Raw genomic sequence first — 72,089 nt, 5'->3', positions numbered from 1 at the left:
CAATTTATGTTGCATTTGTCTGATTGTGAATAAAAAACACATATATTTAAACACTCGTTTGCGATTTAAATCAAAATGTGATTTAAATCAATATAAATGTTTATATTGTAACGCATAGGTGACTATTCATTGTTATTAAAATGACTTAAATTCGATCATGTTGTGATATTTAGAAATATAAAAGTCAATTAATTGTCCATAATATTGTTATTCTATTTTTTCAAAGAAATGTCGCAGTACACGAATATAACCATATTGTTATTAATTTCTTTAGATACGCGATTTCATATTGTATTAGCAGAAAAGCTTAAAACTACCACTTTTTTACACGCTATTTCACATGTTAGTTGAAGACTTCGATGCTTAAAATGTTTAGTGAGAAATGGAATACCGGTGTGTACTTTTTCTTTAAAGTACCGATTCCTGGAATCTGACTGGCTGACACCCTTCTGAAGTGGTTCCATAATATCTGGTATACGGAAAAGAAAGCGTTGATAAAAAAGCCTGGATTCTCATGTATCTGATACAAGTAACTTTTAATACAGTCTTTGCTGTGCTCTTGAGGATCCTTGTGATATTTTGAGCTCTGGTCGAATGATAAGTGTCGCAGTTTAAATAATTTCCGTAGTTAGAAATTATGAAACGCTCTGTTAAAAGCAAGGGAGTTTTTATGTCCGTTGCAGTAAAAGAAAATGCCTGACAAAGTAGGGCTTGGACAGATTCCAAGTGCTTGTACAAATGTGCTAAAGAAATTATACTTTGAGTTTACAGCTTGTCCAAAGTCATTCATTATTAATACTATTAGTAATATCTTCGGTAAAGGCTTTGATGCATAAATATTTCTGATAAAGGTAGGTTGTGTACTTTTGTCCAACTGAGCAACCTTGCTTTCATAAAATATACCAGCTTTTTAATGACTGATGATTAACATGCTGTAATACACAGTTTAAATTTAAAAGCTCAAATGCTGTACATGAGAGGTTAAGCTTTATTGGCTCCTCCTGGCGGTTTTACAAGGTGATGCCGGATACTTTCCGGCATGACGTCAAATGACGCGATTAACCCTGTGATACTGCGTGATACTGCGACACGCCCACCGGGGTATACCGCGAAATACCCCACCCATTTTGAATGGCTGCATCTGTATGATAAACTGACTCTGAAATCAAGATAGAGTGTGGCTGGAAAGTTGCTGGTTCAAATCCTGCGGCTGGCAGAGGAATCCTACTCTGTAGGGCCCCTGAGCAAGGCCCTTAACCCCAGCTGCTCCGGGGGTGTTGTATAAATGGCTGACCCTGAGCTCTGACCCCAAGCTTCTGTCTCCCTGTCTGTGTGCCTGTATGTCTCAAGGAGAGAAAGCTGGGGTATGTGAAAAACACAAGTTCCTAATGCAAGAAATTGTATATGGCTAATAAAGTGATCTTATCATAAAAAGTGAATAATGTTTATTTTAATGACTAATGAGTATTTTGATTACTAGATTGTTTGGCATAGCATTTTAAAATGAGTTTCAGTCAGCTAATGCAGTTGGGGCTTTTACATGTTTAAACATTTACAAAAAAAACTGAGATTATTAGTCTCTTCCTGTTATTAAATGGTTTTACCTTGATTTAATGACACATGCTGTACATTAACCTACTGCACTATGACAGATTTTAACCTTGAGAAATGTTCCACCCTGAAATGTTTAGATGTGGTGATATACTGCTCAAATTGTGAATGGGGGATTTCTCCTGTGAAATTCAATCTGAATGCTTAAGGCTTCATGGAAATGAAAGCACAATGTATCAGATTGTTTGGTAACACTTTATTTGAATGTTGCTGCAATGTTATAAACATATGGATAATGCATAATTCAAAGGGACATGCAAATGACATTTGTTGTAGTATTGCATCATACCAAGTGTTATATATGATTGTCATTTGCAAGTTGAATATTGTGTAGAACCTATGAAGCGATAATGAAGCTGTTATGCAGTAACATTCAAATAAAGCACCACCAATTATTCTTTACTTAAATCTGCTTAAAAGACTACAATTTTACTTTCATGTTATGGCATCCTTTTTTGTTATTTACATTATTCTGTTAGAAGTGCTCCAAATCTTATATTGCATGCAAATAAGAATGTAATAAATAATTTTGTTCTAAACTTGTTTTTTTTCCTTTCTCTTCCTATACGTTCTGTGGCTCTGAAATGTTCTAATTTAAAAATATTTGGGCTTCATCATCTCCCTGTATAAGTGTCTTCACCTGAAAGGTTTTAAAAGTCTGATTCTGAAAAGAGAAATAAATAAACACTGGGGTATTTTCTCTCCACTGCACTTGATGTTCTTTCTTGATGTAGTGTTTTTTGTATTACAAAAGCACTATTCCTTTTATAACCTTTTGATTTCTATTTGATTTTACATTCTGTAAAAAAAAAACTATTTTATGTTGTTCATTTTAATATGTCACTTGTTGTTTTAAGCAATCCTGTGTTACTAATGTGCACAATACCGATACAGTAGAAAGTATTCATACATGTGTCACAAACTAGTCAAAATGTGACCAATTAAGAAAATGAAAAGTCCCAAAACAGAAATAAATATTTAGTACTTTGTGTGCTGACAGTTTGTTTTCCATTATTTTAAGAATGCTGGATTACAAATAGAGTAAAACAGACTTGATTCTTTGTGAAGCCTTATCATTTGCAACAAAGCTTATATGACATTTCTTAAATATAGTGTTTTGATCTGTCCATAGAGATACTTTAATGTGATGCAAGAACTGTACAAATAACAGAGGGAAAATCAATGCGCATTTATACTTTTCTTTCTTTAAGACAGTGATTGTGGCTCTTTAAAAATAATATTTGAGCAGAAGCAATAATATTCTTAGCATTTTATTATGCAATTCAGTGTTTACATATTTAACACTGAAGATTTACCTTCTTACTGTCACGGAAGCCGGATGTTAGCCGTGGAGGGAGACAGGCAGAACAGGAAGATCCTATGCGAAACGGCAGGAATGGAACACTCCAGGGTTCACTCCAGGCTCAAGGTATCGGATGGAGTCAGGGACGAAACATAGGCCCTCAGGTCGCGGACATGGGGCGACCTGGTGAGGCGAACCTCTCGACAACCGATCCCAATGCCCAGCAAGGAGGACAGGACAGACCGGAAATAAATAGCAAAACTCCACCAGACGCACCGGAGGCACATGAACAGGCATAGAGAAGCAAGGAACATGACAGAATGGTGGAGCGCGCTCTAGGGGTAGGAAGAAGGTTGTGACTCTTCCCCCTTTTTATCAAATGAAAAAACGCATACTTTATCTGTGCATAGTGTTTATTGCTTCTATAAGGAACAGCTAAGACTATTGTAATTGAGAAGGTAATTTAGAATTATTGTGTCATTCCTATTGAGGCAATATTCATTTAATGTATAGTCACCCTGCCAAGAAAAAAGCAATAGTCTTCAGGTGTGAAGATGGACATTTTCCTCTGAGGAATGCAAACGTACTGAAAAAAAAAAACAGAATTGTGAGTGTTACTGATTGGCAAGCATAGATTAAGTAAAAATTGCATACCAGATCATTTCAAGAACTCAATGTTTCCTTGTATTGATTACTCAATAAACAAAGTAAAATTACTTCTTGGAATCACTGCAGATAATGTACCTATAAAATAACTTTTTTACCTATACAGTAATACAGTATTACTGGAAATATGGCTTCACTTTTTTTGCATTATATGCAAAGGTCTTGATTAGAGAATTCATAAATCTAGTCTTTGCAAAGTAAGTATTCAGTGCTATGTGTAAAATGTCCAATTAGCAGATGTGTATAAAATTTATTCTTGTCCCAAGACTTGGACGGGTAATGGAAAGTCTTTGTGATATATATATATATATTATGGTATTATTATATACATATTTTGGTATTTTAACAACTGTCAGCTGTCCTTGATAATTCAGGAGATGGGTGAAATGTTCAGGCCTGTAAATGAGAGAGGGACATTTGACTCATCTTGCTCATTTAGTAGTTAAGCAGCTGAGTTAGTTAGTAGTTAAGCAGCTAACTGAATCTAAAATTCAATCCAGTTGAGGTCCAGAGTTTGGGCCTCAACTATTGTTATGTTGCACAAAACGTCTGTTAGGGTTTACGACACTGTTGTGCTTTTGTTTGGGGGTTACTGTTTTACAGCACTTAGGTGCCTTGGTGGGTGTTTCCAGTAATGTGTCAATAAAGAGCAAATGTCTGCAAAACCTGTCTTCCTCAGTCCCCGATTTTCCGCAGTGTAACATTAGTGACATGGATGGAACTTTAACTCCCACCTCCTCCCCTGTTCCTTGCTAGGACTTGTTGTCTGGAGTCTTTTGAGAGGCTGCACATGCAAAAGTCAGAGAAAGTTTGCTGACAACACTTGATGAGCTATCACCGAACAAGGCTTTTCAAATAACTTTTCAAACAGAGGTCACCACTGCCTTGTCCTCTACACTTGCGTGCTCCCCTGCTCCTTCTCCCGCACTTGCCACTGGCCATGTGGAGCACCTGGAGCAGCCAGGCAGCCCAGACTCGCTCATACACAACACAGACATGCTGTACACGTGGCAGCGGCATGCATCTTCCTCCAGGTGCAGTAGGAATTGTGGTTCACCCTCTCACACCACCAGGGCTCAGAACTGCCCTGTTCGAGGGCATCAGTATCAATGCTGCGGCAGATTTAATCACTTTACCAAGGTCTGCTTTCGATGCTGCCCCGCCTGCAATGATCAACTTCAGCTTCGCCGTCCTCTGCTCCCACCACAGTTCACACAGTGAACGCAGTGCCCAGAGCTTTTAAAATGTGCACTATTGAGCTGGACTGTGCTTGTATTCCCCTACTGCTGCACACTGGGGCCACAGTCTCTGTCCTGAATCTCTCAACAGTGGAGCAGTTATTCTCTCACCGGCCTCTCTCAGCACTGCCCACCATCCTGTGCAGTTATGGCAGTTCTAAAATTGATATTGTTGGCTCACTCAGCTTACCAGTGTGCTATGGCTCCATGTCTCTCTCTGCCTTCAATTTCCATGTGTCTCGCCACAGCGCCAGCCTCCTGGCAAGTGAAAAGGAACTGGACCTTTTCACTTGCCTCAGGTTTTCTCTGCTTGACAACAGCAGCCCAGACATTCTCACTGTCAGCTCTCCATGTCAGTTCCAGTGGCCTTCAATGCAGCATTCAGTGGTCTCGGCTGCATCCCCACTTTTAACCACAAGTCCCTGATTGACACCACCATGCGCTCAGTCATCCAGCCACTGCGCGCATCCCCCTGGCCCTCCGTGATTGCAATCACTCTGTCACTGCAGAACTCCAGGTAATGTTCATACCCAAAGAAGGTGTTACGCATTCCACTCACGTTTCTGTCCCGTCTTGCATTCCCACACACACACCCTTTAACAAACGCTCCTGCCTCAAATAATATTCCTATCACCATCCATTTACTCCCCTACTATTTTAGCTCTCCTCTTTCCTCACTTCCCTGCTCACTATTGCGGATACTCATAGAGCTCCCAAGTGCGCGTTATTCTCTTCTTGCTTAAACCTCAGTATTTGATCTCCTAGACTGCTCCTTGTTTTCGACTTGGCCTTATGCTTTGGATTGTTGCCCTCTCGTTGTCTCTCCCATGTTCTGACCTACTCGCTCACTTCCTGGATTCGTTCTTCACCTAGTTATTTGGATTGTTATTTCCTTGTTGTCTCTCCCGTGTTCTGACCTACCCGTTTGCTTCCTGGATTCGTTCTTTGCCCAGTGATTTGGATTGTTGCTTCCTCGTTGTATCACCCGTGTACAGACCTACTTGATTGCTTCCTGGTATTCGTTTTTGCTTGGTGATTTTGCTTGGTTTTTTTCTCTCTCTCCTGAGTCCTGCACAGGATCCATTCACCCTATCAGCCCGATACTGACAGAAGGATCCACAGCCAAAACATTGTTTTTCTTTTCTTCTCTTTTCAGCATAAAATTAACCTTGTTCCTTTGAAGATATTTATCTCCCTCAACCTGTTTGTATGTGACAGTCCCCTGAACACTTGGAACACAAATCTACTATCAGTTCTGTACTAAACGAAGTGTTGTGTAATGTATCTGTTTTATAAACTGCCACTTAAAATGTAAGGAGTAACCCAGTACTACAAACTCAGTGACTCTGTCAATCTCACCAGTGGTTTATGTTTAGGGTTAGGTTTTGGGTAAAGATTAAAGTTCTCCATATAATTATGAGTGAGAGTCTAGATTAAAGGTTGGGGTTCTTGGTGCACGTGTATGACATCACAGGAGCCCTGTATTTTCCAAGGGTGTCAAAAAATCAAGAAAAAGATTTTGTGTCATGTAAGCATTTCATCTTAGGGAAAGCAGGCTTTTGAGACTTTGGTCCTTATTATTATGCAGTGATATTTTTTGTTGGTTTTTGTTCTCTTCCTATCCAGTTGCATTTAAGACTAATAGTTTCACATAAAAAAAAACTTGGAACTTGTTTTGTGAGGAAAGAAGGATGTGTTCTTTCATGTGTACAGAAAGAATATCAACTGGATCAGAAAATAGTACTCTTAAAGTGTGTAAGTATACTGTAGACCTTCAATCCACATACCGCAAAACAAGCTTTTATATAAATTATATTGAGGCAGATAAAAAAAGTCTACCTTAAAGGTTACCAGGGTCAAGTCTAACTATAAAAGTAAATGATGTTTTAATTTGGAGAAAGACAAATACATTAAGGTGACTGAGTGTAAATAGTAGAAAGGACTTCAAAGGCCACTGCCCTAAGTAGTACATTGTGAGATGACAATTAACAGGTGTTTTGTAAAACAGGATGTTACAGTTAGTGATTGTGTATTGTGTCCTACTTTACATTTGAGATGTATATCTAATTAATTTGAGGATCATAGTCAAATCCCCATAATTACAGGGCACACTGAGAAAACAAAGTTTAAAACATCATTTAAAATGTAAATAAAACATATTTAAACTGAGCATTAGCCCTATCTTGAGGTGATACTGTTGTAGTTGCAATGCTTATTAATAATACAGGAATTAAGTTTGCTGCTCCCTTGACAGTCTCTCTCTCTCTAATCTCAGAGGTGCTGGACACAGAGAGGCCATTGGTTCAGATTTAAGGTGTTTTTCTGTCTGATAATTTCCTGAAGAGGAACAACTCCTAGGGCTGCGATTTCCCAGCCACCCAATGAATGATCATCTCTGGCACCTTAGTGTCTGGGAGATTCCAAGGGAGAGTCTCATCCCAAGGTTTACAACCCTAAGGTCAGAGAGCATTGTTACTCAGCCTCCACCTTGATCAGCCAATCAGGAACAGGTAGGGCAGGGTAACTCCATGTGGGTCTCGAATGCCCGCAAAACTTTCAACCAATGACCGACCGTAGTGTGTGACTTGCTCAGACCCGCAGTCACTTTTCATGTGCACAAACTCTGCTAGTTCAGCCAGGACTAACTAGACAGGTCCTCAGAGAGGCACTGCCAGCGCACCGTAGCAGGAATCTCTCCCTCCTTCTCCCACACCTCCAGCCTCAACAGGACTGTCTGGCATCGGGCCAGAGGATGCTGATTGGACTCAGCAACAGCCTGTCTGCAGGAGATCTGAATTCACATCGACTGGATGAGTATTCAACATTCTGGATTGCAGCTGGAAAATTAAATTGTTGCCTCAATCCCAGTTGATGTCAATTTAATTCCTATAAGTGATGTACTTGCTTTTGAGCATCTGGTGTAGAAGTTGTAATCAAATCCCATTAACGAACAGTATAAATGAATGGTATACTGAATGTATATGTCTCTTGGTATTTGTAACTTTTTGTGATTGAATATATACCTTTTGTATTCTTCTAACCCTCACAAGATCTGTTATGTTCATATGCACATTTTATGTATTAATAAATCTATTCTCATGTATTAGTATCTGTGTGTGTGCGTTGCTGATTTGTTCCACAAGGTTGATTTTCTAATAGCCATTAAAGAATAATTTTGTGATTAACTGCTACAGATGCAGCCATTCAAAACAAGCAGGCGATACCGCATTATTTTGCGGTGCGCTTGACGCAGTATACCGCAAGTTACGGTATTAGTACATAATTAATATTAATGTATATTCTCGCATAGAACCGCATGATACCGCAAGTAAAATAATAGTATCCTGAATTTCCGCAAGGTGGAGCTAATAAAGCTCAACCTTTCATGTTTGAGCTGTCGCCATCAAAGTCTTTACCGAAGATATTACTAATAGTATTTATAATTAATGACCTTGGACAAGCTGTAAACTCAAAGTATTGCCCTGGTCCACATTCTTTTTTTTCATTGACTGTCTTTGTAAAAGTAACACCACAGCAAAATCATGCAAAGTACAGTAATTTTTGAGAATCTCTAATTCACCATGCCTTTCACATGCTCATAAAAGATATTGATTTAGGAACATAAACATATTACTGTATGCAAAACTGTTCTGTATACAGTATGTATATGTATATTTAATGTCTTTACTGTGTCCGTTTAAGTATTGGATATTTATATGGAATTTTACCACTGAAGGGAAATCTTAGTAGCTGAGCATAAAAAGAATAGGAGCATAATGCATGTGAAGACCATAAAAAGTATTAATTTTGGAACATAAACATACAGTATTACAGTATATAGCTGGTCTCAGTACTTTAAAGAAAAAATACACACCAGTATTCCATTTCTCCCTAAACATTTTAAGCATCGAAGTCTTTAACTAACATGTGAAATAACATGTGCATTAAAAGTGGTAGTTTTAAGCTTTTCTGCGTATACACTTGATACCAGAGTCAACAAGCATACTTTTAGAATTTGATTAATAGGGAATATAATATGGAATCACGTATCTAAAGAAATCAATAACGATATAATTATATTTATGTACTACAACACAATAGTACACGCTGTACAATGTCTGTCGATACTGTTTGTGTAGGGCTGTTTCACCATTCCTCATGTGACCTTGTGGGTGGTACTGTGGTCTAGGTGCCTGACTTCTGAACCACAGGTTGGGTGTTCAAATCAAGCCAGCGCCACGACTTTTCTTTTAACAAACATTTCTTTAAAAAAATAAAATAGCAATGTTATGGACAATTAATTTACTTTTTATATTTCTAAATATCACAACATGTTCGAATTTAAGTCATTTTTTTAATAACAATGAATAGTTGTAAATTGTAAATATGACATTTACATTGGCGTTATTAATTTTTCACTTGAGTGTATGGAGGATTGTCAGTTGTCACTGAGAGCAGAACCCCCCTCTTAGGCTGCGCAAACGATCTTTTACATTTTTATAGAGAAATGGAGGCTGTACAGTATGCGTTACAATATAAACATTTACTGTCAAACTTTAAATCAGCAATTGATTTAAAGACGATCATTCAGCACAATGAAACCAATTACTTGATTCTTATGGATGCCCGGTCCCGCCAGGGATTAAAAAAAAAACCTGCAATCGCGTATCTAAAGAAATAACAGTATAACTATGTTCATGCACAAACAGTAGCATGTTACATTATTAGTTTGGGTGTCTCCTCTTGCCAGAAAGCTCTAAATTGCATTTTGAGTGCGGTTTTTGACTTTTTTTAAATTACAACCCATAAATAAAGCTGATACTGTTTAGACTTTTAATTAGATTGCTCATAAATCTAATCACTTATTCTACATAAACACAGCGTAATTGCTCTCTGAAAATGCTTTTTTTTCTTGTTCGTTTTGGAAACCTTGATCGAAACTGATTTGAGATGTCAGAACTGATTTATTTTCTGTGTATTTCTGTGTGCGCATTTCCTACATTGCTTCATTTGTCGAGATTTTAACTTTATATTTAGGCTCAGGATTTCAACTATAAATTGTACACTAATTACTAGCAGTACATACTGAAGTTTTACTCCCTCTTACCACAAAACTATATATGTATTGTAGCTGGAATGAACTTTTTTTCGTACATGTCTCTATCTACTGCGACTCGAACACGGAATGGTTCAAGATGGCGACAAGTCAGGCACCCAAAGGTGGGGGGTGCGTCTTTCTGCCTCCATAACTAAAATGCCAGATAGGAGTGCCGCAGCGCGGTTTTCATCACTCTCTGCGGGAGTGCTGGCTGTGACAAATTAAACCAGTTTCACAGGTATTTTGAAAGTAGAAGGGGACGAGTCTTCCAGTGATTGCAGATCAGGGGTGAGTTTCCCGAAAGCATCGTAACGCTAAGAACATCGTAAACTCGATCTTAAGATCGATCGTTAATTTACGAGTGTTTCCCAAAACCCATCGTAACTAAAGTAGCACATTAAATCCTTCGTAATCTACGTTCTCCCCGACCCACTTGTTAATCACTAAGTTCTTCTTAAACTGGCTACCTCTTGCGCCAACCTTAGCGACAGAGATTGCCAGACAGAGCACATTAAATTCAAGTCATGGGAATTCTCCGGAAATGTAGAATACAAAGATTTTATATTAAGGATTTTGATATTTTGTTGTACTATGTAAGAGGAAATTTGAAAAAAGAACATTTATTTATACAGTAATTAATTTATTAGTCATCTTGGGTTAATTTCATATTCATAAGTCAAATGTTTTAATAATACTCCCTCTTTTAGTAGTTTTGGGGTGGGGTTTAAATTGTATTTAAATTCCATAAAGAACGTGAAACATGTAACATGTATTACAATGTAGCGCCACGCAGGGATACCGGACTGTATATAGTGGGACGGAGGCTGAGATACAGTCTCTTCCCTTCGTGTGTGTGTATGTTAGTGTAGGTGCAGCGCTGTAACCCCTGTCCCTGTGTGTGTACCTTTCCCGAATCGAGTTAATAAATGTGTTGTTCAACCCCGTTCCCTGAGTCCCACGCCTGCTCCATTCTGTACCGAAACCCGCGGTCGATGCAATATTTAAAGTTCGAATAATGTTATGTTCTGACATGATTGTTGATGGTAAAGCTTAGACCTACTTGTTTTTAAATTTGATTATAGGTCCTGTATTTGTTGAGTGACACATGCCAAGCTTAGTAGTTATTTTTTCCATTGAGTTCCAATACACCCAATAACTTTAGAAAACAACAGTGTTTTTTTCTCATGAAACACTGTGATTCTTAATGATGGCAGCGAGCCAAAAAATATTGATTTAAATCAAAGACGTCGTGCAGGACGCATACACTGTCCACACAGTTAAACTTGTCAGTCAGTAATCTATTTTCTTTTCTCTTAGAAACAATAAGGGTCCCATTTTGTACCTGTCTATACACTTTTGCTTAAATGGTTGTTAAATTATGAAGTCATGTTTGCTTCATATTCCTTTTCACAACTTTATTTCATCCCACTGAAGGACCAAAACCGACACCATATAATGAAAGCATTGTCAATCGATTGTTTTTCAATCAACTTGTGATGCTTTTTGCTAAGCAACTTCAGGGGAGGGGTTAACAAAGAAGTACTTTATACTCGCTCGTTAAATGACCGATTAAGAGGGGTTTTGGGAAATGCACGAAAAAGTAGATCATACATTACGTACGTACATCGTAAAGTTGCTCGTTAGTATCTAAGATTAATCATTTTCGGGAAACTCACCCCAGATCAGATTCCCTTCCCCCCACAGAAAGACAGACAAATGTTTTCACAGCTTATTAGTCGCTATTCACCACGTGGCGAGCAGCTCCAATTTAAGGCATATGCAATAAATACTGTATATTTAGCTGAAAAGCTGCAATGTGTAAGCAGGAACACATCATTATATCTTATAAGGAACAAGTAATAGGTTTATTCCATGCTGAAAAAAAGAAGAGAGAAAAAACACAACGTTTCAGCAGTGGAGCCTTCTTCAGGTGTGAGAGAGACATGGCAGTAGGCAAAGGTAATGTAGTATGAGAACAAAGGCTGGGAGGGAGTAGGGCTTAGAGGCGGGAGCAGGGGACAGAAAGAGAGGCCAATCAAGAGTTGTGAAGTCAGGAGAGGTGTAGAAAGGTGTGAAATGAAACTTCCAATGAATGGAGAAAATTTAGTAGAATAGTAGTCTGTTGTTAAGAGAAGGGGGAAGGTGTGATCCTAGCTGCAGGATAAGTTTGGTTTCGGTAGTCTTTCTGATGTATGAGTTCGGAAAACCATCTTTGAGAACACAGACGGAGAGATTAGAGTGGTCGTGGCCGTCAGAGGTGAAATGAGAAACAATGGGCTTGGAGAGATCTTTAATCTTCACAGCCCTGACGTGTTCTCTGAAGCGGTCTCCAAGTCTCCTTCCTGTTTCTCCGATGTAGAGAGAAACTGGGCATTTACTGCAAGAGATACAGTAAATAAGGTTGCTTGAGGTACAAGATGCCATCTGGGTGATCCGGAATTGTCCTGAGGGGCCTTGAATGAGTGTGTTGTTGGATGTGTACTTGAAGGTGATACAGCGAGCTCTGTTGCAAAGGGAAGTACCTGGTGTGGATGGTTGCTGAGGGCGGTCAAGGGAGCTGTGAACAAGAAGGTTGCGCAGATTAGGTGATCGGCAATATGAGATGATGGGGCGGTCAGAAAAGAGGGCCCCAACGAAGGGATCATCCTGTAGGATGGAAAATTTGTTGTTAATAGTCCTGGGGATAGGAAGTGTGTTAGGGCGGTAGGGAAGCACCAAAGGAATGCGGTTGTTACGGCGGGAGTTCCTGATTGGGTTGATGGTCCGAGGGGTGTTTTTGGCTCGGGCAAGGGCCCTGTCAATAACACTGCTGGGGTATCCTCTGTTGATGAAAAAGGAGTACATTTTGAGGGCTTGGCTCTCTACTTCAGTTTATTACAAACCCACAGATTCACACAGCTATCTCTTGTATATCTCATTTAACCTCAAACATACTAAAAACTCTCTCCCTTTTTCACAGTTCCTTCGGCTACGACGACTATGCAGCGATGACATCGACTTTGAGAACCGCTTCAGAGAACACGTCAGGGCTGTGAAGATTAAAGATCTCTCCAAGCCCATTGTTTCTCATTTCACCTCTGACGGCCACGACCACTCTAATCTTTCCGTCTGTGTACTCAAAGATGGTTTTCCGAACTCATACATCAGAAAGACTACCGAAACCAAACTTATCCTGCAGCTAGGATCACACCTTCCCCCTTCTCTTAACGACAGACTACTATTCTACTAAATTTTCTCCATTCATTGGAAGTTTCATTTCACACCTTTCTACACCTCTCCTGACTTCACACCTCTTGATTGGCCTCTCTTTCTGTCCCCTGCTCCCGCCTCTAAGCCCTCCTCCCTCCCAGCCTTTGTTCTCCCACTACATTACCTTTGCCTACTGTCTTGTCTCTCTCACACCTGAAGAAGACTCCACGGCCGAAACATTGTGTTTTTTCTCTCTTCTTTTTTTCAGCATGGAATAAACCTATTACTTGTTCCTTTGCAGCCTACGCAGCTACCCACCTTAACTATTATATCTTATATATGAAAAATACATAATATAGCTCCCAAACAAAAGCAAACGTGTTTTTAATAAAATGTTTTTATTCATTCATAATCTAACTTGCATAACTCACATTCCCGAGTGCCCCCCACTCTGTCTAACAATTTTAGGAAGACTAAGGAAGGACTAAAGAAGTTGTCATCTGTTGTTGAAGCTCTGTGAGCTCGGTGACTTTGAGACCACTTGTTATCCCAAGTTATTTGAATTACCACAATTCAAATAGAAAAAAATAGAAAAAAGAGCTGACTGACAAGATTTAAGATCTGGCTGTCAATGTTAGATAAAAAAAAACCACATTGCCCGACGTTAGTTACATTGCTTGAAAAATCATTTTATTTCGAGAGACTGGATGAGTAATTCAAGTGTTTTTTTAACTTCCTGAAAAACAAGTAATAATTTAACAATATGCGCAAATGCTTTATGATATGTCGCTGTTGTGAATGTCTGTAGAGTGTTGTCTGTTTAGGGTTCTGTAGCATTCCACATGGCTGGGCAGCTTGTTCCCCCCTCCCACCCCTCTCTGTGTACAGTAGAGCCTCCTGTCCTGACTGGTGGAGCTCGTACAGCTGTGTCTGGAGAGAATCCAGGGTATCAGCTTCAACCACACACCTGTGCAGCTTGTTCCCCCCTCCCGCCCCTCTCTGTGTACAGTAGAGCCTCCTGTCCAGCCAGTGGAATGCTACAGAACCCTAAACCCTAAACAGACAATACACACTAGCCGAATATTTGACCAAGATATCCAGACACAGCTGTATGAGCTCCACCAGTAAAACTCAAAGTATTACGCTGGTCCACACTATTTGCAACCGTCATTTTAAATGAAAAGACTTTATTTTTTCATCGACAAAAAGTAACACCAACCACAGCATTTCGTTGATCTAACTAACAAGGATGGGACATTAGCTAGCCAATATGATAAAGGAATAACTTACTTTTTTGTTTATTTCTTTAGCACATTTATTTGAACATTTCCATCGATTGTACAAGCACTGTAAAACTGTTCAATCCCTAGTTCGTTGGGCATTTTCTTTTACTATAACAGTTATAAAAACTCCCTTGTTTTTAACAGAGCGTTTCATAATTTCTAACAACGAAAATGATTTAAACTGCAACACTTTTATCATTCAACGAGAGCTCAAAATATCACAAGGATCCTCAAGAGATCAACAAAGACAACAGAAAAAGATATGTGTATAAGATACTGTACATGGGAATCCAAGCTTTTTTATCTACGCTAAGAAGAAGTCTTTAAAATTTCTTCATCACACAGTGAAGTCAAAATTCCGTGATGTGTCTATATTAGAAAATATAGGACTATGTCAGGCAATCAGACTTCAGGTCAGGAATTATCCGTTTTTTAATGGGGAATATAGTGTAAAATCCTGGGTTCGGTAAAATGTTTCAGGCATTCATGTGAAGGACAACAGAGCTTTCACTGGCCGATTATCATTATTATCATTATTATTAATAATGATATTAATTTAAGGGTCTAAATATCTAAAAATATGTATCTATATAGCAGGTAGTTTCACTGTATTCCACTTTCTTTGTAAACACGGAAAAACAGATTCACAACGCGACGCTGTGTCACTATTTAAAAAAAACGTTTTGCACACCCTATATTGTAATAAGCTGCTGAGCTAAGAATAGGAATATTCCTGCTGTCAGAGGGGGGGGAATGTGCCTGCGGTCATTTAATTAGTATTACAATTCGCACTGATTCCCTTGCGAAGATATGAACACAAAAATATTTGTGCGTGGTCAAAAAATGGCATTAAGCACTTAAAATTAATATGGTCAATAATAGTAAACTGTAACATGCTGTAACAAGATCGGCTAAACTGGGAAGAAAATGCTTTCAGAGAAAATGTTTCAGGTGTAAAGAACATAGATCCCCAATGCAATTTCAACCAAACCTGTTCCCACACACCCTGCCCCCACTGCCATTAGAATATATACAAAGCACTGAAATCTTTCAAGCTGATAATCAGGTGTTTCCGTCAACACCTTCCAGCAGCACTCCCGTGCCCAGACGAAAGAGAGACACAAGACAAGCCTGCCAGCCCGAGAGAGAGAGCGAGAGAAACACCAAGGGGTGCAGAACCAGGGAACTATTTACATGGAAAACGGGCGATCTCCTCAGACTGTCCGCCCGTTTCACTGTTACCTGGATGCCTCTTTATTTAGAACTCACTCTCCCCCCTGCCTGTCTTTAATCCTTCTGTGCCCGGATTGCAGCGGGTAAGATGTTTTTCCAAGAAAAAAAGAGAAATTAAAAAAAAGAGAAATTTCACCAGAGCCTCCTCTCTTCTTGTTTCTAATTCTTAGTTTAGAAGGATTCAAGCAGGATTTTAGATGAAAGGCAGTGACCTCAATCAATCCCAAATCATAATTGAACCCATTCAGAGCCTACATTACATTTTAGCGTTTCATTCTGAGCAGAAGACTCTCACACCTGAAGTAGGCTTGCGTTTTCTCTTTTCTCTTTTAAGCATGTATACAATGCTGTAATACAATTTAAAATAATTAAAAGTTTAAACAGTATCAACTAAACTCCATTAATATAAGTATCGAGTGGTATTAAATAAATACAGCTTTTTAGTATAGATTACACTTTTCTAAAATGTATTTAAAAAATAAAAACGGTTACAATCTAATCTTTCCACGTTTGATCCCAAAATTTCAAGAAAAATAAATCTAAATGGGGAGAAAGCTATGCTGAAAGTTTATTAAGATACTTAGAAGACAAAGATAACAATTTATGTTGCATTTGTCTGATTGTGAATCAAAAAATACATTTAATTAAACATGCGTTTGCAATTTAAATCAAAATGCGATTTAAATCAATATAAATGTTTATATTGTAACGCATACTGTACAGCCTCCATTTCTCTATAAAAATTTAAAAGATCATTTGCGCAGCCTAAGAGGGGGGGTCTACTCTTAGTGACAGCTGACAATCCTCCATACACTCAAGTGAAAAATTAATAATACCAATGTAAACGTCGTATTTACAATTTGTTGATAATAGAAATGTTAAGTTCTCTAAAGCTTTGTGATAGTTTTCCCAGGCAGCAAAAGATCAGCTACACTGCGAAGATGCGACACCGAAGATATGATTAATAACCTTTTAAATCTGAAGGAAGATCTAAAGGGATCCCCCCCACACACACACGATAGAAGCAGGAAGCAGAAGCAGGGACCGTTGTCAGAAGGAAAGAAGGTGACTATTCATTGTTATTAAAAAAGACTTAAATTCGAACATGTGATATTTAGAAATATAAAAAGTCATGGTACCAGCTGGATTTGAACACCCGACTTATAGCTTAGAAGTCAGGCATGTAGACCACAGTACCACCTGCAAGGTCACATGAGAAGTCGTGAAACAGCCCTACAAATACATTATCAACAGACATTGTACAGCATGTACTATTGTGTTCCAGTACATGAATTTTAATTATATCGTTATTAATTTCTTTAGATGTGCGGTTCCATATTTTATTAGCAGAAAAGCTTAAAACTACCACTTTTTATAAATGTTATTTCACATGTTAGTTAAAGACTTCGATGTTTAAAATGTTTAGGGAGAAATGGAATACTGGTGTGTATTTTTTCTTTAAAGTACCGAGACCAGCCATATACTGTAATACTGCATGTTTATGTTCCAAAATTAAAGTAATTTATGGCCTTCACACGCGTTATGCTCCTATTCCTTTTTTTTATGCTCAGCTACTAAGATTTCCCTTCAGTGGTAAAATTCCATATAAATATTCAATACTAAAATGGGCACAGGAAAGACATTTAAATCTTTCTACGACCAACCAACGCACCACTAGTGCCCCTGTCGGTCAACCAATCACGTACCGCGGTATGACGCACGATGACACGCGATGATGTAGCCAATTTCCTGCGGTATGTGTCTGTGCTGCGCACTTTGAATGGCTGCATCTGTACAATTAATAATTGTCCCAATACATGCACAAATCCCTACACTGTTAATATATTGTCTGGAACACATTGGCTATATACCTTTAACTGGAGAGCTACAGCCAAACCTGAAAGAAATAGTGAAACTAATACTGATTTATATTTCTATGGTTCCATACAGAAATGTTTTATGGCAAATGTTCCATAATTTTATCAGCCTTCCTTCTTGTTATCATTGAAAAATATACTGGCCAATTATACAGTATAATATTTTTGTGATATTCCAAATGACATTGGCTAAAATGTTTTCTTCAGCTAATGTCTTATGCAAATATTATGTTAATGAAAAGATGCTTATCACAAAAGACAACCAATAACAGAAATACAGTCTGATGAAGTTTTGCCATATCTTTCAGAAGTGGGGAATGAACTTTAGTTTAATAATAAACATATCAATGTTTTCTTGAGTCTTTTCTCTACTTTTCCTGATTTATTCTTATAAAACTTCCAAAGCTGAAACCTCTGCATTCTTGAAGTGGCCTTGATCACATTGAGGGATTAATACAGGCCTCCACTGTTATCACATATCAAACTGTGAGACAGATGGCAGTGTGCTCAATACTGTTTCCTGCCATACCCTGCCTACCCCTGCTCAGGAAATATTCCTTAAATAGTGGTCAGATTGAATATTTAAAATACTTATGATTTACAAGCTCTTTGTCTTATTGATTTAGAAAGCTGTTCTTAAGGTTAGAAAGTAGAAATCAACTAAGTGAAAGACCTGAGGCCAGTGTCCTATCTATAAATGTTAATATCGTGAAGTAGTTCTAGTAGGTAGATGCGTCAGCATGAGTAGGTTGCAAAGGAACAAGTAAAGGTTTATTGCTTGCTGAAAAGACAAAGAGAGAAGAAAATAAAACACAATGTTTTGGCTTCTTCGGGTCAATGTTAATATCCTACTATGAGTAGGAGTAGGCTCTAAAATAAGCATTACTGCAGGGGTTTTAGTCAGACCTACAACAAATGGTGCTTTCCCTAAATGGAACTAATTCAGAGTTACCTGACTGGCATGATTTTCAAACTAGCTTCAATTAAAGTAAATCAATCTATGTTCTATGATCAATCTTGCTTCTGGTTGGGATCTTAAAATTGCTCAGCTCATTGCAGCTGAAATGTTAAGAAGGATATGAGCCAGAGAGGTATTTCAAGGATGAGAGCCTTTTCTTCACCATTGGGATTGATCAAAATGGGCACTGTACAGTGTTAGACATTTACCCTGAATTACTAATTTTGTATGAATGAAATTAATTACATTTTCCACTCAATTTGAAAGAAAACAACTGACAAATCAGCAGCTTTTCCTACTCTGGAAATTATTTGACTTGTAATTTTTAATCTCTGGTGTGTAAGTTCTTTCAACTAGTATATTATGAAAGCATTTAAGACTAGGGCAAATTATTCCTGTTTTTGTATAAAAAACTTAAACATCATAACTGTTTTATGGCACTATACAACTCCTCATCAATTTATACAAAAGTGAAGTTAGTTTTACTTTTTGTGTTTGCAATCACACTCAAAGAAAATACTGTTTTCCATATATTAATTTCTTTGCATCTTGAAGAGTTTGTTCCAGAGACTGAATAGGCTGCAAAGAGTTTCTAAATAAACCCTGTGACCTAGAGCCTGTGGGATAGATCTTATCGTCTTGTAGATGTCATTCATGTGAGTGTTAAAGGCAGATGCCCTGAGGCATGACTGAAATAAATCAGAGATAATAAAATGAAGGTTGCTGAATGAATATGACCTTTGCCTCTCTAATTACCAAGAAGATTCTAAAAACAACTAGAATTGCAGCTAGAATATGCATTTTACGTCTCCTCATTTACTATAATTGGAACCCACTCTACATAAATATGGCTGAATCATTTCCATATTGCACATGTATTGAGTCTCAATGAGAAAGCTCTGAAAGAGTTAATAAAACAATAATTTGCTTGATTTTTGCTATACAAATCATGAAGAAAAAAACATTTTGAAAACATGAAAATTATTTCCAAGCTAAATGTTAATTAAATTCAGGCCCTTGAATTTTGGTGTCTTGGAATGCTCTAGCTTAATAAGAGATGTGCTTTCATGTGCTGTCATAACTGTTTCTTTACTGATTATAAATGTACTGTATCCTACGTGTAGCTATAAATTGGTGTTCAGTTGAAAAAAAGTAATGAAATTGAAATGTATGACATAAATTATTTATCCTGTCATTCTTGTACTATGTTAGTACTATGTACTATGTCATACTATGTTACTATATCGTATTATTTAACTCTTCAGAGTAACACTTAACCTTTGCATTGACACTTTATTTACAAAAAAAACTAAATTAATAAATAGATTTATTGGGCTTTGTGGATATTTTTTAAATCCTTTACATTGTACTTAAAATGTGCTTCAAAGATTGCCTAAAATGGTGTATAAAGCAAGTCAGCCGAACCAACACTAGTTTCATCTCTCAAGCAATGAGCACTGAGGTAAAGATCAACCAATATCAAGCCCACTGGCCTATGTCATCCTGATGTCCAACTCCCAAAGAAACCTGTTTATTTCCAACTCAGTCTTTCCATACACTCTGAAGAAGTGTCCTATACATAAAAAAGTGGTTCATTGACACCAGCTTGTTTGAGACTTTTGTCCAAGATTGGCTCAGATGGAGGGATACTTCTAAATCCAGTGATGATAGGTTGATAGAAGAGTGGCAATGGCAGAGACAGCATATAGTGTTCTGGGTCAACACCCCAGGACAAAGCAGTATGGTCTGTCCTGCATTAGCTTTGTCAGTCACATCAGGAACAATGGGAAGATGGTCATGGAAAAAGATCATACTTTGACTCCAGTGTAATGTCAAGATTAATTAAGATTAAATTTAAGAAGCAATCTTTTTTTTTTCCCTTTAAGCATTTCTTTCTAATGATACTGTCACAAGAGCCACTGTCACTTCCTGTGAAGTCTGTTGGTAAGACCCTATGAGTGACGGTATAATCTGAAAGAGTCTGGAGAAGGACATCAGGGGAAGACACAGCAGGGTTAGGTCAGGTTGAAAGACAGGGGGAGGTGAAAGAAGGGGGAGTCTGGTACACTGGGGGAAAATCACAGGCAACCAAATCCAGGGAAGTCCAAAAGGGGTAGTCAAGGCGCAGTCCATAATCCAAGAGCTGGGAGACCCATCCAAGACTCAGACGATTAAAACCAGGTAACAGGTAACTAGGACCAGGAACAAGGAGATAAAAACATGATGGGACTAGATGCTCCAAGCCCAGGGCTCAGAGGTCAGGACATCTGGGGATAAGGCCTATGTTCTCAGGCTTCTCCAGAGCCTGGTGATAGGCGAGCCTTCAGATGTCCTTCTTCCAATGCTGAGCTGGGAACTGCAGAGACACCGGGCATAAATAACAAAAAGGGAACGAGACACAGCTGAAAGTACTAAAGCTAAAAACAGTACAAAAAAGGTAGGAGCACCCTCTAGAAGAGGGAGTATGACCATGACAGATACTATTCAACACATAGATTTTACATGTCATATGCTATATTTGTGATATATATAAGAGTTTATATCAATGCAATATTTATATCGATGCTCATGTTTAAGTATTTCAGTTTAATACATTGGCTACCAGCTAATCTACTGAATAAGAAGTAATGTGTTATCATTCCTGCTTTCTATAAAACAAGAATGTTTTGATACAGGATAAAGTTAAATTATTATGTATCATGCCCATTTTATCCATTCAAGAGACAGGCACTACTTTATATATTGTCTGTGAATGCACAAAGGTTTAGCATCTAGGCATTTGTCTGTCATTATTATCCAGAATATTACTTATTGTTTAAGTGAATGACAGCTCCTTTAGTAAATGATCTTTAAATGGAGCAGTGATTTGGCTAGTTGGTTTACTTGCTATTTCAAAAATACAAGCTCAAAGATGACAGTCTCATGATGATTGCCAATTTTTTCTTTCCCCATTATCAGTGAATGATAGAAAAAAATAGGTTAATATAATGACTTAATATAAATGAAGGAATAAATCATCTGGAATTTCTTATTGACTTTTCAGCAGGTTTCAGTCATGTTTCTAACAGTTTAAAACATGTGGAAGACATATTATCAAAATGCTCAGATCAAAAGCAGGTAAATCTGTGATTCACCACTGATTCTTACTATTATTGGTCAGGTTCTCTGCATTTTATAAGCTTACAATGGTAATGGTGAAGAAGAACTGGGATCCAGAATTCAGTGCAGCAAGAGAGATACAGTATTTAAAATTATTACTCTTCTCTTCTTACAGCAGATCCGTTTTCCTATCCTTTCACACTGACTTGGTTGTGAATACATCTTTAATAAGCAGGAGTACTGAATATATCAATAGTTTATAGTGGTTGTCAAAAGTATTCACTCCTAATGGAATCCTAATGTATTTAATTGGGATTTTTTTGCCACTGATTGGAACAAAACACTATAAAGTCAAAATGAAAAAAATATTCTACATATCCTCTAAAATTTATCATAAATATATAACAGAAAGTAATTGATTGCATAAGTTTTACCCTCATTCTATGACAGACCTAAATAGGCTGTTAATTATCTTTAGACGTCACGTAGTTGAATGAGGTATACCTGTGTGGAATTGAGGTGTTTCACGTGAGTTCAGGTTAAATACACCTATCTATGGAATGTCCCTGATATTTATAATGTACTTAGCAATTAAAGCCAATTAACCTACCCATGTGTCTTTGGACTGTAAGGGAAACTGGAGCAGCCAGCAAGAACCAACACAAACACAGGAGAACACACAAACTCCACAAAGATACCACCACAGATCTTGAATTTAACCCGGGCCCCCAAGAGCTGTGATACAGCAGTGCTACCTTCTGCACCACAATGCTGCCCCTCCACACAACAGGTTTACAAAATTGAAATGTTGTAATGTGAGAGATAGTCATGTAACATTACCATATATTTTCCTGACAGTCTATAGAAATTGCAAGCTAATCTATCCTCCACAGACATAATCTCAGTGTTTTAAAAAATTTTATACTTGACATTTCATCAGTCTGCATAATGGAAGGATTCAGTTTCACATGACTTGACATCTTACATAGAATAATTTGAATCTCATTTGCATCTACCATTCTTTACATTTTATAATTTAATGGATATGTTCCAGTTTACTTCTGAAAAAATTAAACCAGTTTAAAAGCTGGATGACTTTCAAGTGTATTTACCAGTTGTGGCATACCTGGGTGCAGGTAACTTTAGCTGTGGTCTTGAGGTACAGATCCATCCATTCAAAAAACACGAAGTACGCTGCATCAAAACGTGGTAGGCGTGGCGCATCATAACGCATCATACTGAATGTTATGACAATAGTATCCAGAAGCACCTTGTAAAACCGCCAAGATGAGCTAATAAAGCTTAACATCTCATGTACATAATTTGAGCTGTCGTCACAAAACACTCAGTCACTGCTGAGGGATATATTTTAATTATGCATAAATATTTTATGCATCAAAGTTTTTATGGAAAATATTAATGACATTTATAATGAATGGCCTTGGACAGGCTGTGAGCTCAAAGTATTACCGTGGTCCACTTTCTTTGTAACCATCTGCATCAGTTTAACTCATTCACCCCGATAACATTTTGAAAAGAAATTTTGCCTGCCCTTTTAAGCTACAGCATAAGGTGTTAAGCGGTGTGTTGGTATAATGGCTTAGGTGTGTGCCTTGTATGCTGGAGGTTGGGGGTTTGAACCCAGCTGTTGCCATGAGTGTTTTTTTTTTACAATAAACATTTCTTTGAAAAACTAAAATAGTAAATATTATCAACACTATATTGAATATGTTTGTATTTCTAAATATCACAACACGTTTAAAGGTAAGTGAGTTAAGTGATTAACCTTTTCTATGAATACTTGCACATTATTGCAGTAAATAAAAAACATACTTTTTTGAATCAGCTAAATAGGGAATATAATATGGAATTGCTTATCTAAAGAAATTAATAATGATATTAATTTAAGGATCTAAATATATGTATTTATATAGCTGGTAGTAATACTGAAATACACACTTTCTTTGTGAAAATGCTTTATTTTTAATTTGACTCATTCATGCTTGATTACTTTAGAAACATTTTCAAGCTGTTCGTTCTGCGTAGGTAATCTATGTACAGATGCAGCCATTTAAAATGCACAGTACAAACCCGTACCGTGGGCATCTACGTGTGCGCCACCACGCCCTACTGCAGTACGTGATTGGCTGGCAAAAATGCATTGGTTGGTAGTGAAAAGATTGAATTATTTAATCTCTTTACTGTGCACATTTTAATCTGCTTAGTATTGAATGTTTATATGGAATTTTACAACCAAAGGGAAATTTTAGTAGCTGAGCATAAAAAGAATAGGAGCATAACGCACCTGAAGGTCATAAATGATATTAATTTTGGAACATAAACATATTATGTAAACTGTATACTGCTGGTCTTGGTATTTTAAAGAAAAAATAAACCAGTATTTCATTTCTCCCTAAACATTTTAAGCATCAAAGTCTTACATGTGGTTATTTCAGAAACGTTTTTACGTGCTCCTTGCTCCTTCTGACCATGTTACTGTACATTTATACAGTGCACAGTACTTTGTGAGAAAATTATAGTTTTAAGCTTTTCTGCGAATACGCTCGATAACGGAGTAAACAGAAGCATACTTTTAGAATTAGATTAATAGGGACTATAATATGGAATCACAAATCTAAAGAAATTAATAACGGTATTACTATATTCATGTACTGTTGCACAGACAGTAGTATAAGACTTTCCATTGATATGTGTTGGTCACATGACTGCCTTGGTGGTGTGAGCGCTTAAGTGACTGACTTATAACCCTGAGGTTGAGTGTTCAAACCCAGCTGTCACTATCAGTTTTCTTTTAACAAATAAACATTTCTTTGAAAGACTACAATAGGAAATATTATTGGCATTATATTGACATTTTTTATATTTCTAAATATCACAACATGTTCGTACTGTATGTACACAGCGATACCGCAGGTTGTACTGTAGGGTGCAAATCCACATAGCCCGAAAGCCCTACATTAATGCGCATTCACTTGGCGCTGCATACACAGCGTAGCCTGGCGCAGCATAACAGCGTAGCCTCCAATTACCCAGACCACAAAACAAAGGAATAAAGCTTTGTTTGATTTCTGAAACCCTTTCTTTATGTCCTGTTTTCATTCAGGTAAGGGTCAACTATATACACAATACTGCTGACAGCAGGAAAATTCCTATTCTTTACTCATCAGCATCTTAAAACCAGCACCCATGGTGTTCAAAACGATTTTTTTTACACAGAAGACTGACACAGCTTCGCGTTGTGAATCCATTTTTCTAAGAAAACATGTGAGTGGGGGAGGTGGACTTGCCCTTATTCTACTTTGAAAATACCTGTGAAACTGGTTTGTGTACAAACAATGTAGGCAGAGAGAGATAGAGATGCAATAACAACCATCCAACGCCAGGCGAATGCACATTAATGTAGGGCTTTTGGGCTCACGTGGATTTGCGCTCTACAGTACAACCTGCCGTACCGCTGTGTACGTACAGTATGAACATGTTGTGATATTTAGAAATATAAAAAATGTAAATATAATGCCAATAATATTTGCTATTTTAGTTTTTCAAAGAAATGTTTATTTGTTAAAAGAAAACTGATAGCGACAGCTGGGCTTGAACACTCAAACTCAGGGTTATAAGTCAGTCACTTAAGCAATCATGCTATAGAGGCAGTCATGTAAAATCCTCCACTTCCAGCACCAGATACCATCTCCGGCCCAGTACCCACCATCACAATCGCAGAAGTAACCACTGCCATCAACAAGATGAAAAGTGGCAAAGCAACTGGCCCAGACGACATCCCAGCCGAAGTATGGAAGCTCCTTGGAACACAAGGAGCAGCATGGCTCACGGGCCTCTTCAATAAGATCACTGAGGAAAAGACACCCCCGGAAACGTGGCAAACCAGCATCACAGTGCCAATTTGCAAAGGCAAAGGCGACATTAATGACTGCTCCAATTACAGGCCGATCCGGCTGCTGTGCCATACAATGAAGAATTTCGAGCGTGTGCTGGACGCACGACTAAGAACCATCGTCGATATCTCGCCAAACCAATGCGGCTTTGTGAAAAACTGCGGAACCACAGACGCCATACACACAGACAGCCTACTGATGGAAAGGCACCACGAGAAGAGGAAAACGATCCACATGGCATTTCTCGACCTGGAAAAGGCATTCGACAGGGTACCGCACGACTCATCTGGCTGGTGCTGCGACAGCACCACGTCCCCGAAGCCTATGTCAGCTGGACAAAGCTCCTGTACCAAAAGGCCACTAGCTCAGTACGTTGCACAGCTGGAACCTCAGACACCTTCCCGATCAATGTTGGCGTCCACCAAGGCTCAGCCTTGTCTCCTCCATACTTTGCATGGATACAGTTTCCAAAGATATCCAAACAAGGCATCCATGGACGATATTGTATGCTGAGGATGTTATGATAGCAAGTGAAATGCGACACGGCCTCGAACAACAAGTACAGGAGTGGAAGACGCGCCTTGAACGATTCGGGATGAAATTGAACATCAAGAAGACGGAGTACCTGGAATGCAGTGATCAAACCAATGCCACAATCGCAGCTGGTGGGGTCCAACTGAACAAAGTGACACAGTTCAAGTACCTAGGCTCATGTGCCAACTCCGACTGCACTACCCTCCAAGATGCCAAGACGCGAGTCAGCGCCGCTTGGATGAAATGGTGGCAGGTCACTGGAGTACTATGCGACAAGAAGATCCCTTTATGCCTAAAATCCAAAGTCTACCGCTCAGTGCTCAGACCAGTGGCCCTATACGGAACTGAATGCTGGCCAACGACAAAGAAACATGAACAGGCACTCCATACGATGGAAATGAAGATGCTGCGATGGACCCTCGGCTTGACAAGACTAAACCATGTCATGAATGAAGGGGTGCAAAAAAAACTCAGAGTCGCCCCAGTCACTGAGAAAATGAATGAATCGCGCCTGCGATGGTATGGACACGTGCTCCGCAGCAATGACACATCAATGGCAAAGACCGCCCTCGAATTGAATGTGGAAGGCCGCCGGCCCCGTGGACGACCATTTACGCGCTGGCTGGATCGACTGAAAGACGACATGCGCCTCGCAAAAGTCACCTGCCGAGGTGCCGCAGACCGTACGAAGTGGAAAAATCGGTGCAAACAAGCAGACCCCACATAAGTGGGAAAATGCGAAGAAGAAGAAGATTTTTTCTTTAAAATACCAAGGTCTGCCATATACAGTACAGTTTACATACAGTAATATGTTTATGTTCCTAAATTAATATCTTTTATGAGCATGTGAAAGGCATGGTGAATCGGAGATTCTCAACAATTACTTTGTATGATTGAAAACAAATGCATGATCGGATCAACGAAATGCTGTGGTGTTACTTTTTGTCAATGAAAAAATAAAGTATTTTCGTTTACAAAGACGGTTACAAAGAATGTGGACCAGGGTAATACTTTGAGTTTACAGCTTGTCCAAGGTCATTCATTATTAATACTATTAGTAATATCTTCAGTAAAGACTTTGATGGTGACAGCTCAAATGCTGTACATGAGAGGTTGAGCTTTATTAGCTCCACCTGGCGGTAATTCCAGACACTATTATCTTACTTGTGGTATTATGCGGTATTATACGGTAACCTGTGTTATGATGTGTTATACTGTGACATGCCCACCACGTTTCACCGTGGCATAACCCGCTCGTTTTAAATGGCTGCATCTGTAATTCAATACCTGTTAGGGGCACGAGTTTTTCTTCTAACAGACTTTTTAAAAATAAAATAGTAAATATTATGTACACTATTTTCATTTTCAATGTTAAGTGATATTAATCATAAAATAAAGACGTGACACAGAGCCTACAACCTACAGATTTAAAGATCGTGATTTGTTAAACATTCAATTTGCTTTTATTTGAACAATATCTAGTACCTGGTTGCATTTTAAGAAACCTAAGTTTGAATAAAGTGGTGCAAGTTGCTTCATAACACGAGAAGGCATTATGCTATATTTTTTATGCATCAGTTGAAACATTGTGTCTTTTCTTTTCAGCTTAGAATGAACTTTTACCTACTAGTATATTCTGCTGCAGCTACCTTATGTAACGCAGCTCCGTACTTCTCACAAAGGCTAGGACTGTCAACACCCCGCTGTTTAATGTTATATTGAATAGAATAGAACAGAACAGTTCTGGGGAATGGGAAGGAATTTTCAGTAGCATGCACTGTTGTCATTGTTGCTGTTTAAGGTAAGGCAACCAGCAATCAAATGTAGGAAATACATTTATTTGTCCTGCATCAAAGACTCATTCAGGGCACCCTGTATTACAAACTTTAAGCATTTAATTTTGTCTATTGCTACAATATCGATAGTAATGTAGTTAAAAGCAACATGTCAAAATTTTTCCAAAATAGCCATAAAAATAGAGAAATAATAACAATGACCCTGTGATGTTTTATGCTAATCATGCTTACCCAACTGAAAGAAGGAAATTAAATTCGACACAAAAATACTTTATTTTTTCATTGACAAAAAGTAACACCACACTTTCTTGTGATCCATTGATCCAATACGTATTAGTATCCAATCATACAAAGTAAGTTTTGAGAATCTCCAATTCACCATGCCTATAATGGTTTCCTGGAGATTTCAAGGCAAGGCCCTTTTGCCTCTGGACTGGACCCATCAAAATTTATGGATGTGGTCCACCCCAAGTAAATTTAGAAAGTCACATGATTATGAAACAGAAGAGTGGCATAACGGTCGGCTCTGGCTTTCCCATCTATGTCGATGCACTTCACGTACAATCTCTCCTCCTTCTCTTGACTGATGGGCAAAAGTTGGATATCTGGGAGAACTGTACTTATGGGGAGAGGTACTTATCAGGAGATGAAGGTCTGTTCGGAGACAGCTGACCTAGCATTTGACTGCCAGAACATAGTCTCTAACTTCTGCATCTTTAGGAGTGTCTCCAACCTCCCAACCCTTCCCAGCAATAAGTCGTATTGCCTCCGCTGCTGCCAAAAAGTCTTAACATAGGTGCTGCTTTTATAGGCTGGCACCCTGGCCAGTAGGTGAGAGCAGAGACCCACAGCCTGTGGCAAAATAACAGAATACATGTAAGAAAGAACGTCACACAGTAGTATTCAGCAGTTGCGGAACAGACGTCAAAATAAACTTTTTTTTCATCAGTCTTACCAATTTTTTTTTTACTGTCCTATTAGTCCTCGAAGATCATTTCGCGTGTGCAGTGTTTTCCTGAATAACGGGCTGCAAAGAAATATTTATAATAGAACCTATTATTCATTACAACAATAATACCAAGTGTCTTGGTTACATCCGTTTCTGTGTATAGATGAAAAAGCTATTGAAGGGCACCCCCACCCATCTCGGTGGAAGTTGCCATGTTCAAAAAATCCTAAAAAGAGAATTAAAGTTTCACACACCAAAGCATGACTGTGAAAGGTCAGGAGGCCTGCCTAGTGTGCACAACACTTGATTACAGTCAAAAAATCATTAAAAAAATAAGGAAACATTTCACAACCCAAAGCAAGGTTGTATAAGGTGTGTGTAATTACGCATCGTTGAAAAACCAGAGGTTTAAAAATAGATAATTAGCTCACTGATAGTTTGATGTAGAGGCTGTGGAAATTTTCACAACTCGTGGTCTTTAAAATGCATTTGGTTTGAAGGCGTTCTGTGTTTCCATTGCGAAGATATGGACAAAAGAATATTCGTGCATGGTCAAAAAAATGTCATAAAAACGACAAAGTGTAGGCTGAAAAAACATTCACAATGTACTTTATACACAAAGCAAGTGTTCTTGCAACTCTAAGAGGTTTCGTGAAAACGCTACAGGCGTGCCAAAATCGTTTTCGAACTTCAAGCTAACTTTACCCCGGTCTCTACACCGTTCTATTTTATACTGTGAGAGGAGAATACACAATGTATTAATTATTGTTGCTGCTGGGCTTCAAGCATGAGTCGCCTACTTACTTCTTTGACTAGTTTGCATAGAAAGTCATTGCCCTGCTTTTTTTTCTATCACTTAATAAAAAGATCAATGTCGAACACGTTATTTATTACTGTATATTTATTTAGGGCTTTACATTTATGTTTATAATGGAGAGTCTACTTACACCCAGCAGGCCAGAAGGTGAGAAGACATTTTCATTTATTTTTTATTAAAATCGCAAATGCGTGTTTAATTAAATGTTTTTATTGATTCACCATCTGACTATGAAAGACAGAACAAAAGCATCTGTGAAATCACATTCCAGAATGTCCCCCACTGCGCTCAACGATGTTAGGAAGAACATGAAACAGCCTGTTAATAAAATTGTTGCAATTTTGTTCTGTCAGCTCTTCCTCTCAGAACTCTCTCAGAAATCGTTTTGATGAGTTTACAATTGGCACTCCAAGGTTTTGACTGATTTAATTCCCCTCATTTAGCTGAAACTGATAAAGAAATCATGCAGTAGTTATATGTATTGGAAGGCACTCTGTTTTATTAACAGACACTCCGACTCAAACCTGTGTTGTAGAGTGATATAAACATGGGAAAAGTCATCCACATTAAACAATGAGTTTATCGCACAAATCCTGCTAAACTAGAAATTAGACACAAGAAGAGGATTATTGGACAATGTTGTGTGGCTCTGGAAGAATTTCTCTGTAAACTGAAGAGTTACAGAGGAGACACGTTGTGTATCGCCTCTTTTTACACTTGTAAGAACATTCCAATGTTAATGTGACACGGAAAAGATATTATTAATAACCTTTTGAATCTGAAGCTGTTAACTCTACTTCACACCTGCATGTCAAGATCACTGTTCCAAAACAAAAAAAAACATCAAACCTTAGATTGGATGACGTCATGAGTGTTTCGCAAGGATGTGAAATGTGACAATTTGTTACAGTCACCATCAGGAGAAAAACGTCAACGTAAACGTCATATTTACAATTTGTTGAAAATAAAAATGTAAAGTTATTTAAACCTTTCTCAGTCAAGAACAAGAATTTACATAGAGAGCTGTGTAAGCATGCATAGGCATCAAAAGATTAGCTAAAGAAGGAAGAAAATGCTTTCAAAGGAAACAGTTTCAGTTGTGAAGAATACAGATCCCCATTTCAATTGCAGTCTAAACCTTTCCCCACACACCCTGCCCCCGCTGCGATTGGAATATACACAAAGCACTGAAAGCTTTACAGTAGATGATCAGGTGTTTTGCAGACGTGGGGATAGTACATAATCCTGGCTTTATGAACTCACACCTGGGATTCGATTAATTCAAAATAAGTTTAAAAAAAAAAAAACTGCACCAGATCTAGATCTAGTACTGCATCAGTACCAGATCTTCGTTATATTAAAGTTATATCACTGGGCAGTGGTGGACAGTTAGTGAACAGTGCGCAATTTTGTCAGCAACTTGCTAATCTGCTTAACACCTGTAGAAAATATTATTTTATTTTTGTATGGAACGCGTGTTGCGTTTACAAAATTAAAGTCTTTCAAATGTTAAATTAAGTATTAAAAAGAACTTACTGCTTACACAAAGACTCAAACTACAGTATGGAAAAACGAGTGTTAAGAAAAAACAGGACATTTGATTGCTGGTTACCTTATATTTATTTTTAAAAATTAAATAAAAAATAAGATACAATGATGTGTTCCTGCCTAATTCAAATATTGCATGACTGTAAAAATGTAAAAATGGTTCAGATAGCAAAAAGTCACCTTGCTCTTACAGGCGGCTCTGTTAAACAGAGTTTGTGTTAACTTTGTCAGTGTAAACAATTTTCCTTCCCCCTTTCCCCTATCTCATATTCCTAACACAATACCCTTTCTCTGGATTCACTCACCTTCCATTCTTTCTTCAAAGTTTTTATTTATCCCATACATACTTGGCCCAAGCTTACTATTATGAGTAACAGTATCAGATATTTGTGCATCATTCTTACGCAAATTAACATTTCACCTTTTTTATTATACATATGTATGCTTTATCTATCATCCACACGACTGTAAGGGCAATTCCATTAATGACTGTTTTGAAGCAAATTTTATTAAATAGATTGCAATTAAATTATTTTAATTAATGTCCTCTTGAAGAGAGGCAGTATCCCAAAACAACCAAAGACAAAGATATAATTTAAGCAAAAAATCCACAAAACCTTCACAGAAAAACTAGTTTAACTTCTATTGAGTTGGAACTAAAGCAGAAATGGAAAAAAAATGATCTTTTGTGAATCTAAACCACAATGGAACACATTGTTATTTCTCTTTATAAAATTTTCTTAGACTTTGATCTCACTTATTCCTCTACCCTGGCTTCATGCTGTGGCTTCTTCTTCCTTCACAGAGAATTTCTGTATTGTAGTCATGTAGAAGTAAGAAAGCTGTCAGTATGACGACAGGTAAAGTGAAAGGTTAAATTTAGCCACATTAATTCTTTGAATTTACCTTTGTTCTTTCCTAACCAGTCTGTTTGGCCTCTTGATCTTCATTTTGTAAAATATTATGTAAGAAAAAAACATCTTTAGTGCTTCGTTCTGTAGGTGTATTATCTGTACCACAAACCCTTTTACCATTCTCTTCCTTTCAAGGACAGAGAAAATGTTTATTTCTCAAGTCATTAGGGAGTTATCTGCAATTACTGGAGTGTCAATTAACAGATACAAAGAGTTACAAGCAAATAAGGGCTGAACTACACTGAAGCATTATCACAGAATAAGCAATCCAGACAGAACCGAACACCTCAGAAAATAACTTTAGTGATCAATCATATTTATTTTTTATACATACAGATATATTTATTTATATGTTAAAGGTAAGGATGTCAAATTACAAAGACTTTTTGACAAAACTGCAAGCAGAGCAGCTCAAGGTGTACTGTATATTATACTGCATATGCAGTTTTACTAAAAAAATGGGAAAATTAGATACATTAATTAAGACCACATAATTATTCATCATTATTGATCCATGACTCTCAACCAGGAAATCACATGAATTAAATAAAGGTTCCAAAAGAGCTTTGTTTAGTTGCTAGGAGATTATTGAGCTTAAAACCTTATCTGTCCATTTCCTAAAGAAGCTAAAGAACATATCTTAAACAACATGATTAGTAATTTGTTCTACACTCCCATTACTCTGTGTAAATAAGACACCTGTTATTTTCAGTCCTCCTCCTGTTGTTAATTCTTTTAATTCCTAAATTAAGTTTTTGTTTTATAGTAACCTTTTTGTTTTTCTTTTTTGCAATTTGAATGTATAAATATTCTCAGTATTTCCTTTATGTAAATCCTAGGAGAATGTTTTTTTCTTATCCTGTTTGTGGATAATTCCTGTACTGATTTTTATTTATCCTGTCTGTGGATACATCCTGTACCAGGTATTAAATGTACTGTAGATCCACTTTTACTTTAGTCACCAGTTGTTGCTTTAGTCATAGTCTTAGTCTAGTTGACTAAAATGTCTCTCTTTAGTGAACCACTCTTAGTTTAGGAACAAGTAAAGGTTTATTCCATACTGAAAAGAGAAGAAAGGAAACATAATGTTTCAGCTGTGGAGGCTTCCTCAGATGTGAGAGTTTAGTCTAGTTGACTAAAGTTTCCCTGTAATGAGTCTTACTTTTAGTTGACTAAAACAGAATTTGCGTTAGTCACATTTCTGTCAAGCAGGTTCATTTATTTGTATGATAAAATGTATAAAGTTAATAATAAAATGTATTTCTAAGAAAATATTTTACACATCTGATTCGGTCCAAAAGTCTTTGTTGCACCATCTAAAGTGTATTGATCCCCAGAAAGGTCAAATATTAAATACAAAAAAATAATTGTGCAATAAAGGTTCCTTATAATATTTACTAGAATGAAAATATTTTTTCTGTTCTAGTTTGGCAGTTTGTTAAAGAAGTTATAGGCGTTCACATGAAAGTTGTAAAAATTGCTGCAGACGCCGGTGACTACATTTGGTTTCACCAAAGCTGTGCAAGAGAACAAAGAATTTACATGCCTCTAATTATACTAACCGCTCAAGTATATTCTGGAGAAATCACTTAAAATTGTGAATAATTATTTTACTTATTGACTAAATCTCTTGATCAATTCCTGATTTTCACCATTTTCATAACCCCCCATTTGTAACAATATGTAAGACAAACTACTTCACAAATACATAAAAATGCATATTTTTTATTGTATAACCACTAACAGCAACACAGCACAAGCATATTTTTTTCAATGTGAAAACACTAAGACTGAATCTGTGAATAACCCCAACAACCACATCACTGGTACAATACACATGTATGTAAGGTGATAAACAGTATAACTGCAATTATATTTGACATTGTATTAACAGTTACAACATATATAAATTTTAAAACAAATCTGAACCCTTTAAAAATAAGTTATTAAACCTACTGTATTTCACACCTGCATGTGAGATCATAGGGTGCCCAGCAGGTGCTTTGCTTTGATTATACATTTAATTAGTCCCTGAGGCATACCATCAAAGGTTTTGAAATTCTAAAAAAATAATAAATGAAAAAAACACTTTTTTGAGTTTGCACAAAAGAAAGGAGTATGTTTTAAGAAGTAATCTACTGCTTGCAAAGTAACTGATTTTGACTAATTTAAACAGCTAATGTTGCTTTAAGAATTTAAAATCAGTTTGGCTGACCGTATTGTAACTTATATTATTGAGTAGAAAGTTACCTTGCTCTTAAAAGCAGCTGTTAGCAGATGAATTTGTGTTAATACATAAGAATGTGTTTATTACATCTGTTTGAACTAACTGACCGACCTGACTGACTCGGTGGGGTCCCAGCCTTGTCTAATTTTTTTTTCATTTTTGTTTTAGTGGTCTTTTTTTAATACCACTTTGTTATTCTAGATTCTAATTATACAATATATACAATTTTGTTTTAAGACCTGTTACAAACCAGTAGAACTGCTTTTTACTCCTGCCATTTAAAGTATTCATGTTTGCTGTCTTATTCTTATCATTCATGTTATTAATTCATAACATGTAACTAATAAAAATTTCAATATAGTGTACATATTATTATGTTATTTTTAGAGAAGGAGAATCTGTAGAGAGAGTAGAAAGTAGAATACAGTCCAACTACCTGCTATATAAATATATTATATTTAGATCCATAAAACATCTTTAATGATGCTCAGAAACTATTTTTTTAAACTACCAAAATTTCTTTAGTTATATGATTCTATTAACGTTCCCCATTAGGTGGATTTTAAAAAGTACTACTACTTTTTTACAACAATAACGACAGCAAATATTTATGGAAAATGTTAAAACATTATAGCTTTTTATAAAGTATAAAAATATAATAAGAACAAAACTTACAAAATAACCACAGTAAATGATTGACTTAAAGACCTTGATGGAGAAAATGTTTATGAATAAGGTGGAATATTGTTGTGTACTTAACCTTAGGAACCTTAGTTTTTCCTAGGAGGTCTCCTATCCATGTACTGACCAGGTTCATACCTGCTTAACTTCAGTGAGTTATCAGTTGTGAGTTTCAGGGTGATATGCCTGCTGGCATAATATGTAAGGCATATCAACCTCTCATACTATACACATTACAACATTGTTGTTGGAATACCCAGTAAAGCTCTTATGATGTCATATAAAAGCTTTTTCTTCTTTATGTGATCAGATAAAGAAGCTACTCTTTTTTGTTTTTTTGGGGGGTTATATTCTATATAACAAAGGTACTGACCAGTCCTCTGTATTCTTCCTCCTGCCCACCCTTGATACATCCCACAATTGCAGAGTCATAGAGAACCTCTGCAGGTGGCACGACTTTGAGTTGTATTTAAAGTCCGAAGTATAGAGGTTGAACAGGAATGGAGAAAGAACTGTCCCCTGAGGAGCACCTGTGTTACTCACTACCTGTTCAGACACACAGTTCTGAAGTCTCACAGACTGTAGTCTGCCTGTCAGATAGTCAATGATCCATGAGATCATGGAGGCACCCAATTGCATCTCCTCCAGCTTCCTCCCTAGCAATAAGGGCTGGATAGTATTGAAGGCACTGGAGAAGTAAAAAAACTTAATTCTTACAGTGTTGCCAAACCTGTCCAGGTGTGAGTAGGCCCTTTGCAGCATGTAGATGATTGCATCTTCCACACCAACATTGGGCTGGTAGGTGAACTGTAGGGTCTCTGGTGGGACAAGACCAGCCTCTCCAGCATCTTCATGACATGAGAAGTCAGTGCAACTGGTCTGTAGTCATTGAGGACAGAGGGGCACCCTTTCTTTGGTACCAGGACCAGACATGTTGTCTTCCAGACTCTCTCCAAGCACAGGCTCAGGTTGAACAGTCACTGTTGCCTTACCCTGGTAAAGCCTTCTCAATCCCCTCTTCACCTGGTCAGCTGTGATGGTAAGCCTGGCCTGGGGGATGGTGCACATAGCACTGTCAGTGCTGCAGATGTTAATGGGGAGGTGTTGGAGCACGGCAGCTGCAGGGGATGGGGAGGTAAGTAGTTGTTGGAGGTTGTAGCTGTAGGCAGCCATGATTGTGGGGGGGATGGAAGAGATGTTGGGCAGCAGCAGCTGCACGGGCTTAGGGAGCGTGTGGCTGTGGGTGGATGGGTGGTGAGTCACAGAAGGCCCTGAATCAAGCCTGTTAAAAAACTGGTTCAGCTTGTTGGCCATCACCAGGTTCCCCTCTGTTACATCCCAAGCCTGTTTGAAGCCAGTGATCTCTCTCATGCTCAAGTTCAAGTTCAAGTTTATTGTCATTATACTCATATACAGGTATAACGAAATGCTATTTAGCTAGCTCTCAGACAATACGTAGTACAAAAAAACAACAACAATACAATTGTATAATAAAAGAAAGACAGAGACAACAGGCAGTGTGCAAAAAACAACAACATGCAATGTGCAAAACAACAACAGGCAATGTGCAAAACAACAAAAGGGTTGTTGAGGGTGAGGTTGTTGTCTTCACAGCACGTTGTAAGGAGATTGACCTCCTCCCTGTAGGCCCTCTCATCATTGTCTGTGATCAGACCTACAACTGTGGTGTCATCGGCAAACTTGATGATGGGGTTGGTGTTGTGTTTGGCCTTACAGTCGTGGGTGTAGAGGGAGTAGAGTAATGGACTAAGCACACACCCCTGGGGGACCCCAGTGTTCAGAGCTAGTGTGCCAGAGGTGTGGTTTCCAACCCTGACAGCCTGAGGTCTGCCTGTTAGAAAGTCCCGAATCCAATTGCAGAGGGTGGTGTTGAGACCCAGTGCACTGAGTTTCTTGACTAGTTTCTCTGGAATGATAGTGTTAAAAGCTGAGCTAAAATCGATTAATAGTAGTCTTGCATATGTGTTCTTTTTATCCAGATGAGATAGGGCAGTGAATGGCAATGGAGATTGCGTCATCTGTGGATCTGTTGGGCCGGTAGGCAAATTGGTACAGGTCCAGTGTGTTTGGAATGGTGTCCTTAATGTGCTTCATGACCAGCCTCTCGAAGCACTTCATGATAACAGGTGTCAGTGCCACCAGTCAGTAGTCATTAAGACATGTCACTGTAGTTTTCTTCGGTATTGGGATGATGGTGATTGTCTTGAAGCAGGTGGGGACTACGGCTTGGGCCAGAGACATGTTGAAAATGTCTGTGAATACACCTGCCAGTTGATTGGCGCAGGCTCTGAGGACGCGACTGGGTATGCCATCGGGTCCTGCAGTCTTGCGTGTGTTCACTTTTTGCAGGGATCTCCTTACCTCATCTGCAGACAGTGAGAGCAGCTGGTCAGCTGCAGGGTGCAGCTCTGATGGCTGGTTCTGTGTTGCTGGCTTCAAACTGAGCATAGAAGGTGTTGAGCTCGTTAGGCAGGGAGGCATCATGGGCAGGTGCACAGATGTTCTTCCTCTTGTAGTCTGTGAGGGCCTGTTTACCTTGCCACATGCACCTTGGGTCATTATGCTGCTCCATACGTCCCTCACCCTATTCCTTTAATCCGCTTAATATTGAATATGAATATGGAAGTTTACAAATAAAGGGAAATTTTAGTAGCTGAGCATAAAAAGAAGAGGAGCATGATGTATCTGAAGGTTATAAACTATATTAATTTAGGAATATAAACATATTATGTAAATTGTATATGGCTGGTAGTGGTAGCTTAAATAAAAAATACACACCAGCATTCCACTTTCTTCATAAACATTTTGAGCATCAAAGTCTTTCATTCAGTTGCATACTGTGGTTATTTTGGAAAAGTTTATGTACTTCATAAAAAGTTATAATGCTTTTACCTTTTCTATGAATATTTGAGATCGTTATCGCAATAAAAGAAATGTGTACTTTTTAATTTTTAGAATGTTCAGGGTGATTTGTCACTGTTTTCGCAAACTTCAATTTATTAAACATCTATTTTTGAGACAGAATTTTCCAGACCTCTGTTTAATTTCTGTAACACCCTCTGTATTCCATGTTTTAAACTTTTCTATGAATACTTGCACTCGTTATTGCAGTAAAAAACTTCATACTTTTTAGAATCCGCTTAATAGGGAAAATAATATTGAATCGCGTATCTAAAGAAATTAATAATGATATTAATTTAAGGATCTAAATATATGTATTTATATAGCTGGAAGTATTATTGTAATCCACGTTCTTTGTAAACATTTTATTTTTAATTTGACTCATTCACGCATGATTACTTTAGAAACATTTTTAAGCTGTTCGTCTCAGCTGTATTTCAGGGACTCATTATGGTATTGTAGCGAATACAGTTTGCACAGGAAAATCAAAATACCACCTCCCCCCTCCCAGTCGGGTATCAACTCCTGGTGTTCCAGAGCCATATGGTTTCAAAGTATGTGTAAACTAACTTTTCTTAGTCCAGTTATTAATTCAATCTATTTCTACTCATCTGGCTATGTAAAAAAATTAGTGAAAAGGATCACTGTAAAGGTCAAATTCCAAGCTGAAAAGACAAGACTCAACGTGTCTTATCTAACTCTTCAGTTTACAGCTTGTCAATGGTCATTCATTATTAATATTGTAATGAATGGCAGGCATACGGATGGTACAAGCCAGTTGCAGCGCGGTGGCTGTACAGCCCTCCGCTCCCCTTCACATAATAGGGCTGCTGAAGTGCTGAAGTGCTGATACTAAAAGAAGTCTTTTGTAGCTCAGCTGGAAATACCTCTGTTGAGCAACACAAGAGACCTGGGTTTGAGCCCATGCTGTGAAGGGCGAACTGGGGCAGGAGCAGTGAGGGCACAAGCCCAGGAACCTGAATTCATTACAATGTTATTAATAAAATATTCTGTATTGCATTTAAAGTGGAATGTTTTTACAAATATAAGAAAAGGCGATACACAATGTATAAATATAACCCTTTTTCCTTCCTTTAACTTAAAGAAATGCATGAAGAAATCCTAAATCACGAAACCATCACTTATAATAATTCATCCAGATACACACACTCATGCCTCATCAGCTATAATAGTGGACTATTTTTATATATTCGGCTATGTAAGAAACAAAGTAATTCTCTGATCGGGCTTTGAACAACCTAGGTACAGCGCAATATAGTCGATTGCCTATTACTGGTATAAGAACAATAATATATATTTTTTTAAAAGAACAAACGTCAAATGTTTCCATAATGTCCCCTTGTGATATTTTAGCTGCTTAGTTACATGACTCCAAATTAATATTACTATCAAGAGGTATTAAATCAGTACAACTTTTATGAAATTCAAGTATTTTAAATGTTTAATTAAAAAGTAAAAATCTTACAGCGTACATAAAGATTCTAAGCTGATCATGAAGAAGAAAACTCACCCATTTAATTTTTTCAAGCATAAAAAGTTGTTTTTAACTATCTAAACCTGTTTCTTACAGCTTTTAAAGTCATGCAATGTTTGAGTTAGGCAGGAACACGTCATTGTATCTTATTTTTTATTTAGTTTTTTTAAAATAAAAAAATCTTGTTGATAAGATGTTCCCCGAATACTGACAATTGTCAAAAATAATCCTTCCCCCCTCCCTCGTTTAATTTAAAGATTTCCATGAAGAAATCCTTAAACACAAAACCATCACGTATAATAATTCATCCAGCTGGTTCCCTGTTGAATGACGCTGACAGACCAGGTTCAATTCCAGGCGGATGTACTATATAGTACAGTTTAAATTGTTGGCTGATTACTGTCTGGTAATATTTGGATTAAGACAAAATATAGATTTTCTCAATTCGGGTGTAAGCCGGAAAGAGACACATCCTGTTCACAATAAGCTATAATAGTGGACTATTTTTATGCATTCAGCTCTATGAGAAACAAACCAAAAGTAATGCTCTGATTGTGCTTTTGAACCACCTGGGTGCAGCTCGCTACATTACAGGGCTCATTACCACCATAAGGACAATAGATGTTTTTTTTTTAAAAGAAACGAATGTCAAAATACGAAATGTCATAAGTGGAAATGTCCATTTATGATACTTTAGCTGCTTAGTTACATGATTCCATATTAATATAAGTATCAAGTGATATTAAATCACTAAAACATTTATCTTTTTACAATAACAGCAAGTGGTGTTCTTACTACGTATTCTTAGAAAATGATAAAACATTATAACTTTTTATGAAGTACAGAATATAAGCTTAATAATGTTAGAACAAGCACTTTAAAACCAGAACCACTTTAAGTTACCAAGTTAAACACTTTGATGCATAAAATATTTATGTATAATTAAATTATTTATGATGAAGGTGGAAGGTTGTGTACTTTTGTCTAACTGAGCAATCTTGCTTGTATAAAATATACTTTTTCATGTTTAATGTTTAACATACTGTAATACAGTTTAAAATTATTAAAAGTCTAAAGAGTGATCCTAGCTGCAGGATAATTTTGGTTTCTGTAGTTTTTCTGATGTATGAGTTCGGAAAAACGTATTTGAGAACACAGATGGAGAGATTAGAGTGGTCTTGGCAGTCAGAGGTGAAATGAGAAACAATGGGCTTGGAGAGATCTCGAATCTTCACAGCCCTAACATGTTCTCTGAAGCGGTCTCCGAGTCTCCTTCCTGTTTCTCCAATGTAGATTGCTCGGCATTTACTGCAAGAGATACAGTAAATAAGGTTGCTGGAGGTACAAGATGCCATCTGGGTGATCAGGAATTGTCCTGAGGGGCCTTGAATGAGTGTGGTGTTAGATGTGTACTTGCAGGTGATACAGCGAACTCTGTTGCAAGGGAAAGTGCCTGGTGTGGATGGTTGCTAAGGGCGGACAAGGGAGCTATGAACAAGAAGGTTACGCAGATTAGGTGGTCGGTGATATGAGATGATGGGGCTGTCAGAAAAGAGGGCCCCAATGGAGGGATCATCCTGTAGGATGGAAAGGTTGTCATTAAAGTTGTATTTGTGTTAAACTTTATATAGCAAGAATGAGCATGTTTAAACCTTTCCAAAATAACCATAGTAGTGACCAAGTTAAAGACTACATAAATACATATAATGTTTATGAAGAACGTGGAATATTGTTGTATATATTTTTTAATTTAGCTACACCACTTCCAGCAATTTACAGTATGTATATTTATAAACCTAAATTAATGATGTTCACAGACATTATGCTCTGCTACCAAAAGTGTATTTTTATGCCCAGCTACCAAAGTTCCATTTAGTTATAGAATTAAATATTTATATTCCATATTAAGAAGACTTAACCATGGACAGAAGACAGATTAAATGAATCAATCATTTTACTAACATGTAATGCAGCACAGGTGTCAAACTATTGATTATCTTTGGCCAGTGAATCACATGCCATGGTTAAGCTTAGCCCCCTGTAGTGCGTTACAGGGTTTTAATTCACATTCTGAATGGCAACATCTTTAAATATGCATTTATATAAAGTTTATATAGTGATTGTCCTTTATATAAAAAAATAATTGTATTTTTCAGAGTTGTTTTTAAATAACAATTAAGTGTAAGGAAGTTTTTATTTTAAAATATCAACAGATATGAAACAGTATTTTGTGTTATACAATGTTAATACTATACAAACTGATTACAAATGAATGTTGAATGTATTTTTATTTGGGGTAAAGGTGTTATTTAGTATCTGGAGACATGTACTGTATAAAATGCCTCCAACTATAAATCATTACATTGTACCATAGAGACTTTCCATTTTTATTGCTTTAATTTAAGGTATTAGTTTCCAAAGTATTTTTGCCTTAAGCATTTGCGTCTCATAGTTCCACTCTTCTGTACGAGTGCTTAAACAACATTTAACATTCTTTAGTGTTATTTAATTATTTTGCAAGAGATGTATGATTGTGAAAGATGTGCCAAAATGTTAAAAGTAACAGTTATGTGTCAGTGGGTGACTGGAGGGAGTGTGGGATTGAAGATGAATCGTTCCTTTATGGAAAGCCAGGATACAGACACTATGTTACTTCTGCACAGAAGGACCTTTGCTTAACAACATAGACATTAATATTGTTCTTGTCAGTCATGTGTGCAATTTCCACCACACCGGGCTACCTGAAGGCAATATAAAGCTTTCCCATACCTGTCTACTGGATTGTTTACTTTCAGAACATGTTCCATAAATATTCAGCTTGCACATTCCTGTTGTGTCTTGTTGATATAAGGAATGTCAACTCCATTACAACCAACTAGGTCCTGGTCTCTATAAATATTTTTATTGAAGTAATGTTGAATGATTGTGGGCTTTCTTTTTTTACAACTGTACAAGGGGAACTCATATTACAAACTATTTTGAGCAATGTCAATAATTAGCCAGATCCTCTGGATATTTACAGTATTGAGTATTGAATGATGTTGAACAAGCTTGTAATAAAACATGTCCTTCTTTTATTTATGTTGAGAAAGATGAACTCATATCCATTCCCATACCTGCATACCTTTTCTCACATCCCATTGAAGATGTTACTGTAAAAAATGCATCATGAGGTCATCACTATTTTTAATCACATTTTAAATCTTGCTGTGTTGAAGTCTTACATTCTGTATGGAGCTGTTTCCAGAGATACAGTTTTTCATAATAAGGGCATTTGAAGAAGGTCTTTAAAGAAGATAAATAAGTAAAGCTGATTATGTGATAAGACATGTCCAGGAGCACACTTTGTTGTTCAGGATAAATTCTGCTATAGGACTCTTTAGATGTGGACTAAAGGCATGTCCTCCTGCTCATTTCAGCACTTTATGAGTGAGAAACAAACACTGAAAATACTTTAGTGCAACTTCATACTTTCACGCATTCATCCCATCTTCTATGTAGCCAACTCTTCTATTTTTAATCTTTATTTGTTTTTCAGATGGAAAATACCCTTTAAACAAACAGACCAAACTAATAAAGTAATGAGCAAGGTGTGAAATTTAAGAAGTATTAAATTAGTTTTTGTCCCTAATCTGAGATATACTAATCTGAAAAAGAAAAGCTTAAAGTTTATTGTTAATAATATTGTAATACAGTGATTATTAATCCATTATTAAATATTTAAAATAAATTCAAAGAAAAAGAGAAGGAGACCAACCACATTAGAATGAGTGTGAGATGGTTGAGTAGGAAGGGAGAAGCCATTGCTGCTTTTCTATCCACACCCCTCACTTCAAACCACAAGCCATCAAAGTACTCTTTTTTATGTCCACTCCCTTAACTTTTACAGTGTGTGCATATTATAGTATGTTTAGTAAAAATACTTACTACCAATAAGTACTATTTCTTATTTAGCACTAATAGTTAACAGTTATAACAAAAAATATTATTACAGAATTGCTTGTTATGAAACAGTACCATATTTTGCCCATAAGGTATTAAGTTCCACTTGATGTTATCCAATACGTTATGGGTATTATCACAATTCTTAACCTACCCATAAGTCTACTTAACCCTCTGAAATGCTGAGGTTTTACTATATATTTAAATTCTGTCTTACTGTAATTAAACAGAACATCCATTTATGAAAGTAACATTAATTTTGTTTCTACTAGTTTAGGGAAAACATGCCCTATTTCACAGTGTCACAAAGATTACGTAGCTTTGCCCATAAAAACAATACTTTTTCTCACAAAAGTAGACAATTTGTCGTCTACTTTTGCCTATTCATGAGGAGCTTTCTCACTTGTAAAAATAAACACAGAAGCAATCATATATCAATTATATAAACCATAATTAAAACGTTGACAGTGCAAAAAAAGAATATTAAAAAGAAAACAATCTTTTGTTTATCACACAATCTTTATCACATAATCTTTTGTTTTCTAGGGGCCCTGAATTAGCGTGGTGTCGGATGTACAGATGCAGCCATTCAAAGTGCGCAGCACAGACACGTACCGCGGGTAATTGGCTACATCCTCGCACATCGTGACGTGAAATACCACGGTACATGATTGGTTGACCGACAGGGGCACTCGTGGTGCGTTGGTCGGTCGTAGAAAGATTTAAATGTCTTTACTGTGCCCGTTTTATTATTGAATATTTATATGGAATTTTACCACTGAAGGGAAATCTTTGTAGCTGAGCATAAAAAGAATAGGAGCATACTGTAACGTGTGTGAAGGCAATAAACGATATTAATTTTGGTACATAAACATACAGTATATGGCTGGTCTCGGTACTTTAAAGAAAAAATACACACCAATATTCCATTTCTCCCTAAACATTTTAAGCATCGAAGTCTTTAACTAACGTGAAATAGCGTGTATAAAAAGTGGTAGTTTTAATCTTTTCTGCTAATAAAATATGGAACCGCGTATCTAAAGAAATTAATAACGATATAATTATATTCGTGTACTGCAACACAGTAATACACGCTGTACAATATCTGTTGATTCTGTATGTGTAGGGCTGTTTCACCTCTGCTCATGTGACCTTCCTGGTAGCCTGGTGGTCTACGTGCCGGATTAGCTGTATTTATTTAATACCACTTGATACTTATATTAATGGAGTTTAGTTGATACTGTTTAAACTTTTATTTTAAATTGTATTACAGCATTGTACACATGTTTAAAAGAGAAGAGAGAATATTCAAGCCTTCTTCAGGTGTGAGGGTTTCTGCTCTGAATGAAATGCTAAAATGTAATGTAGGCTCTGAATGGGTAAAATTCAGTGCGAATTGTAATACTAATTAAATGACCGTGGGCACTTTCCACCCCCTCTGACAGCAGGAACATTCCTACAGTATTCTTAGCTCAGCAGCTCACTACAATATAGGGTGTTCAAACCGTTTTTTTTTACACAGTGACACAGCGTTGCATTTCAATCTGTTTTAATCTGTTTTTCCGTGTTTACAAAGAAAGTGGAATACAGTGATACTACCTGCTACTGTATATACAGTAGATACATATGTTTAGATATTTAGACCCGGCACGGCACCGAGAGAGGGAGGAGGCGCGGAGCTCAGCAGTACAGAACGAACATTGTGCTGCCTGCAGCGCTTAATGGCACCAATCGCGTCTGCATTTATAACTTAGTTTTTAAAATTAATCAAGCAATATGAAGCATCTCTTTTTACTTTTAAGTCCCTTAATTATCATTAAGCACAGCTTTCTCACCACTTAGACTACTTTTTGATACCATCCTTAGACAAAGCAGAAACTTCTTGTACTTTCTAATGACATACAAGTGGAAAGATTACAGATTTTAATCTTCTTTAATTTTGTTACGTTATACATTTTAGAAACGTTTCATCTATACAAACAACACAAAACTATTCTCGATTGTATTTCTGAATGTTATGTTACACTTAGTTCACTGTTTTAAATACATCTAATTAAGAAAGTTAGGTGTTAGCATAACCTATTAGTAATCAATAATATTAAATTTAGCACTGTAATAAGTTGTTGCTCTTTCCCCCGCATCTTGTAAAAATATATTTTCATTGTTCAAATATATATTAAATCAGATAATAAGTTAAATACAAAACTAAAGTAAAAACAGGGCAAAATATAATTCAAAATATTTTGCTAACAATGTTAACTGTTTATAAATAATAAAATGTATTAACCAAGGAGTAGGATGGCACAGTTGTTAGTATGCTTTTTGTTTTGTTTCTTTTTCATAAATACAACAGTAGTACCTGATGTCTCAGTGGCTTTCAAAATTAAATTATGCATGCAAACCTGTGAACTAGAAAGATAACTAAAATATCCATCCATTTCTAATGGTGGCAAAGTGGTTAGCATTGCTATCTTGCAGCACTGGGGTCCTAGGTTCAATTCCTGCAGTCCTGTGTGTGTGGGGTTTGCATGTTCTCTCTGGGTTACATGGTTTTTCTCCATATGTGTGATATGACTCCCTCTCACACTCAAAAACATACTGGTAAGTTAATTGGTTTATAGGAAAACTGGCCCTGGTGTGTGTGTTTGTGTCTGTCTGTCCTGTGATGGACAGGCGCTATGTCCAGGGTGTATTCTGCCTTGTGTCCGTTGCTTACTGGGATAGGCTCCAAATCCTCTGTACTGGACAAAGAGATTAGAAAACGGATGGAAGTAAAGGCACTGTGTGGATGGAACTATTCACAGTGTTAGAAACCCACTATGAAATGGCAGCATCTCACTGAGAATAAAATATTTTATAGCGCTGGCTTAAGGAAACAGCCTTTCCACCTCTTTTGCACATCAGTATCCATACCTAGTTCTTTAAACAAATTGCCTCTAATTATAAACATCTTAATATGCTGGCTCTGTGGATCAGCATCAGCGATGTTTGCCCATTCCTTCAATTAATGTGCATCAAACACACAGTTCAATGCTAGCAACTACACAAAATCTAAAATACAATCCTCATTTCAGTATCTATGTAAACATACAGTCTGTTAACTTCATCATCTTCTTCAAAAGTATGCCTAACCCCATTAAGAAGTGTTCTTGTTATCAGTGTATTCCTCAGCTTTCCCAAAATTATCTTTTTCTTACCAACATCTCTAGTCTTTTATCCTGCAATAACTCAGCCAACACTTAAATCTCCAAAAGCTACTTGTGTTAATTTCTTTAAATCACAAATATCATATGTAAATACTGGCCATGTAATACTCTGCATTGTGGAATAATAGTTTATTTTAAAGGGAACAAGAGAAACTAAGAACTAGAGAAATCAAGAAAGGCTTTTTTTTCTAGAATTAATAAATGCACCAATAACGCCGTAACAACCGCATTCCTTTGGTGCTTCCCTACCACCCTAACACACTTCCTATCACTAGGACTATTAACGACAACTTTTCCATCCTACAGGATGATCCCTCCATTGGGGCCCTTTTTTCTGACCGCCCCATCATCTCATATCACATATCACCTATTCTGCGTAACCTTCTTGTTCACAGCTCCCTTGACCGCCCTCAGCAACCATCCACACCAGGCACTTTCCCTTGCTACAGAGCTCGCTGTATCACCTGCAAGTATACATCCGACACCACGCTAATTCAGGGCCCCTCGGGGCAATTCCGGATCACCCGGATGGCATCGTGTACCTCCAGCAACCTTATTTACTGTATCTCTTGCAGTAAATGCCCAGCCATCTAATTGGAGAAACAGGAAGGAGACTCGGAGACCGCTTCAGAGAACACGTCAGGGCTGTGAAGATTAAAGATCTCTCCAAGCCCATTGTTTCTCATTTCACCTCTGATGGCCACGACCCCTCTAATCTCTCCGTCTGTGTTTTCAAAGACGGTTTTCCAAACTCATACATCATGAAGACTACCGAAACCAAACTTATCCTGCAGCTAGGATCACACCTTCCCCCTTCTCTTAACGACAGACTACTCTTCTAAATTTTCTCCATTTATTTGGAAGTTTCATTTCACACCTCTCTACACCTATTCTGACTTCACACCTCTTGATTGGCCTCTCTTTCTGTCCCCTCCTCCCGCCTCTCACTCTTCCTCCCTCCCAGCCTTTGTTCTCCCGCCACATTACCTTTGCCTACTGCCTTGTCTCTCTCACACCTGAAGAAGGCTCCACGGCCAAAACGTTGTGTTTTCTTTCTTCTTTTTTTCAGCATGGAATAAACCAATTACTTGTTCCTTTGCAGCCTACGCATGCTGATGCAGCTACCCACCTGTACTAATGAATGGATATTACTGCTAGAAATTGCTTTACAAGCTCCTTATGAATGGCAGTATCTGTATGAATTTGTAAAAATATAGTGCTTTCAATGGATTTTTAGTCTTGCTTGTAAATTTACTTAATGATATTTTGGAGGCAATGTTTTAGTACTGTTGTGCCAAAGAAAGGGCATCAGCTGAGACTTTGTGTGTTGAAAGTCATCTTTATTTCATATGCATATGAAAGTCTTGCGTGTTGACACAAGACTTAAAAGACAACGCTTACAGTGCTCTTTTATACAGTGAAACAAATGATACAAGATACACTCCCACATGACTCTCTGCTTGCATTGTGGCTATATATGGTCATTATAGAAAGCTGACCAGTACATATATTTTCTTTACTGCCAGATTGCGTGACAAGCAGCCCCTTCTGCTTAATAGATCATTTGTTTTAAGAGAGGTCACTGGTCATTTCTCTGAGAACAGCTTTCAACACACAAACTCTCGGCTGATGCCCTTTGTTTGGCACAACAATTTCTACCTTCATTTTGTTAAAGAATCATTCTAGTGATTCTTATGTGTGAAATGGGTCAATCTGTAAGGTGTGTTTTTATATTATTGCAAAATCTGCTCTCATGAAATATGTTACATTATAGTTAGACATTTAAGAACTTTATAGGTTTGTCTTAATAGTGTTCCAATTATTTGCAAATATATTTTCCTATCATCAGAATACAAAGAGAAAGCTAACAGAAAATGAAAAATTATGGAATGTCATAAATATCACATACAGAATGTACCTTTCTTTTGTGTATGAAATTGCTCTCATCAATTATTACAAATTCCCTTCTGCCACCCAGGTACCTCTGCGGTACCTCCAGATAGCTTTCATACAGACACCCTGGCCCTTCTTGGCCATTTTTGAGAAGGAGCTGCTGTTCATGGCTATGCCATCCTGAATCATGTCTATTTGACAAAGACGCAATCCTTGGGCAAATCTAAGAGTGATTGAGGGAAATCAATATATTTATTGATTTAAGCTGTTTTCTTTAAATTTTAGGGAATTGGTTTCAGATTTAATTGCAAAATATTTAACACTTTAATTGTTCTTTCTCATAACTTTTAAAAGGATGGCAAAATACATAAATATTACTGGATAAAAGACAGTTTACGAAATCTGTGACACCATTTGCTGTGATCATTTCATCATTCTGTGAAGCTTACCTGTGTAAAAATTTCATCCACTGAAACAGAGTTTTGATTTTGTGACAAAAGATCCATGTCTCTGATTTCACACAGGTTCTTCTGCAGTGCTGTGAATGTTGACAAACCCTTGATAGCAAAAAGGAAGAATAAATAAACACCTTAACCCTACGGAATATAAAATATGTAAAGCAATACATTATTTTTCAATGTTATTAAATTAATATAACAAAGTCAAAAATCGACAACTAGTAAAGGTATTACTGCACTTACCAGGCATATACAATACATCAGTTTTCATCCTCCTGTCCTTCAAATGCCTATTGTGTTGGCAATGTTGGGACTTAAGTTTGCTTTTTAAAATATGTCTTTGTTGAAGCCACTATATCAAATTCAAAGTTTTGTTTTTGTTGGGCTGACAGTTCTTATTAATTTCATCTGCAAGATGTCATATTGCCTAAAAGAAAAAATACAAAAAACCATGAATAAAACACCACCAAGTTAAAAACACAAAAAAGCATCTAAAATGAATTTAATAACGTTGGGAAGTGTTTTTGTTTTCGTTTACTTGGCAATTTCTTGTGCATATCAGTATAATAACGAGATGTATGCAAGAGGTTGAAAAACACGTTTCACTTATTTTCTTACACCTATATTAGTGCTTATGTTATTGATTTATCAATTATAGTTACAGTTAATCGCTTTTTCAGGGTACTACAAGTGAAAAACCATCAGATGCCCACATCAAAACCTGTATTGACAGAGGATGGAAAATAATTTTATTTCAATCCAAGTGTTACAGTATAAACATGTAGTATCCTCTTGTACATCGACTAAAAAGAGCCACATATTCCCATATTTTTTGTCCATAAACTTTGCAAAATATAAAAAAGCAATATAAATGTATTACCTTACACAGATACGGTGGACAACTGGGTGCCTCTGGTCAAATCCTCTCTGTAGCACAATTCCAAAATCTGACCTTTTGTGGTCCTAATCTTCACGTGGTTTATTTATCACAGAACTTGCGAAATTCCCACAATGATAAAAGTCCTGCGTACAACTGCACAACTGGTAAAATATTATTCCCCATCCATATTACAATTAAAAGACACCTGTAATGTTCATTAATATAGTATTTATAGATCATATTTGTTAACAAAGATCTAATTTTCACGTATGAAATCTTAATTACTGTTTTACTAATTGACAAATGAAACCGTTATTCGCATGCATCGGGGGAATAATTACAGTGCTCATAGACTGGGTAAAGGTCAAGGTTCAAGAATGTGTCTCTGAAAAAGGTGGCACGGCAGAATAAATCCCTGCAAGCATCAGTGTGCCAGAAAGGGTGATGGAAAATACATCACAGGCAACTCCTGGTTCAGCAGGCAGTAAGTAAAAACATTTTTGGACGTATGTGAGGTTATAAAGCATTTTTAGAGATATAGCCCAATGCTATTTGAAACTTGTAACGCCAATTGTTGTTGGAGTGACAAACTAGACCCTGAGAATCACTCCTTACAGCTGTTTAATTCAAGAAAGCTGATTAATTAACTAGGATGCGCATGTGTTTTTAAGTATATTGGAAATACATTCTATTTTCTCCCCTAAATCTCATTGGTTTCACTCTATTTTATGTGTAAAAATGGAATTTCCCCCATGATCCCCCAGTGAAATTAAAAACATTTTACAACTTAAAAAAACAAAGTAAATTATTCTGTATGGTATAGCTAAAAGCATGTTGATGGACCATTGATAAAGGTTTAAAGCATACATACAGTATGTGGCATGTATGCAGTATGTACTGTACTTCATTATTTTTATGTTGCTCATTCAGAAAACATGCTCACTTTCTCTAATTTATTTAGGATGAAAGGGTTATGATTCTCCCATGAAACTATTGGCAGTTGAAAGATACAAGACACAACTGGCAAGTCTAAAGATTAAATGTCAGTGGCAAGAAGAAAAGAACAAGATACTGACCGCTGAATGTGGTTTTTTAAGAGTCCAGATGATGGAATATACAGATGCAGCCATTCAGAATGCAGGGTACAACCCCGTACTGCATGGAATTATCTATAGTTCACTGCGTTATACCGCTGTACGTGATTGGCTGGCCAACATGACTGACAGGCGGCACTCATGGTACATTGGTTGCTTCATTTAATCTCTTAACTGTGCATGTTTAAATCTGCTTAATATTGATATTAATATGGAATTTTACAACTAAATTTCATCTACAACAACAATATTGTTGGTATTTCTAAATATCACAACACATTCAAAGTTAAGTGAGTTAAGTGATTAGCCTTTTCTATGAACACTTGTTATTGCAGTAAAATACCTCATACTTTTTAGAATCCGCTAACTAGGGAATATAAAATGGAATCGTTAATCTGAAGAAATTAATAATTAATAACGCCTGCACCGTGCAAAATTATCTACAGTTCACTGCGTTGTACCGCAGTACGTGATTGACTGACAAAAATGACCGACAGGGGCACTCGTGGTGCATTGGTTGTTAGTGAAACAATTTAATCATTTAATCTCTCTGAATTTTTAAACTAAAGGGGAATTTTAGCTGAGCTCATCCAATTTGTGTCTGGGCAGGGGAAACATTGACATTGACCTGTTTTTGGACTACACAGTAAAATCTCTGCTTACAGATGCAACCATTCAAACTTCGCGGTACAAACCCATACCGCACGCACCTACCCACAAGCCACCGCGGCATACCGCGGAATGTGATTGGCTGGCCAAAATGACCGACGGGGACACTCGTGGTGCATTGGTCGGTACTGAAAAGATTTAATTATTTAATCTCTTTACTATGCACATTTTAATCTGCTTAGTATTGAATATTTATATGGAATTTTACAACTAAAGGGACATTTTAGTAGCTTAGTTAAATAGAAGAGGAGCATAACACGTCTGATGATCATAAATGATATTAATTTAGGAACATAAACATATTATATAAATATAATATATTTTCTGTAAATATGCTCGTTATCAGAGTAAACAAATGCATACTTTTAGAATTTGATTAATAGGAAATATAATATGGAATCGTGTATCTAAAGAAATTAATAACGATATAATTATATTCATGTACTGTTGCACAAACAGTAGTATAAGACTTTCCATTGATATGTGTACTTCTGTTTCACTATTTACTGCATGGCTTCGTCTCTGGCGTGATGGCATAAGTCACTGATTTATAACCCTGATGTTGGGTGTTCAAACCCAGCTGTTGCCATGAGTTTTCTTTTAACAAATAAACATTTCTTTGAAAAACTAAAATAGCAAATATTATTGGCATTATATTGACATTTTTCATTTTTCTAAATATCACAACATGTTCGCTCTGTATGTACACAGTGGTACCACAGAGTGTAGGGTGCAAATTCACGTGAGCCCGAAAGCCCTACATTAATATTGTGTATTCGCCTGGTGCTGCGCGTTTTTCACATCTCTCTCTCTCCCTCCCTCCCCACCCCGGTGTGCTGGCTGTGCCAAATTTCACTCCACTTTCTGACTCTGTGTCTACATTGTTTGTAAACACAATTCACACTCAACCACATCACAGATCACAGATCAGTCCCAGTATATGAGATATTGCTGTTTGATCTTTGATCTGAGCTTTAATAGAGAGCTTATCTCTATTAATATAACTATCGAGTAGTATTAAATGACACTTTTCTCAAATATATTTTACAAATAAAAACAATTACTCCAATCAATCCACATTTGATCCCATGAGGAAGTAGTACAGATGCAGCCATTCAAAATGCGCGGGCAATACCGCATTATTTTGCGGTACGCTGTACGCAGTCTACCGCAAGCTACCGGTAAATACCGCGAGTTACCGTAAATTCTCCTATAATACGACAAGCAAAATAATAGTATCCGGAATTTCCGCAAGGTGGAGCTAATAAAGCTCAACCTCTCATGTTTGAGCTGTGGCCATCAAAGTCTTTAACGAAGATATTACTAATAGTATTAATAATGAATGACCTTGGACAAGCTGTAAGTGTAAACTCAAAGTATTGCCCTGGTCAACATTCTTTTTTTCATTGACCGTCTTTGTAAAAGTAACACCACAGCATTTCGCAATCACGCATTTGTTTCCAATCATGCAAAGTACAGTAATTTTTGAGAATCGATTCACCATGCCTTTCACATGCTCATAAAAGAGATTGATTTAGGAACATAAACATATTACCGTATGAAAACTGTACTGTATACAGTATGTATATGTATATTTAATGTCTTAACTGTGCCCGTTTAAGTATTGAATATTCATATCTAATTTTACCACTGAAGGGAAATCTTAGTAGCTGAGCATAAAAAGAATAGGAGCATACTGTAACGCGTGTGAAGGCCATAAATGATATTAATTTTGGAACATAAACATACAGTATATGGCTGGTCTCGGTACTTTAAAGAAAACATACACGAAACATGGTTTCATTATGACCAGAATCGGTCTTGAGATATTTTTAACTTGATTTACAGTATTTGAGAGGTATGTCTTAACACCGATACTACAGTGCTTAAGTACTGCTCACGTATATGTTTCTAGGTTTATATTATGCATTTCATACGGTCAAATTACTTTTGAGCAACTAATAAGAAGCGCGAAACGGTATGCGTTTTAGTTTCGTTTTGTGCTGGGACCCGTGGATTGATTAGAGATATCAAGTACATACAAGTCATTTTTTAAATGTTGTAGTTCGTCTTGAAAAAATGTTACGAGTACATCATCTGTCAACAATTACACAGGTTTTGTTTCCATATTGCGGATTTTGGTTACGTAATATTATTTTCTAGATTTCACGTTGTGAATATATGATTTGGGCAAACAGAGCCGCAAAGAAGTACATTATGGGTTGTTGTTTTTTTTTTGCAGTTTTATCTAGAACAAGCGATGCTTAAACCTTTGTCTGATTCTTGTGAAACTATCCACACGACAGTTACAGTACCTAGGAGTTGACTTCAGTGATGTCCACTGATGGGATGTTTCTAAAAATCCATCCTCTGTAAAACGTCTTCTCTAGTTGTCCTGCATATGTATTCACTAATGAAGCTGTGTGTTCTGAGCCTGGATCTCTACATTTCTATATGAACCAGCTTAGAGGGCTAAAGACAGCTTGTGTTTAAATTGAGTGTAAGGCAATTTATGCTTCTAAAGTCATGGTCAGCATTTATTATTGTACTGTGCTGTAAACTTGTTCTGTGCCTAGTCACATTATTTTATAGCGTTTTTATAGCGTTATCAAATCCGGTGGCGCTGTGTGTTAGTTTCCTGACTCCCATGTCACATGGTCTGTGATTGAAACCTGTGAAACTGGTTTAATTCGTCACAGCCAGCACTCTGGCAGAGAGGGGGTTGTACTCGTAAAGTAGAAGCAGGCGAGATTTCCAGCGAAAGACAACTCCCCCCCCCCCCCACCCTCATACGATTCAAATTGTATTACAGCATTGTAATTACACATTGTAATTGTATTACACATTGTACACATGCTTAAAAGAGAAGAGAGAAAACGCAACCCTTCTTCAGGTGTGAGGGTCTTCTGCTCAGAATGAAACGCTAAAATGTAATGTAGGCTCTAAATGGGTTCAATTATGATTTGATTAAGGTCGCTGCCTTTCATCTAAAACTCTACTTGAATCCTTCTAAACTAAAAATCAGTGTTAGTGAGTTCTAAATAAAGAGGTATCCAGGTAACAGTGAAATGGGCGGACAGTCTGGGGAGATCGCCCGTTTTCCATGTAAATAGTTCCCTGGTTCCGTACCCCTTGGTGTTTCTCTTGCTCTCTCTCGGGTCACCTGATCATTAGCTCGAAAGATTTCAGTGCTTTGTGTATATTCTAATGGTAGTGGGGGCAGGGTGTGTGGGAACAGGTTTGGTTGAAATTGCATTGGAGATCTATGTTCTTCACACCTGAAACATTTTCTCTGAAAGCATTTTCTTCGCAGTTTAACCGATCTTGTTACAGCATGTTACAGTTTACTATTATTAACCATATTAATTTTAAGTGCTTAATGCCATTTTTTGACCAGGCACGAATATTCTTAAGTCCATATCTTTGCAAGGGAATCAGTGCGAATTGCAATACTAATTAAATGACCGCAGGCACTTTCCACCCCCTCTGCCAGCAGGAACATTCCTATTCTTAGCTCAGCAGCTCATTACAAACCGGGTTTTTTTACACAGCGATACAGATTTGCGTTGTGAATCTGTTTTTCCGTGTTTACAAAGAAAGTGGAATACAGTGATACTACCTGGTATACAGATACATATGTTTAGATATTTAGACCCTTAAATTAATATCATTATTAATAATAATGATTATAATGATAATAATGATAATCGGCCAGTGAAAGCTCTGTTGTCCTTCACATCAATGCCTGAAACATTTTACCGAACCCAGGATTTTACAGAGAGGGAGGAGGCGCGGAGCTCAGCAGTACAGAACGAACATTCTGCTGCCTGGAGCGCTTATGGCAGCAATCGCGTCTGCATTTATAACTTAGTTTTTGAAATTAATCAAGCAATGTGAAGCATCTCTTTTTACTTTTAAGTCCCTTAATTATCATTAAGCACATCTTTCTCACCACTTAGACTACTTTTTGATACCATTGTAAGAAAACCGGCTCAGGGACGCCAAATATGTAATCATAGCCAAAATGTAATGTAGTGGCTCTCTGAAGGCACCAGTTCTGTAGGGTTTGGGCATTTACTGTGACAATTATTAATTGTAGCTGCTGAGCTAAGAATACTGTAGGAATGTTCCTGCTGTCAGAGGGGGTGGAAAGTGCCCACGGTCATTTAATTAGTATTACAATTCGCACTGAATTTTACCCATTCAGAGCCTACATTACATTTTAGCATTTCATTCAGAGCAGAAACCCTCACACCTGAAGAAGGCTTGAATATTCTCTCTTCTCTTTTAAACATGTGTACAATGCTGTAATACAATTTAAAATAAAAGTTTAAACAGTATCAACTAAACTCCATTAATATAAGTATCGAGTGGTATTAAATAAATACAGCTTTTTTAGTATAGATTACACTTCTCTAAAATGTATTTAAAAAATAAAAACTATTACAATCTAATCTTTCCACTGTAGTGTGCTCTCACGAGGCACCAGTTCTGTAGGGGGTTTGGGCATTTACTGGGACAATTATTAATTGTAGCAGTAAATCACGAAATTGATTCTTTTGATGGCTTTAGAATCCAACCACGCGACATAACTCAAACAACGCACACACACAGGTACTAATACACGAGGATACATTTATTAATACATAGAATATGCATATAAACCTAACAGATCTTATCGAGAGGGTTATCAGAATACAAAAGATATATTCAATCAGTTACGAAGTGTTACACATATCAAGAGGACATACGTTCAGTATATCATTCATTAAGACCGTTTCGTAAATGAACTTGGTTATAACTTCTACATTAGATACTCAAAACAAGTACATAACTCTTAGGAATTAAATTGATATCAACTGGTTAGGATAACAATTGAATTCTCGAGCTGTAATGCATTGAAGTTGAATACTCATCCAATCTCTGGGGATTCAGATCTCCTGCGGGCTCAAAGAAACAGTTGCAGGCTGTTGCTGTCCAATCCGCGCTCTCTGGCTCCGTGCCAGGCTGTGCTGTGCGGCTTGCGACGGTGCGCTGCTGATGCTCACTGACCGGCTAGTTAGTGTTGGCTTTAACTAGCACAGTTTGTGCACAGGAGAAAAGTTACTGTGGGTCCCAGCAGGTCAGGAAGAGGACCGGTTCGTTCCTGATGAAGCGCTAGTTCTGAATAGTGATTCAGCTTTCCACAGTTCCGACCTGTTCACGAGGCCTGCTGCTGGTGTTAACCTCGGGTGGATCCTCTGGTTATTCTCTGGCAACCTCCGTTCTAGACTCTTAGAACAAAGGAAAGTTCTGGCACTCAGACACACTGGCCGTTCCGTGGTTGTCCGGGCTGAGTCTCAGGATGGTCAGGAGGCGCGCTGCGAGAATGTCCTGCCCTTGGGAGCCTTCTGCTCCTGGGCCGTCCTGCCCTGGAATTCTCCTTTGAATTCCCTTTAGAACAGTCCACAGAATTCTCCACAGAATCTTTTGAATCTCTCTGAATCTCTGTGTTGCCTGTTTTTACCTGGAGGAACTTCAGCTCGTCGATTGGCTGAAAGTTCCATGGGCATCAGAGTCCCACGTGGGTTACTCGGCCCTACCAGTCCCTGATTGGTTGATCAAGGTGAGATATGAGTCACTTACTCCTGACACTTAGGAATGCAGTCCAGATGTCCATCTGGCACTCCCTAGACAGATAGGCGCCAATGGATGACCATTGATCATGATAGCCAGGCTTAGCTAAGTGCATCCCCCTTTGGGAGCTTGCTTCTTATCAAAAGAAAACATTTTAAATCAGCCTGCATGAATTCTTTCTCTGTGGCTGCACCACAGAGATGGAGGGTGAGATGGGGCCTCCTTTAAGACAGCATACCAACGCTTAATTCTGTCTTATTAACAAGCATTGCCGCTACACCATCCTTAGTCTAACCAGAAACGTGTTGTTCTGTCTAATGACATTACAAGTGGAAAGATTACAGATTTTAATCGTCTTTAATTTTGTTACGTTATACATTTTAGAAACGTTTCATCCATACAAACACCACAAAACTATTTTCGATTGTATTTCTGAATAGTATGTTACACTTAGTTCACTGTTTTAAATACATCTAATTAAGAAAGTTAGGTGTTAGCATAAACTATTAGCAATCAATAATATTAAATTTAGCACTGTAATAAGCTGTTGCACTTTCCCCCGCATCTTGTAAAAATATATTTTCATTGTTCAAATATACATTAAGTCTGACTATCATATAATAAGTTAAATACAAAACTAAAGAAAAAATAGGGTTAAATATAATTCAAAATATTTTGCTAACAATGTTAACTGTTTATGAATAATAAAATGTATTAACTAAGGAGTAGGATGGCACAGTTGTTAGTATGTTTTTTGTTTTGTTTCTTTTTCATAAATACAACAGTAGTACCTGATGTCTCAGTGGCTTTCAAAATTAAATTATGCATGCAAACCTGTGAACTAGAAAGATAACTAAGATATCCATCCATTTATAATGGTGGCGAAGTGGTTAGCATTGCTATCTTGCAGCACTGGGGTCCTAGGTTCAATTCCTGCCATCCTCTGTGTGTGGGGTTTACATGTTCTCTCTGGGTTACATGGTTTTTCTCCATATGTGTGATATGACTCCCTCTCGCACTCCAAAACATACTGGTAAGTTAATTGGTTTATGGTAAAACTGGCCCTGGTGTGTGTGTGTTTGTGTCTGTCTGTCCTGTGATGGACTGGCGCTATGTCCAGGGTGTATTCTGCCTTGTGTCCGTTGCTTACTGGGATAGGCTCCAAATCCTCTGTATTGGATAAAGAGATTAGAAATGAATGGAAGTAAAGGCACTGTGTGGATGGAACTATACACAGTGTTAGAAACCCACTATGAAATGGCAGCATCTCACTGAGAATAAAATATTTTATAGTGCTGGCTTAAGGAAACAGCCTTTCCACCTCTCTTGCACATCAGTATCCATACCTAGTTATTTAAACAAATTGCCTCTAATTATAAACATCTTAATATGCTGGCTCTGTGGATCCGCATCAGCTATGTTTACCCATTCCTTCAATTCATGTGCATCCAACACACAGTTCAATGCCAGCAACTACACATAATCTAAAATACAATCCTTATTTCAGAATCTATGTAAACATATAGTCTGTTAACTTCATCATCTTCATCAAAAGTATGCCTAACCCCATTAGGAAGTGTTTTTGTTAAAAGTGTATTCCTCAGCTTTCCCCAAATTATCTTCTTCTTACCAACATCTCTAGTCTTTTATCCTGCAATAACTCAGCCAACACTTAAATCTCCAAAAGCTGCTTGTGTTAATTTCTTTAAATCACAAATATCATGTGTAAATACTGGCCATGTAATACTCTGTATTGTGGAATAATAGTTTATTTTAAAGGGAACTAGAGAAACTAAGAACTAGAGAAATCAAGAAAGGCTTTTTTTCTAGAATTAATAAATGCACATCCTGTTCACTGGGGAAATTAAATCCACACTGAGCAATCTTCAATATGTTCAGAATATGACAGCAAGAATCCTATCAGGGATGCATTACACCTGTTTTCAAGTCCTTGCACTGGTTACCTATCAGATTTTGAGTCAACTTCAAAATCCTTATCCTCCTTATATTCTGTCCTACAACTGTTATTATTGATCACCGAATTATTGTACTTGACATGACTTCATTCAGCCTTTCCTGAACATCTATGACAGGCAGAGAGAGTTCTGTTTCTGGTGCGATCTTTTGCAGCTGACATTTCACTGTTTTAAACGAACAAGAAATTAGATTGCTCATTAATCAGTTATTCTATATAAACACAGCGTAATTGCCCTCCGAAAATCCTCTTTTTCTTGTTCATTTTAGAGACCTTGATCGAAACTGATTTTAGATGTCAGAAAGGATTTATTTTCTCTGTATTTCCTACATTGCTTTGTCGAGATTTTAACTTTATATCTAACTTTATATCTAGGCTCAGATTTCAACTATAAATCGTACAGTAATTAATAGCAGTAAATACTGATGTTTTGCTCCCTCTTACCACAAAAATATATGTTTTGTAGTTGGGATTAACTTTATTTCGTACGCGTAGCTACTCCGATTCGGACACCGAACAGTTAAAGATGGCGGCAAATCAGACACCCAGAGAGGGGGGGGGGCGTCTTCTCGCCTCCATAACTAAAATGCCAAATAGGAGTGGCTTAAGTGACATACACAGTCGTGTAACTGACAGTTTGAGGTAGCCTATCGTGTAAATTTCGCTTTGTTGCTGATAGGTTAAGCTTTCGAAACTTTGCCCCAAAGTCACGTGACTGATTTTTCGCCCTGTTTCGTTGGTTAAACGCAATGATCACAAGCACCACCATGGTAACTGGGATGTGTAGTTTTTAATTCTGTTTGAATTATAACTGTATGTACTGTCTTCATATTTGGCCAGGGCTTTAAAGAGAAGGCGCCCCAAAAAATTTCGGTGCCGTCGTCTCTGCTTTAAAGGTACCCCCGTGCTGGAAGAATTTGACCTCGGAACGTTTGCCCAGCATAGTTATAGTGGACATAAAAACAAGAGTTCGCTGGCATTATATCCTAGAAGACACAGACCGGCGCCAGACCGGTAAATGCCTGATGAACTAGGGATTGGACAGTTTCCAAGTGCTTGTACAATCGATGGAAATGTTCGAATAAATGTGCAAAAGAAATAAACAAAATAATCATTTATTTCTTTATCATATTGGCTTGCTAATGTCCTCTCTTTGCTAGTTAGTGGCTGTGTTTCTGCGTTGGGTAGCAACGGGTGACTGTTCTCAGGCGGAAGATGTAAACAGCTTAATTTTCGTGTTAAATAATTTTTAAAAATTAAAATTCATTCTATACAGCAATCACATATTTGGGTACCATTTCATAAAACTTTCATGCTTAAAATGTTTAGGGAGAAATGAAAGACTGGTGTGTATTTTTTCTTTAAACTATCAAGACCAGCCATACACAGTACAATTTATGTACATACAGTAATCTTTATGTTCCTAAATTAATATCGTTTATGACCTTCAGATGCGTTATGCTCCTCTTCTTTTTATGCTCAGCTACTAAAATTTCCCTTTAGTGGTAAAATTCCATATAAATATTCAAAACTAAGCGGATTAAAATGTGCACAGTAAAGACATTAAATGATTAAATCTTTTCACTACCAACCAATGCACCACGAGTGCCCCTGTCGGTCATTTTGGCCAGCCAATCACTTACAGCGGTGCCCTACGGTGCCCTGCGGGTTGGTTACTGTACCGCGGGTTTTTACCGCTCATTTTGAATGGCTGCATCTGTATACGCTCCTGCTTTGTTTAACGATGGTATGAAAAATAAATCCAAATAGTGAGAAAGCTATGCTTAAAGTGAATTAATGGACTTAGAATGCAAAGATAATGATTTACATTGCGTTTTCAGATTGTGAATCAATAAAGGCATTTAATTAAACACGTGTTTGTGATTTTAATCAAAATGGGGAAAATGGGGTTATTAGACATGCAATACACCATTAGACATCTTAGAATCGTTGAGTAAGCTGCAAGTTTCTTTTTATACATAGCATTCAAAAATACAATCAAAAATAGTTTTGTGGTGTATGCATAGATGAAACTTTTCTAAAATGTATAAGAAAATTAAAGGCGATTAAAATCTGTAATCTTTCTACGTGTAATGTCATTAGAAAGTACAATAAATTCCTGGTGTGTCTGTTCCCTCACACCTGCAGAAGGATTCACAGCAGAAACATTGCAGGCTGACGTGGCTACCCAGCCAAGTAAATGTATTGCAATAAATGTTTATATCATTATATCCACATTTTTATTTATTTTTTAAGCCATTTTTTGACCATGCTCGAATATTCTTTTGTTCATATCTTCGGAACGGAAACACAGAAAGCCTTCAAACCAAATGCATTTTAAAGACCACGAGTTGTGAAAATGTTCACAGCTGGCACATAAAACTATCAGTGAGCGAATTCTCTTTTTTTAAACCTCCGGTTTTTCATTGATGTGTAATTAGGCACTAGCTGGAATCCGAGGGGATTGCTGTGTACACACGTTCATTTCTAAATATCACAACATGATATTCCAGCAACATGATATTCCTCGGATTCCAGCTAGTGCGTAATTACGCATCGATGAAAAACGAAATATTTATGATCCAACTGAGCAATCTTGCTTTCATAAAATATACCAATTTTAATGTATAATGTATAATGATTAACATGCTGTAATACAGTTTAAATTTAAAAGTCTAAAGAGTATACAACTTAAATTCTTAATTGAATAAAGATTGTCCCTCAGCAGTGATCGGGGTGTTTTCTGGCTTTGCTCAAATGCTGTACATGAGAGGTTGAGCTTTATTATCTCCACCTGGTGGTAATTCCGAATACTATTATCTTACTTGCGGTATTATGCGGTATTATACAGTATGATGAGTTATGACGTGTTATACCGCGACATGCCCACCGCGTTTTACCGTGGTATAACCCGCTCGTTTTGAATGGCTGCATCTGTACGTGAGCCTGAAAGCCCTACATTGATGTAGCGCATTCGCTGAGGCTGAAGGGCACCCGGCTGGGGTACACAACGAGGGGCAGGACAGGAGTGTTAGTGGTCAGGGTGGGGATTAGGAAAGCTACTAACCAGTGCAGCTGACCCACTGTGAAACAAGCGTACAGTTTGGGGAGATCACCCGTTTTCATGTAAATAGTCCCCTGATTACGTACCCCTGTGTGCGCTCTCTCTCTCGGCTGGTGCACAGCAGTGCTGGCTGGCTGGTTTTGCTGAATTTCACTCCACAAAGTCTGAGTCTCTGTGCCTACATTTTTTGTAAACAAACCGGTATCACGAGTCTTTTCTCACCCTCTACATTTACAAAATAGAATAGGCAAGCCTTCGAATGAAAGACAGTCCCCCTTCCACCCATGGACAGACTGACAAATATTTTCTTAGAAAAAGAGATTCACAACGCGAAGCTGTGTCAGTCTTCTGTGTAAAAAAATTGGTTTGAACATCATGGGTGTTGTTTTTAATAAGCTGCTGAGTAAAGAATAGGAGTTTTCCTGCTGTCAGCCATATTGTGTATATAGCTTTATGTACAAGCTGTGAAAAGTTTCACAAGTAGAGGTCTTTTAAATTAGGCTGGGCAAGCGATTTTTTTAATTTTTAAAAAATGAGATACAATGATGTGTTCCTGCTTAGACATTGCACGACTAAAAGCTATAAAAACAGGCTTCGATAGTTAATAACCACTTTTTATGCATGAAAAACGGGTGATTTTTCTTCCTCGTGATCAGCTTAGAATCTCTGTGTACGCTGTAAGGTTTTTACTTCTTAATTAAACACTTAAAATACACAGATTTCATAAAGACAACACATTTTTCGAATAGAAAAATCATATTCTGTTGTCTTCCTGGTATGTAGAACAGATCAGCAGATCTTTTTTTCCCAATCAGAGGCTCTGAAAATAGCATGCCGCCCACTGCGCTGCGTCAGAGGGGGAGGCAGCACCGAGAGAGGGAGGAAGAGCGGAGCTCAGTATTGCACAATGGCTGTTCTGTGTCTGCATTCATAATTTAGTGTTTAAAATTAAACAACATAAATCATTTTCTTTGACTTCTAAGTCCCTTAATTATCATTAAGCACAGGTTTCTCACCACTTAGACTACTTTTTGATACCATCGTTAGACAAAGCAGGAGCTTATTGTACTTTCTAATGACATTACACGTGGAAAGATTACAGATTTTAATCGCCTTTAATTTTGTTATACATTATAGTTTCATCTATACATACACCACAAAACTATTCTCGATTGTATTTCTGAATGCTATGTTACACTTAGTTTATTGTTTTAAATACATCTAATTAAGAAAGTTAGGTGTTAGCATAAACTATTAGTAATCAATAATATTAAATTTAGCGCTCTAATAAATTGTTGCACTTTTCCCCGCATATTGTAAGAATATATTTTCATTGTTCAAATATACATTAAATCTGACTCTTAGAAAATAAGTTAAATACACAAAGAAAAACAGGGTAAAATATAATTCAAAGTATTTTTCTAACAATGTTAACTTTTTATAAAAATAAAATGTATTAACTAAGGAATATGATGACACCGTTGTTAGCATGCTTTTTGTATGTTTTTTTTTCATAAATACAGCAGTAGTACCAGATGTCTCAGTGGCTTTCAAAATTAAATTATGCACGCAAATCTCTGAACTGGAAAGATAAGCTATTCATCCATTTCTAATGGTGGCAAAGTAGTTAGCATTGCTATCTTGCAGCACTTGGGCCCTAGGTTCAATTCCTGCTGTCCTGTGTGTGTGTGGAATTTGCATGTTCTCTCTGGGTTCTGTGGTTTTTCTCCTTATGTGTGATATGATTCTCTCTCACACTCCAAAACATACTGGTAGGTTAATTGGCTTACGGGAAAAACTGGCCCTGGTGTTTGTGTCTGTCTGTCCTGTGATGGACAGGTGCTATGTCCAGGGTGTATTCTGCTTTGCGTCCGTTGCTTGCTGGGATAGGCTCCAAATCCTCTATACTTGATAAAGAGATTAGAAAATGGATGGAAGTAAAGGCACTGTGTGGATGGAACTATACACAGTGTTAGATGGCAGCATCTCACTGAGGATAAATTATTTTATAGTGCTGGCTTAAGGAAACAGCCTTTCCACCTCTCTTGCACATCAGTATCCATACCTAGTTAGTTATTTAAACAAATTGCCTCTAAATATAAACATTGTAAGATGCTGGCTCTGTGGATCAGCATCAGCTATGTTTGCCCAATCCTTCACCCTGGACATAATGCCTTGCATGTTGGAGGTTGGGGGTCCAAACCCAGCTGTTGCCACAAGTTTTCTTTTAACAAATCAACATTTCTTTGAAAAACTACAATAGCAAATATTATGGACACCACATTGACATTTTTTATATTTCGAAATGTCACAACATGTTTGTAGCTAAGTGATTTATTAATAACAAAGAATAATTTAAAACTGCTACTGTACTGCCACAACAGTATAGCTTGTGGAAAATACATTTATTTGTCCTGCATCAAAATTTTACTCGTTCAGAGCTCCCTACATTACAAGCATTTAATTTTGTCTCTTGCTACAATATCGACAGCAATAGAGTTAAAAGGAACATTTCAAAATGTTTCATCATATTTCAATTTGCATGTGGTATGATGTGATACGATGCTCCACGTCCACTGCGTTTTGACGCAGTGTACTCCACGCATTTTGAATGGCTTGATCTGTAAGTAACACTTCTTTCTGTCATTTAGGTAAGGTTATTATTACTGTACCATGCCAGAAGCTGATGAGGACAGGATTTTAACAAAAATACCTATTTAATACAGTTGTAAGACATGTAAACGAATTGTAATTGCATTGTAAAGTATGTTTCAATAAATGCATCAAATTTTAGATTTAATTTGAATTTCAATTAGCATATTTCTTTTGTGTATTTATTACATTTAATATTTTTAATATCTTTAAATAACATATTTGTCGCTTTTCACAGCAAGAAAAAGAATGTCAGCTCTTTCAACTGAGTAATCTTTTTCAGAAGATGAAGACAAATTAAGTTCTTCTCTATCATCTGAATCCTCTTCTGATTCTTCTCACAAGAAAAAGAAAATTAGGAATAAGAGTGAAGTTCATAGAAGCAGTAAGAGAGGTAAATACCAATGTGGCTGCTGTATACAATATGTAAAAATTGTAAGTGTGTAATTGTTATTTTCCTGGGCAAGGATGATTGAACGATTGACCAACATGTAGAGGTGGCTCCCTCTGAAGAAGAATACTTGCTGCTAAGTGTTGAATTAGGTCAAGAGTTAAAGTTGTTTCACTGCATTTAAATAAGTCTTTTACACTTTTAATTTATCATGTTATTGTTTCTCAAAGTATTTTTCATTTTATGCCACTTCTGAGATCTGCACAAAAATAACTTGTACATTGGTGGCAACAAAAGAAAACCTGGAGCACTGTAAGTTTTCATGGCTTTCAAATTATTAAGCTCAAGTAGGAAGATTTTTCTATCCTTTCAGTTTTTATATTTGTTTAATTTGTTACCATGCCTCGGTGTTGTTATTGAAAATATAGGGTATGTTAAATTACATTTCTGTGTAAAATACTTTTTCATTAATATACTGTAAAGTTACTTTGTCCAAGAATTCTGTTTTTGTACTTGTATTTGCAAAATATTTTTATAACTAATGCAGTGATTACAATTATTGTGATTAAAAGAATCTGTATTATTGGTACATTTAATGTGTGGTTTATAAAGGCTTTATTAATATCTATTAATAGTTCACTGCAACATGATTTTGTGTTAATAAGCACGAATAGGTTCACACTTTACATGGGGTACTCCAAAAACACGAATACGCTGGGAACAAAAGCTTTATTCATGTCTATTACAGTTTTTTACAATTGCTAACAAGTGTTTTTCAATACCAAGTTCACTTTTTCAAAACTCTTCATACAACTCTCTATGCCAAAACGGAGCTTGGCACAACAGTTCATTTCACACCAAAAATGCACTAAAGCTATCAAAACACTGCAAACTTGTCTTAAAATAAAATAATCCTATTAAAACACTAGCACCTTTTTTTTGTCCAACAACATTACTTTGTCCATCCTAGTACAATGACCTGAAAAACACTAAAGACAGGTGGCATTACAGTATATGGTTTATTTTACATCAGGCTTCCATGTAACAAATAATGTTGTGCTTTCTAGTTTCTCGTAATTGTAATTATAGGTTTTAATTGTGTACTGTGTAAGTGTACCCAATTGTTTTTAAAAAAGACTTTCCATTACAAAACAGGATTCTACATGCACTACTCTATACAATGAACCACCACAGTACATGCAACAGAAAAAAAAAATCAAGTGACAAGTGACAAAAATGCAGAAACAGTAATACAGCAATATTGACGTTTTAAAAAAAAACTGTATTGTAGTACTGAAAGAAAACTATAAGTCACAGGTACAGTAATGCAGGTTTTAGTCTATCCGTTCTTCTGCATTTGACCACGTGTTCTCATCTATATCACACCTTATGACCTCTCTTGCTATACACTGGGGCAAGAATCTCTTTACATGCCTGATCCATCCCTGGCAGTCTCCAGTTGTTATGTCCAGGCATCTGGCATCCATTGCTTCCAGGTGGGACATCTGATCATATGGATGATGACCATACACTTTCCACCTCCATGATGAAAGGAATTCCTCTATAGGGCTGAGGAATGGTGAATAAGGTGGAAGGAAAAGGGAAACCATCCTTAGATGGGCTGCAAACCAATTTGACTGCACGGGAATGGTGAAAGGTTACATTGTCCCACGTAATCACAAATGTTTGCATGTTTGGCCTCACCTGTCCCCTTTCTTCCTCAGACACAAGCCTTCCATATAATTCATCCAGGAATGAAATGAGACACTCTGCATTGTGTGGCCTGATTTGGGACCTGTGTAACAGGAAGCCAGTGGATGACATAGTCGCAAACATAGTGATATTGCCACCCCTCTGACCCGGAACATCTACTGTGGCTCTCTTTGCTAAATTGAAGCCAGCCTCATCCACATAAATGATTTCATGGGGTTTTGGACTGGCCTCCAGCTCCTTGACTCTCTAGCAGAAATCAATCAGATTAGGCTATACAGTTAAAGCATTACTGTGTACCTACAGTAAAAACAATAAGGCAGTGAGTGATGTGTCCTACAGTGCCCTAAGTTTTGTTCAAAACCATTGAACTGTTGAATAGACACCTTACCTGAACATACTGGTGCCTGAGCACCTTGATACAATCACTGTTCCTCTCAAAAGGAACTGTGTACAACTGCTTCATGCTGATGTGATGTTTCGTCAGGGTCCAAGCTATTGTTGTGAGGCTGACACTTTAAAAAATTGGAAAAACAGTGTTGTCTCCCAGTAGCCTGGCCTGAATTTCTCGACGTTTGATTGCTTTATCAGCAATGACCATGTTCACAATGGCCCTGTCCTGCTCAGCATCGAACGTCTTTCCTCTTCCCCCTGAGGGAGGTAGTTGTTGGGTCCTATAGAACAAATCCAATTACACATTAGCAGTGGTTCTAGAGGCTAATATTTACTGTATGCATTTAAGTGTAAGCCTTTGTAAAATGCATAACTTACCTGTTGGTTTGCTGGGAAGTTCTTACCAAAGATGCGACAGTTGAACGGTTGAGATTTGGCTTACCTCTTAGACCAGCCTCTCTCAATGACAAACCATGCTTTATGACATGGTCTATTATGGTAGCTCTTATCTCATCAGACATAATAGCTCATGGTCTTCCTCTGTGGTGAATGTCACCACGCGTTCGAACTCCTCTCCTCTGCCATTTGTCTTTCACCCACTCCTGCGTTTCTTGCTGGGTCAATGTTGAGCAAAATCATTCCAAAGATTTCCTCTTTTTATAAGATGGTCATGGAATTGAAAATCTCTCCACACCTGGGTAGGTTTTCAACTGAAATGGGAATTTAATCTATTTACATAACTTCAATCAGCAGTTTGCCTCAGTAACCTTTATCAAAAACTTTGTTGTGGACTTTGAATGTGTTCAAATATATTTGCGACTTAGCAAATTGCTATCCCCTTGGATTTTACTGATTTTACTTAATGTTAGGTTTCGAAATTTAGTGTTATCAGTTTTAAGACAGAGTATGCAAGCATTTGCAAATTGGGCTGTTTTTTTTTTCTTTTAACCCACCTCCACCCCCCCAACTTTGGAGGATTTCTTTATTTTTATTTTATTTTTATTTTTTTCATTCTCTCATTTTTGTTCTTATTAGACAACAACCACAAAAAAAAATTAATAAAAAATAACTTCCTAGTAATATTCTTAACATCCAGTGCCATTCAAGTATGTCTCTAATGGACCCCAAACATTCCTATACTCGTTAAGTTTCCCCTGTAAATGATATGAAATCTTTTCAAATGTAAGTTGTGGTACAGCCTCTTTATTCCATTCTTTGTACAATGGTCCTGTACTGTCCACCCATTTTTGCAATATTAATTTTTTAGCAATAATACAAAGAGTCAAAAAAGTATTTTTATATTGAATAGCTACTTTAACCTTTGATAAATCGCCAAGGATACCTGTAATGGAATGACCTTGCATTAAGAAGGTTGTAAAATGTTCGAGCCTTCACTCGTGTATTAGTCTACAATAGTTTATCGCTGTAATTATCCAGTTCTTGTTTTAATTCACTTAACGGAAAGGTTTAAGACAGTAAACTTTTAAGTTTTGAGTAATTTAAAAATTATTTTGCTGGAAGAGATGTTTGATGAGATAATTCAGAAAAGGACAACAATTTGTTATCTCTAATTATATGACACAATGTACTAACACCTACTTGAATCCATACTGACCAATTAATTGGTCTTGACAGTATAGTTAGTCTTGGTGATCTAAATAATGGTTGATGTACAGATAGTGAAGCGTCATAAGATACAATTTTATTGCAGCTTTTTAATATTTCAAAAGAAGAACCACTTGGTGTTTCAATTAAAGATTTAAGACATGCCTTGCTATAATACAAATTTTTTAAGGAGATACCTAGCTCCGATGCTGTATCATGCTCAATTTGTACCCAATCCTTTTCTATTTCTAATTCAAACCACTCCTTTGCTTGAACTGAGCCAAATGCCAAGTAATAATTGTAAAAAATAGGTAGGTGTAACCCACCTTTATTTTTTGCTGCACTGTCTTTCAAAAGAACAACTAGCTTTTTTTCATTTCCAGACCAAAGATGTAATCGTTTTATGCAGCGCCTCAAACCATTTATTGTCAATCTCTACAGGTAGCATTTCTCAGTGTATAATTTACTTAAGGAAGTATTGACATCTTGACTATATTAATTCTACCCTACATGGAAATAGGTAAATATCTCCATCTGAGCATGTCTCCATTTATTTTATTTAACAAGTCTCTTAAATTAACATCTCTGGTAGCTTTCAAGCTAGATTTTATTCCCAGCCCCAGATACCCTATCTCTGTTGTAACTTGTGCTGGGTGAACAATCTTATGATTCAATGATAATGAATTGAGATACATAAGCTCTGTTTTGCTCCAGTTTACCTTATAACCTGACATCTTACCAAAACTTTCAATGACATCTACTGCTTCTGAGATTGATTTGTGCACATTTGTTAAAAACAGTATAACATCATCAGTATATAGAGCAATCTTAAAAAAACATTTTTATGCACACCTATACCTTTTATCTGGACTGATGCTCTTATTTGCAGGCTAAAGGTTCAAGTGCTACATTAAATAGTAAGGGTGAAAGAGGTCACCCTTGTTTGGTGCCTCTATATACACAGAAAAGTTTGGATATACAACTATTAGTCACTATAGATGCCTGTGGACTGTGATATAAGATTCCAACCCATTTAATAAAATATGGGCCATAACCAATTTTAGCACATTAATTAAATAGGAACTTCCATTCAACTCTGTCAAAGGCCTTCTCAGCATCCAGTGTGCATATAGCTGATTTTGTTTTACTGAGTTTAGTGTGATAAATCAAATTAAACAGCTTTCTTGTATTATCTGAAGTATATCTATTTTTATAAATCCTGTTTGATCTGGATGTATGATTTTGGTAGTACCTTACCTAACCAATTAGCAAGTACTTTAGCTAGAATCTAATTGTCCAAGTTCATTAAGCTTACTGGGCGGTAACTACTGCACAATGATGGATCTTTACCTTTCTTATATACAAGGGTTATTAGAGACTCCCTAAATGATAGTGAAGCTGTGTCTGTTAACCACGTATTATTAAATGTTTGCAGTAAGATTGGACTAAGTATGGAGTGAAATTTCTGGTACAACTCATTGGGTCCAGGTGATTTATTGTGAGAAAATGAAGCAATGGCTTCTTTAACTTCTGATTCTGAGAGATGACTCAAGAATGTTTCTATCTTCTGTATTAAGTTTTGGGAGCTCTGTATCTGCAAGAAAGCACTGCACATCTTAAGATGAATATAATTTTTCAAAGAAAGTAACAAAGGTTGAACTTATTTCTTTCTGATCTTGGGTATTTGACCAATCCATTTTCTTGATGCTGCTAATAATATTGCCCTTACAGCGCTTTTTAAACCTGGCTACAAGCATTTTCCCTGCTTTTTCCCCTCTTCACAGAAGTTAAGTTGTGCTCTACTTAATGCAAACTCTGTTTTTACCCTTAATAACTGATTATATTGTAGCTGTACTTCCATCAAATTAGCCCAGTCTTGTTAATTTTTTTTGATGATTTGAGCGGTATAGCCTTCATTTTGGTGAGTAGGCAACTTTCTTTTGACTCCCTTTGCTTTTTATGAAAAGAAGCAATTCAAATACTTCCCTTAAACAACACTTAAGTGATTCACAAATAATATTGGGATCAGAGACAGAATTTAGATTGGTTTCCATAAAATTTTGAATAAACTGCCTTTTAGTACTACTTGTCTTTTAATATCAGCCTCTTGTAGTAGGGAGTTATTCATTTTCCATCTTTCTAAAGGTGTTATTATGTAAGGTAATGAAAGTATTAACTGTATAGGATCAGAGATGGTTCTAGGATGAAAAACTGCATCCCTAGTGCGTTGCATATTTTGAGAACTAAAAAAATAATCAATTCTGGAAAAGGATTTTTGTCTATCAGAAAAGAAAGTGTAGTCTCTTTCTGAGGGATGGAGGACTCTCCATACATCTGATAACTTATGTGCATTGATCAATCAAGTGATCAGTGTGTGCTAGGGCTGCTTTGGAAGTTTTTTTCACTTGTTTCCCAGTTTTGTCTACGCTAGGATTCATTACTATATTGAAGTCTCCTTCAAGAATAATATAAGTGTTTGCAAACCTTATGAATTCAGCTTCTATCTTTGTAATAAATATCATGTAATCTAAATTACTTTATTTTTTCATTGACAAAAAGTAACACCATAGCATTTCATTGATCCGATCACGCATTCATTTCCAATCATACAAAGTATACCTTAAACATGCTCGTAAAATATATTAATTTAGGAACATAAACATATTACTATATGTAAACTGTACTGTATATGGCTGGTCTTGGTAGTTTAAAGAAAAAATACACACCAATATTCAATTTCTCCCTAAACATTTTAAGCATCAAAGTCTTACATGTGGTTATTTCGGAAATGTTTTTACGTGCTCCTTCTGACCATATTACTGTACGTTTATATACTTTGTGAAATTGATCGTTTTAACCTCTTCTGCGAATATGCTCGTTATCTGAGTAAACAAAAGCATACTTTTAGAATTTGATTAGTAGGAAATATAATATGGAATCTAAAGAAATTAATAACGATATAATTATATTCAGGTACTGTAGCACAAACAGCAGTATAAAACTTTCCATTGATATGTGTATTGCTGTTTCAGTACTTGTTAAATGACTGAATTGGTAGCGTGATAGTTTAAGTGACTGACTTATACAGATGCAGCCATTCAAAGTACGCCGGGCAAACTTTCCGAGGTCAAATTCTTCCAGCACGGGGGTACCTTTAAAGCGGAGACGACGGCACCTAAATTTTTTCTC

At 37.0% G+C, this 72,089-nt stretch overlaps 1 pseudogene; it reads right to left on the bottom strand.

Annotated features, from left to right (window-relative positions):
• Positions 1 to 37,345: 37,345 nt before the first annotated feature.
• LOC148836315 (uncharacterized) lies at positions 37,346 to 67,816 on the bottom strand (annotated as a pseudogene).
• Between the last annotated feature and the right edge of the window lie 4,273 nt (positions 67,817 to 72,089).

The sequence above is a fragment of the Atractosteus spatula genome, chromosome 4 (assembly GCF_055471065.1).
Source record: "Atractosteus spatula isolate fAtrSpa1 chromosome 4, fAtrSpa1.hap1, whole genome shotgun sequence".
Lineage (NCBI taxonomy): Eukaryota > Metazoa > Chordata > Actinopteri > Semionotiformes > Lepisosteidae > Atractosteus > Atractosteus spatula.
The sequence above is the reverse complement of the archived record's forward strand: the minus strand, read 5'-3'. Positions and strand labels throughout refer to the sequence as shown.